General features: G+C 37.4%; 1 long non-coding RNA gene and 1 pseudogene across 1 annotated transcript; one reads left to right on the top strand and one right to left on the bottom strand.

The window, feature by feature from the left end:
- Positions 1-12,977: 12,977 nt before the first annotated feature.
- Positions 12,978-35,927, bottom strand: LOC110206941 (small ribosomal subunit protein eS19 pseudogene; annotated as a pseudogene).
- Positions 35,928-50,867: 14,940 nt separating this feature from the next.
- On the top strand, positions 50,868-64,186 carry LOC144454969 (uncharacterized). The gene is made up of 3 exons (XR_013483542.1): positions 50,868-51,080; positions 59,737-59,948; positions 63,959-64,186. It is a non-coding gene; the product is annotated as an uncharacterized LOC144454969 (long non-coding RNA).
- Positions 64,187-72,089: the final 7,903 nt, after the last annotated feature.

Raw genomic sequence — 72,089 nt, 5'->3', positions numbered from 1 at the left:
TGCTTGTCCTCTCTCTCCTCTTATCTCTCTGATAACACAAATGACCACTGTTTCCTTATGGGAGAAGGTATAGAAATGCTGGAGGCGGTGTAAGCTGGAGGCAGTGTAAGCCACCGTAACATTTTTGTTATCTAAAAAACCCAACCCTCTAAGTTTCCCTCCTCTCTGACATTCTGACTGACTCTCCAGCTTTCAGCAGTTTGAGACAGGATTGAGTCTTATCTGTTCAAGGTGTCATGTGCTTCTCGGGAGCTTGCTTATGTGTTAGGTAGAGGAAGAGGATGCTAGAAAGAGCACTGACCAGGAAGATCACTTCAAACCTGCAGTGGTAAAAGTTAAACTGCAGGGCTCCTAGGACTATGATTATGGTGCAATACTCAAGGAGCATATTCTTTGGAGGAGAAGCACTGAAGAAACAAAATACATGCCCATGATCTATGCTAAGAGCAGGATGATCACGTTGGAGGACTCGTTGCTGGAAGTAGTGTAAAAGAACTTAGTAAGAGTGATTAGTAATCCTCTGAAAGATGTGACAATTACTATTCCAACAAGGATAAAGGAAATATGCTGGGACCCGAATTTCACATCAAACTAGATTCCCAGATAATTTGCCATGATCTCGATGCCTCTTGTGACAGGATTGGTCTTCCCAACTTGATCAAACACAATGTTGGGTTTCAGTAAAGTGCTCAGAATCTCTGTCTGTGATCACTCAAAATCTCCTTCCCTCTGTGACCACCTCACCAAGATGGCATAGTTCCAAGGTGTCACTTATGTGTAAATAATTAGTTAATCAACAGGCATTTATTAAGTGTCTGCTATGGACCATTTACTGTGCTAGATACTGGGGGTACAAATACAAAGAATGAAACAGTTGACACTCACAAACAGCTTACATCTGTGGAGACAACATGTACATATATAAGAATACATGGTAAGTGTATAGTGCAAACTAAATACAAGGTAACTAAATATAGGTAGTTTGGAAGGGAAGGAACTGGCAATTGGGGGTATCAAGAAAGATTTCACATAGAAAGATTTGCTTGAGCTGCTTCTTGAGGTGGAGGTGAGAGAGTACATTCCAGGTGTGAAGAAAGGTTCGAGCAAAGGCCTTGAGATGGGAGAGTATATGAGGAACAAAGAAAAGATCAATTTGTCCGGATAGTGGAGGGCAGGATGGAGAAGAGTATATAATTTATCCAGCCCTGACCTCTTGACCTCTGTTCTTACATCACTACCTATTGGACATTTCAAACTCAACAAGTCCAAAGTAAGACTCATTATCTTTCCTAAAAAAAACAAAATTTGCTGTTTCCAAATGTCTCTGTTACTGTCAGGAACACCACCATTCTCTCATTCACCTAATTTTGAAACCTCTATAACATCCTCAAGGCCTCACTTGTGCTAATCACAAATACGTAATTTGTTGTTGGCTTGTCATTTCTATTTTCTCATCAACTCTCCTATATAACCTCTTCTCTTCACTCTTCATAGTCATCGTCTTTGCCTCGTAGCTGGGCTGTATTGCAATAGTGCTCTAGTTGTCCTCTCTTCAAATCTCTCCCCACTCCAATCCATCCCCAATTCAGCTGTCAAAGTGATCTTCCCAAAGTGTGTCTAACCACATTACACACTGCTACTACTCCTACTCATTAAACTTCAGTGATTCACTATCATGTTTGGATCAAATTTGAATTCTCCTTTTTGACTTTTAAAGTTTTTCACTACTTGACCCTTTCCTACCTTTCTAGGCTTCTTATACTTTACTCCCCTCAATGTATTTTACCAGCCAGTGATATTACTATTGTTGCTTTTCCTTGCAAATGACAATCTATCTCCTAACTTCATGGATTTTCACTGCCTGTCTTCCAGGTTCGGAATGTTCTCTCTCCTCACCTCCATCTCTTGGCTTCCTTGGATTCTTTCAAGACTCCACTCCAATCCCACCTTCTGCAAGAGACCTTTCCCAGTCATCCCTCCATTGCCTGCTAGTATCATCTTTCTGAAATTACTTCACATTTATACTATGTGTACCTCATATATAAATAGTTGTTGACAATTCCACTTAACTCTCTAGACTTCACCAGGCCTGAGCAGTCTTCTCCCTTAAAAGTGGGGAACCTGAGGCCTCAAGGCTACCTGTGGCTCTCTAGGTCCTCAAGTGCAGCCCTTTGTCTGAATCCAAACTTCACAGAACAAATCCCTTAATAAAAGGATATTCTAAATATCCGTCTTTCCTTATGGTCCTCTCATCCTGAATGATTCCTCTTCCACTGTGGACTTCTCTCCCTGGATGATCCCTCCACTCATTAGTGAGTTCCTCTTGCAATCTCTGTTTTGAGAAAGTGTCTCAGCCAGTCATGCTCAATCCTCTCCTCTTTTTTTCCCCCATTTCTGACTCCCTGGAATTCTCTGACATGCCTCTGAATGAATATCTTCTTTCCTTCACTTCCCCTCAAGCTCCCACTTTTCAGCTCCTTTTTATGTGTTGTATTCTCTGATTAAAATTTAAGCCCCTTGGGGCAGGTCTTGTCTTTCTTTTCGCTTGTATTTGTATTCCTAGTACTTAACACAGTATCTGACATCTGATAACTCCCGAAGAAATGTCTATTGATATAAGTTGTCTATACACAACAATTTGAACACTGTCTCCCCCATTAAAATATGAGCTCCTTGAAGGCAGGCTGTGTTTTTACCTTTCTTTGTGTCCCCACCACTTAACACAATTCCTGGCACATAGTAAATGCTTAATTAAATGTTTGTTGATTGACTAATGGACCTGAAAAGATAGAATGGTTGTGAGAAGTTGATCCCAGGGGCAATAGAAAGCTAGTGGAGTTTACTGAAGTTGGGGAGTGACATGATCAGACCTGTACTTAAGAAAATCATGATTGCAGCTGTGTTGAAGTTAGAGTGGACAGACTTGACACAAGGAGAAAATCAAGAGCCTTGTAGCAGTCCAAACAAAAGGAGATAAATCCCCAAACTGAGAGGTTAATTTGTTACAGCTTACTTATCTGCCTCATTCATCTCTGTATTTCTCTTTAGGTTACCCATAATATTGATTTTTATATATATAATGGTGTTTTGTAATATTAATTGATTTTTTTAAAATAAAGTTTTCTAGCAAGTATAGCTCAGTTTCCCCTTCCCTGGGATTTGTAGCATCAATGAAGGGGCTTTAAAAGCTCACAATAATGCCAAATTTCTGTTTAATTGTTGTATAACAGACCTGGCATTTCTTTCACTCAGGGAAAATCAGTGAGATTTTATGCTGTTTTGGGTGGCTTTGTCTTCAACCTAATAAACATGAGTGTAGATGGCTTATTATTTGACTGGTTTTTTTAATTAATTTATTTTTAGTTTTCAATAATCAGTTCCACAAGATTTTGAATTCCAAATTTTTCCCCATCTCTCCCCTCCCCCCACCCCAAGACAGCATGCATTCTGAATACCCCTTCCCCTGATCTGCACTCCCTTCTATTATCTCCCCCCTTCTCTTATCCCCTTCCCCTTATATTTTCCTGTAGGGCAGGATAGATTTGTATAACCTGTTTGACTGTTTTTTAATATGAATTTTTGACTATATGAGTTACTGGACTAGCAAGATATTTATAGTATATATACATTTAAAATGATTGTGTTACTTCAGTAAACTGATATTAGGTTTCATTGAAGTTGGCTGCACAAAGTCAGATAAAGTATATAAATGTACATATATGTTTGTGTGTGTGTGTGCATGTATGTATGTATACACTTATATTTATATCATCAAAGTAGTATATAATTGGACTAGGTGGTGGGTCATTCATGTAGCAAGAACAAGGGAAACCAATGAAAAGTCTTGGTGCTGCCCTGACACCCATGCAATGTCAAGAGAGAAAAAGGAAGGTCTACCATACTTTGGGTGGACTCCCTGTAGATGACTTACAAGAGGACGTAGACAAGAGTTGTACAGGATGAGAAGGCATGTATAGATTACTAATTGCATTGTAGTAGGGATTATCCAAATTGTTGATATTATTGATCCACTAAATGACTGAGTTTAGCATCATAGGATGATACAGATTTAGAGCTGGAATGAACCTTGGAAGCCATTGAATCCATTCCTCTCATTTTTATAGAGCAGGAAATTCATACAGAGTTTAAGTGACTTGCTCAGGGTTACATAACTGGTAAGTGTCTGGGGCACAAATTGAACTCAGGTCTTCCTCACTCCAAGTTCAGGGCCTTATCCACCATATCACTTTTTAGCCCTTACACTTGTTTAAGTTCAGTACAGAATAAGAAAAAAATCAAATTAGAAGAAAAAAAGGAAGATGATCCTTTATTAATATAATAGACAGTTGGAACATTTGAGTTACACAAATTCTGGTTAAGTTAACAATAAAATTGTGATTCCCATTCCCAAATGAGGAAAGCTTACCAATTTTTAGGGCAGTCTATTCAAATATATAAATGTACCTGCCATCTCATCGATGTTGATATTTCCTGTCCCACTAATGATGTGGACCATAGCTCACTTGCGGTTGCCCACTTATCCATGTGCTTCTATAAGTTTGCCACTGGAGGAATGCTGGGAGCTTTCCTCAATTTCTCTTGATAGTTTAAGGATTCCAATAGAACACACAGTCTATCAGTTATTATTTACTCTGACTTATGACTAGCCCATCTTCTTTCTTGATTTCATATCTTTTTGGAGACAACCTTTAATCTTATTCTTCATAGTTCTTTCTTTGTTACATGTTGCCTTCTCACACCCACCATTTGCCTCTCCACTGCCCTCTGAGTGAAACTAAATTTTAATTCTTTGGAGACTAGTGTTCCGTGACTTGTGGCCATAACAACATATATATAAGGGTATCAAACTACCACCTCTTTAACATTATTATATTATGCCATGCAAACAGTTTGCATTCTATCTTCCTCTCTGGCATCTTATTACCTAACTGTGTCTTTCGGTCATTGGCAGATAAATACTTTTATTAATTAGATGAAAGGAGCAATTAAGAGCAACCATGCAGCAAATCATGGCCAAGGAGCTGGTTTTAATTTCAGTTAATTAGTGAAAGATGTAAGTAAGAAAGTCAATACCAATGTATTCCAAGGAAGATGGATTGGACTGTCATCATACATCAAGAAGGAAATCTTTTTTAAGTTCTTAGGAAAGAAAACTTCAAATACATTTTTCTTCCTTCTTGGGGTAATTAAGTATGCTATTAAGTGTGCTAAGAAATTGCTTAAAGAGCAAATTTTCTTACAAAACTAACAGATACTTTTATAATTTACAGTTTGCTGCATTTTTCCTGGCATTTAACCTGCTGCTGCCCCTCACCCATCTTATCCTCACTTAGAAGAAGCAACCTGCAGAGCAGACCTTCAGAGACTTTGGGGGAGTTAATACTTTCAGCTTTGGAACTTAGCCCTGGGGATGAATTGAACTGATGGGGGAGCGAGGAAGTACAATCTTACATGACCCACTCTATCTAAGGAACCCTGTACTTTATTTCACTACCCTTCCAACTCTTGCTTCAGGAACAATAATCAATCCAAAACTATCATTGAAAAAGGAATGAGAACTGATTACTCTATGACTTCACTCACCATTCCTGTGACTCCCCAAACCAAAAGGGATCATTTACATTTTTTTTCAATTAACACACATTTCCCCCTTTCCCTCCTGCCTTCCCGTCATTAAAGAAAGAAAGAGAAAGAAAAACCTTTTAACAGGTATAGTCAAGCAAAACAAATTTCCACATTAGCCATGTCCTAAAATGAATTTCTCATTGTTTATCTTTAGACCATCACCTCTCTGTCAGGAGGTGGGTAATGTGCTTTGTCACTAATCCTTTGGAATTGTGGTAGTTCACTGCATTGATCAGAGTTCTTAAGTCTTTCAAGGCTGTTGTCTTTTCAATTGTGTTGGCATTGTATAAGTTGTTCTGGTTCTGCTCATTTCATTCTGTATCTGTTCATACTTCTCCTGTCTTTTTTTCCCTGAAACAGTCCCTTCATTGTTTTTTGCACTACAATAGTGTTCCATTACATTTTTATACCATAACTTGGTGAGGTATTCCCCAACTGATGAACAGTCCCCTTCCTTATTTTTCAGTTCTTTGCCACTACAAAAAAGAACTACCATAAATAGAGCACTGGATCTTGGGTCAGGAAGACCTGAGTTAACTTTGTCTGCTTCAATTTACTCTTCTGTAAAATGGGGAAAATAATAGCACCTACTTCCCAGGGTTGTAGATAATTACCTGTGTGGCCCAAGGTCAGACAAGTAACAACAAGAAGTATCATTTGTATAGCACTTACTATGTGCCAGGCACTACATTAAATGTTTTATGTTATTATCTCGTTTGATCTCCCAAGAACCCTGTGAGGCAGGTGAAATTTTTGTCCCCATTTTACAGATGAAGGGCAAACATCAAAGGTAGGATCTGACCCCAAGTCCTTTGATTCCCAAGACCACTCTCTTTCTTTTCCTCTTCCTTCTTTCCTTCCTTCCTGTCTTTCTTTCCCCCCATAAACAGCATCACATTTATTTTACACCAAATTTCATTTTTTTCTCAATTACATGTAAACAAAAGTTTTCAGCATTCATCTTTTTAAATTTTGCATTCCAAACTCTCCCTTTCCCTTCCCCTCCCAGGAATGCGAGCAATTTATATAGATTCTACAAAACATTTCCATATTAGCTGTGTTGCAAAAGAAAATATAGACCCCCCAAAAAACAAACCCCAAGAATAATAAAATAAAAAGAAAATATGCTTCCATCTGCATTCAGAATTTATCAGTTCTTTCTCTGGAGGTAGATAGTTTTTTTCATCAAAAGTCCTTTGGGATTTTGTTAAATCATTGTATTGCTGGTAATAGTGAAGTCATTCATAAGCCCATTCTCTTTCCACTGTACCGCATTGCCTGTTTAAGTTGCATGCAGAAAGAGAGAGAGAGAGAGAGCACAAAGTGTCCACCAAGCTACATGCAGCAACATCAGCATTATTTGAACCGACCTAGACTAGACTCTAGGCTAAGTTTGAAGAATACACTAGTTGTTGAGGGCCAGCCCTAAAGAGTCCGATCTGGGTTGAAGATCCAGGACAGAGCTTGTCTCTTGCCCAGTCTTGACCCTTAGGGCTCACATTCTTAGGAAGTTGGCTCTCCAATCTCCTGTGCAAGGGAGGCTCTAAAAACATTCCTTCCTGCTCTTTGAACCCTTAGATTTATATATCATCCTTCCAACAAGGTGGCACCAGGGAAAGATCTTGGAATATACTGCCCTATCTAGGAACCCTGATAACAAGGAAACATATGTTGTCACATATACAGAAGATGTATGGGGAGTGTCTCACGGGAATGACTCTTTGAAGTTATGTTAGGTTTTTCTATATATGCTGTAACCCTCCAATGAATAAACGGCTCGGTCTTCACTGACCCGCTTGGCCCACATCTCTTCATTTGGTGCTCTCCCATGAGGTGCTCCACTTAGTTGCAGGCAACAACTAGTCATTGATTGATATCACGAAGGACTCCCATTCCAGGCAGAGGATGTAATGGAAGACACTGGGGGCATTGGCAACACAGAATTTCAAACAGCGATGTGCTGCTAAATGTTTAACAAACTGGCTCCCCTTTCCACCACCTCCCTCAATGTACTCATAGCACGCTTTTAAGCTTAATCAGCATTATTAACACTTTTACCATCATTTTCTTAAAACTGGACAATCAAAAAACAATAAATCTGACCCTGTTCTGTAGCATTTACTGATTTCTGAGGTGAAAATTTTAATAATCGCCTCAAGTGCCTGCACCAGCTGACTATAGTACACCAATGATTTCACATTTGGGGGCTCCAGTTATTCATTTGTGTGAGAAGTTTCTTCTTGGGCTCCTCTTTTCCTGGACATTCCTAATAATACCTGTTAAGTAAACAAAGGAATTTGTGGCTTCTCCTCTTAATCTGATTTTTCTAAATTGACTTTTTATTCCCTCCTCACAGTGTCTGTAACTTTTCAGTCAATGGTTCATTCTTTCCTCAACCTATGAGCACCCTTGCCTGCAGTGAGAACATTGCTGGCTTTCCCCTTCCTGAGGGAATTTCCTATTTGCCTTGTTTTCCTTAGTTCAACTCTCTTGGTTATCCACCAGCAGAGTCTCTTTTCCCTTTAATGGTGACTACTGTCAAATAGCCCAATTCCTTTTATTTTTCTTCATTAGCTCTGGACTATAATCTTGTAGCTAATCTTCTAAAAGCTCTAGGATCATCAAGTTTTTTGTTTTGTTTTTCATAGGTGTGTGTTTTGTTTTTTAAAATATCTGATCTGTAATTGTGTTAGAGCCAATGCTGAAATTTAGCCTCATTTGGCAAGGCTATTTATCTCCTTTGGGCAGCTAGATGACACAGCAGATAGAGCATGGGACCTGGAGTCAAGAAGATCTGAGTTCAAATCCAGCCTTACACACTTACTAGATGTGTCACCCTGGGCAAGTCACTTAACCATGTTTGCCTCTGTTTCCTCATCTGTAAAATGAGCTGGAAAAGAAAATGGCAAATCACTCCAGTATCTTTGCCAAGAAAACCCCAAAAGGGGTCACAAAAAGTTAGACATGATTGAAATAATTCAATAACAGCACAATCTATCTGCTTCCTCCTTTTTTAAACAAATATTTTTAACACTTAAAACTTTTTAAAAAATCCAATTAAAATTTCCATTTCCTATATATCTGATAACTACAACCTAGTGTAGAGCAGTGTTATATTTGGGAGAAGGACCCCTGAGTTTGAATCCTAGCTTTAACTTTGCTGGTTTAGTGATATTTGGACACGTCACCTCACCTATCTCTAAACCTCAAATTCCTCATCTGTACAATGGGGACAATGATATTTGGGCTACTTTCTTTCCAGGGTTATTGTGAAGATGTTCTTTGTAAACCTTTATACATACTGCTACATTCAGTATGTTATTGTTATTTATAATACCATCATTTTGGGACATTGTGACAAGCAAGGAGATGAGCTTATACACAAGGAATAGTGTGGAGAGGAATGAGTGGGTAAGGGTTTAGGGATGGAATTTAAATAGGTAATTTAAGTTATTACTCTTACCTTTGGGCTAGAAGCAGCCTTGTAGCTTGATACTTGGTGCTACTAATTATTGTGGGAGCTTGAGTGGGGAAAGAAGCCAAGGAAAGGTAATAATGCATGAGCTCACTATGTTATAAAATGATTATCCAGTCGAATTCATGCAGCCTTCCTGCCTACTGTATGTTGTGGGTTGAGAACCCACTGAGAAAAGTGTACATTCAGGGGATAATTAAATGGATTAGTTCAGAGATGTGTGTGGTTAGGACTTGGCACCTCTACTTTCATGATACCCAATATTACATAAATTCTGTAACATCTGCTCTGATTGGCTCCAGATCATATAAATAAGGGCAGTGGGTGTAAGTTGAAAAGAGACAAATGAAGGGGAGGGGGAATTTTACTGTCACTAGGTCAGCTCCTGACACATAATAAGTGCTTAATAAATTTTTGTCCACTAATTGACTGACTAGCACAAGAGGAATAACCCTTGATAGTTACTAAGAGCCTTTCCAGCTCTAAAATTCCAAGACTCTAATTTCAGGAGAAAGCGTAGACACTGGGAAAGTTTTTTTTTCCATGAATAATAGTAACTTAGTACTGGGTCCCTAGGCTCTCACACATAGAGGGTACAGGAGAGAAGGAACTAGCTTATGGCTCATCCCCTCTCAGGTCCAAAGGTGGGTAACATTAAGTTGGCAGAATGAAATAGGAAGATTAAAGAGGTTCACCTGACTGGCCTATGGTGAAATATTTTTTTTTCTTTTTGGCAGAATTTGAAGTAGAATTCATAGTCCCCAAGTTTGTAGGTCTAATTAAACCAAACTTTTCTATGGAAATTTTCTGGCTCCAGAGGACATCTGTATGAGAAAGCCTGAAGCCTTGACTCTTCTAGTCTCCTTAAAAAATAAAAGTAAGATGGATGGAGCACTGGCCCTGGAGTCAAAAGGACCTGAGTTCAAATCTGGCCTCAGACACTTGACACTAGCTGTGTGACGCTAGGCAAGTCACTTAACCCCAATTGCCTCCCCCCAAAAAATAAATAAATAAAAGAAGCTGAGGAGATTCTGTTTTTGAATTAATTACCAATGCTTTCCTAGCAAAATGAGTCACCATAGCAACACAGCATGTTATGGCTAGAAGTCAGAAACACTGAGTTTACATCTTGTCTTAGATACTTACCAGCTATGTGACTCTGGGCAAGTCAGCCTTTCACTCTCTCTGTTTCCTCATATGTAAAAAAGGAGAAGTTTGACTTGATGGCCTGTAAGGTCCTTTCCAGCTTTAAATTTATGATCCTATGATTTTCATTCATGTTTTATGGCATGGCTATAACTAGGAATTATGCCTGGAGCAAATTTAGTTGAGCTTAGGCAGGGGGCAGAAAGATGAAGAATGAGACCAGTAACCTCAAAGGAAAATACTACTTTGGGTAAAGTCAAGCCAGGAGAAGGATATAACCCATTGCTTTCCCTCCCACAAGGATTGGATGGGCATGTGGGCTTAGGAAAAGGGCAATGCAGTGACAGGATACAAAGCAAGGTGGCTCAGGGGAGGTTGCATCATGTGGCAGGGAGAAGGGAACGGGCAGAGAACCGGGACATCGATCATCAAAAGACTGCAGTGTGCCCTTTCAGCTGTTGCCACCCTGGGCAGAGTCTCATTTACTCTATGCTAGTTATGGCTCAGAGCTGTGGCACTCTTTGAATCTCTAGCCCAGGCCAGTGGAGGCAACAGCTTGAATTTAAAATCCTCTGGGGCAATTTCATAATTTGGCCATTTTAATTACTGTACCTAATGCAGATTGTGAGGAGAGATTGGAACATTTCTGTTCAGCTGTCACTTTAAACCATGGTTATAATGTGAATTTGATGTCAGAAAGTCATAACAATATTTATTTAATGTAGGATAATAGGCATAATAATGTTCTTGAGTGACAGTTGGAGTGAAAGGAAAGTTAAAATTGATATGCTTATTTGTCTCTTGAATTGTCACTTCAGTACAAGCCCTCTTTGCCTATTCAAGGTTGCTTGTCAAATCTTTAGGGAGTTGTCCATAACCACTAAGAAATCTCTGTTGGATTTCATTAGGAAACTAGATTTGTTCTGTTTACTTCTCTTATGACAGTCTTAGAATTCTGATTTCAGAATTCAGTTTAATTCAACAAACATTTACTGTATAATATGTGTAGGGTAGAGTAGTAGGCACAAGAGGAGATAAAAAAGTCAGCAAGAAATGATCCCTGACCTAAAAGCTTACAGTCCAGTAGGTTGATATAACATATATACAAATGACTATAATATAATGATAGCTAGCATTTATGTAGCACTTTAAGGTTTGCAAAGTACTTTACAAATATTTTCTCATTTTATTCTCACAACAATTTTAGGAAATAGTTGTTATCATTATATTTATTTTATAGATGAGGAAACTGAGGCAGAGAAAGGTTAGGTGATTTGCCCAAGGTCACACTGCTAGTAAGTGTCTGCAGCTAGCTTTGAACTTAGGTCTTCTTGATTCCAGGACCACTGGGCTAGCTGCCTAAAGTAGATTATGATAAGCACATAAGAAAGGGACCAAAAAAATGTTATGTGACTAAAAGGCCTAAGGAGGGAAAGAATAATTCCAACTGAGGAAATGAGGGAAGGTTTTATAGATCTTAAGATCATTACAAAGTAGAACTTGAGTCAGAAGAGACCTTAAAGGTTTTCTAGGCTAATTCCCTTATTTTATAAATGAGCAAATGAAGTCCAGGGAGGTTGAGCTATTTGCCCAAGGTTATACAGAGAGTATCAGAGATGGGATTTGAACCCAGATCTCATAACTCCAAAGCTAGTGTCCTTTCAAGCTGAACCTTAAAGGATAGGTAGGATTTCAAAGAAATCTCTGAAACCTAGAATATAAATAGATAAATCAACAGGGAAAACGGTGACAACAGAAGGAAATATGAACTCCAGATTGAGTGAGTTCAGGCATCTATGCATACTGTAAAATGAAGGAAAATGATTCAACACTTGATGAGACAAAAGACCCTCTGGAATTTGAGGAGTGCATGGAACTACAACATGCTGTTCCTGGTTAGTTTAAAAGAGAAATGAGAACCATGAGAACAGAATTTATGTCCTACAAAGCAAAAAGCAAAATAGAAAAACTTAAATCTGCTATGGCAAGCCTTATCAAAGAAACAAAAGAGAGACCAATAGATTACAAATGCCAATACACAGAAATAAAGGACACTCTAGAAGAAGAGAAATAAAAAATAAGAACATTAAAGGAAAATATGCTCACTATGTTGATCTCAAAGACAAAATGGGTACAGACGTCCAAGAAGACCATGACAGGACAAAAAAACTTTAATACCATAATGAAGGATAATGAAGAGAACTGCCCAGAACTTCTGAACATAAAACGTAAAATTCCAGTAAAAAAAAAATCATAGATTGTCTCTAAAAAAAAAAAAACAAGGTTGCAAACTCTAAGACACATAGTTATTAAATTTAACAATTCAATTCAGAAACACGTTCTGCAACCCACAAAGAACTTCAAATAAAAGAAAGGGCAGGGGCAGCAAGGTGGTACATTGGATAGAGCACTGGCCCTGGAGTCAGGAGGACCTGAGTTCAAATCTGGTCTCAGACACATGATATTTACTAGCTGTGTGACCCTAGGCAAGTCACTTAACCCTGATTGCCTCAACAAATTCTTTTTTAAAAAGCAGGGTATGGGCATTTGAAGACTATTCCTACAGTCATGAGAAAAAGAGGAGAGAATGGAATAATGTATTTTTATTTTTTTATTAACAAATCTTATTTTTTTATTCTTAAATGTATGTTAAATTTAATTTTATTTATTTTATTCTACTATTTTATTAATGAATCTGGTGTGGTTTGCTCTAATGTTTCTTGTTGGCAGCTGCCACTTGTCCTTCAATTCTGTTCTGGTTTCTCTGTCCCTGAGGTGTCAACTTCTGGTCCACATACTGTTCCTTTTCCACCATTTTGAGGCCTTCCAGGGCTTGCAGGATCCTTTGGGCCATGCTCTTGGAGCCTCTGCTGAAGTGACTGGGCATTACCCCATTGCGCTGGTACCCACTGTAGATTTTGGTCATGGATCCCCCACCTGCACCACCTCAAAGGTACAGGTGATGGACCATGGAAGCAGTCCAGGTGTAGAACCACTTCTCGTCATAGGGTGCCAGCTCCTTATGTTTGGCCAACTTGACCCATTCAGGGACTTTCAATTTCCCCGACTTTTTCAGAAAGGTGGCCAATGCCTAGATGAACTCCTGCTGGTTCACGTCCTCCTGCTGGTTCACACCTCCAGGTGTCTGTGGGAGGATGGAAGTGGTGCGGTAGAGCTCAGGATGCAGCCCAGTGTGAGAAGACCTATCCTACAAATCCTAGCTTAACCATGCAGGACAAAAGATGAACATTCAAAGAGTTTGAAATATTTTTAGAAAGAAAACCAGAACTGAAGAGATTGTTTGCTTTTTGAACACTTCAAATAATGGAATTATAAGAGGAATAAATAAATGCAGACAGCCATAGCAGCAGAGTAACAACAGAAAGACTAGTGAAAGGCTTCTTTCTAAATGTATACAAGGAAACAGGTGAAGGTGAAAATCTTGTAGAGGTAACAGTGAAGAGGCAGACAAAAGGCATTATAGACAGCATCTGGCAACACCCTTCCTACAGGTGAATGCTTCTTTTGTACAACTATAATGTAACATAGGGGAATATATGAAAGAGGAGGAGAGGAATAGGGAGATAGAGAGGAGTGAGGGATATGTTGGAGTCAAATCAAGGACTAGCCATGAGGGGAGAATGACCTCTATGGTCTCAGGAAGAGAAGAGCTTCTGGGGGAGTGGGTAAGGAGAAAGGAGAAAAGAATGAAAAAAAAAGGGAGAAAGAGAGGAAGCCTTACTTTGGAGGTGGAAGGGGGTTCCACTGATGAATGATCCTCTGGGTGAAGGGAAATGAGAACCTCACACTGGATGAGGCCTGAGAGATTTGGTGTCTAAAGAGATTATTTGACATAGGTGGTGATGAGGTGGAACCCCTAGCACCACTGGCACCTGAAGGAGTGGGAAAGCATTGATACAGTGGTGAGATTTCCAGGCAAATGTTTAAAAAAAAAGTCAATGAGAAAGGTTCTAGATGGGGGAGGGGGGGAGGGCTGGAGAGAGGTATCCTACCATGGGGCAATGTCCTCTCTGACACCTGCAATAACTGGCATTGCTCTGAAAGTGAGGCATAATGGAAAAGGGGAATCCATGGGATAAGCCCTATAAGGCAGTGACAGAAAGTGTCTACAGGACAGAGCTTAGAATAGCTATAGTGAGAAGAGGATTCTAAGAAGACAGCAGAGTGGGTCAGAAAATTCCAAGCTCTCCAGATCCCCCCCCCAAAAAAAACAAGACAAAATAGCACCTCAGGGCAAACATAGAGTGCTGAAAATAAATAGGAGTTGAGGCAGAACAGTGGTCCACCTGGGACAATGGCAGAATATATAAAGAAAAATCCCAGCATTGAGCTGTGGTCCCCATGAAGAGTATATACACTGCTAGGCTAGTTTCACTGAAACAATAAGCAGTGAACCCTGGGGCTAGCTGGGTTGGGAGGTGCCCTCAGCTCCAGGTACAGGAACTTTCACCTCCTGGGCTGTGGGGGAAGTGGGCTGAGCCAGGAAGATTAAAGGAACCTCTGCTGGTAAGGAACCAGACCCAGCTGTGCAGCCCAAGTGCAGCCCTGGGTGAGAAGGAACCAGTACACACCCAATGAGTGCAGAAGCAGTGGGGTAGGGACACCACTGGCTATGGGCACTTGGAGAAGGGCAGAATTCTGGGTTTCAGTTCCAGGCCAGAGAGGAGGATCTAAGGCCAGATTTGAGACCATCCCCCATACCACAGGACTAGATTATAAAAAATAAGCTGCCACAAATAAAGAAGAAGAAAAAATAACACGTAAAGAAGAAAAAAATTCAACCACAGGAAGTTACTATGGGAATAGAGAAGAGTGGGATTCATCTTCAGAGGAGATACTGAAGCAAAAAAAAAAGCCTCTTCTACCCCAAAGAAAATGGTCACCTGCCCATTAGAAGAACTTTAAAAATCAAATGAGAAGGGCAGCTAGGTGGTGCAGTGGATAGAGCTCTGGCTTTGGAGTCAAGAAGACCTGAGTTCAAATCTGGCCTTACACACTTGACATTTACTAGCTGAGTGACCCTGGGCAAGTCACTTAATCCCAATTGCCTCACCAAAAAGAAAAAAAATCAAGTGAGAATGATGAAATTTTTTTGAAAAATAAGGAGATTATGAAAAGAAAGTCAACCAACTAGAAAATCAGATCCAGAATCTTAAGGAAGAAAACAACTCCTTGAAAATTAGAATTGGTCAAGAAGAAGTCAGTGAAGTTATGAGACTAAGAAATAATAAAACAAAATATAAAGTATGACAAAATAGAAGAGAATGTGAAACATAGGAAAAACAACTGACCTGGAGAAAAGACCTAGAAGAGAAAAAATAAGAATAATTGGACTACCTGAAAGTTATGATTTAAAAAAAATAATCTTGATACAACAACATAAGAAATAAGTAAAGAAAATTATCCTGAAGCATTAAAACAATGGGGGCTGGGGGGTAGGGAGAAGAATAGAAATAGAAAAAAATGCACTGATCATTACTTGAAAAAGATTCTACAAGGAAAACCTACTGGAATACAATAGTCCAATTCTGAAAACCCCAGCTCAAGGATAAAATATTACAAGCAACAAGAAAAAAATAATTTAAATATGGTGGTTCCACAATTGGAATCACACAAGACCTAGAAATAGCTATGCTAAGAGACCACAGATCTTAGAACACTATATACCACAGAGTAAAAGAACTGGGGTTGTGGGGTTAGGCATAATCCTGAATGGAAAAAAAAATAGACATTTAATGAATTGTCACACTTACAGAATTTTATTTTTTTAAAAAAACCTGAACTAAATAGATTTGATATATAATATACAAAAGAAATATAAGGTACATATTAAAGACTAATTGCAAGGGACTCAATAAGGACAAACTGCTTGCCTTTTATATGAGGAAATGTAAAATGTGTGTCTAAGATTCTTATTAGTATTAGGTAGTTGTAAAAATGATTGGGGTAGATCTGAATATGATATAATTTCAAAAACTAAAACCATTTAGGAACAGGTAAAAAGAGCAATTATTTTATACAGTTGAAGTCTGAGAGGAAAAACTGACAGAGGAATTAGATGGGAAAGGAAGGCTGATGATTATGGAACCCTACTTTGATTGGGAATGGTTTTAAGAGGATAGTAGGGTGTAAAAGACTTCTAAATTCAGAAAGAAATAAAAGGCTAAGTGGATAAGGAGACAGAGAGGATGAGGGAGGGACTTCCAGAGTGGAGGGTAAAGGATTAGGATAAGAGTGGGGTAATATAAGGGTGTTTAGATTAATAGGAATGGGAGGATAAGGAGGGATCCTTGGAGGGAGATAGGTTAAGTAATAGGAGGGCAAGGTAGCTGGTAGAAATAAGGTAGAGGAGTTAGGAGAGATAGGAAATAAGAGATACATACAAATATAAATTAAAAATCAGGAGTAGAATTTATTAGGGAAAAAAAAGCAGGGATAGTAATCACAATCTTAGACAAAGTTAAAGCTAAAATATAGTCAATCATAAGAGAAAAATAAGAAAACTATACTATATGTCAGCCATATCAATCAATATTGTTTTAGACAATTTAAAATAACTAGACAGTATAAGGATGGAATATTGCTGTGGTGTAGGAAATGATGAGTGGTGAACTTAGAAAAATATGGAAAGACCTGGATTTATTAAGGAAGAAGTTATCCACCCTCAGAGAAATAGAGGACAAATAAATATAGCACAGGCTTGCATAGATGCATATGAGTGTATATGTCTGTATAAGAGTATGACCATAGATATACAAGTATATGTATGCATATGTAAGTGTATGTATGTGTATATACATGTATATATCTTTGTGCATATATGTATGTATGTAAGTTTATATGTGTGTGTGTGTATCTGTTCTTAATTGTACCTTCTTGGGGGAGGGAGTGGGAAGAAGGTGGAAAAAAGAATAAAGTAAAAAGTGCATAGCAGAGAACAAAAAAAACTTACAATGAAGCAAGGAAAAGATGGACAGCTCTGAACACAATGCATAGTATTTATTATATAGGCTTTTTGAAATGGAAATTTGTTGCTGTATATTTAGAATCCTCTCTTAAGTTCTGCTGTGCATATGGCAATGCTTTTTTTTTCTTATTTTGTATTTAAGTTTTAATATTTAAGTTTATAATATATTTCTTTTTCTTTTTGTGTATTTAAGTTTTTGTATTGAAGTTTAAAATAATTTTTTAAAAGAATGGATATCTTGGAAGCTTTGATTTCTTTAAAAAAAAATGCAGAGAAAAGAGAGAGAACAGAAGATTATAGGGATTATGAACCAGAGTGTGAGTGAGTTAACAAAAAGAAAAAATGGATAATGAAGAGAATGAGAAACATTATTTTTGAAAAGGACACAAAAATAAAATTTAAAAAACTAATGGACAGAACTAGCTGAAGAGGAAGAGAGGAAGGGGGATTCTCCTTGATTAACTAAGAGGAAAAGAGAAAGGGAAGAAATATATAACCAGATAAAAGTAAGAGAAAGGAATTAATAGGCAAAATCCTAAAGAGAAAAGGTAACAAGTGAGATGGGAACAGGACTATCCTAAAAAAAGTTAAAATAAAATAACCAAAGGAATATAATATTGTGTTTACAGCAGAAGAAGGGAGAAAATCATAACTTGAAAAAAACCCCACATTTTAAAGACAGATGGAGAATAATATAATCTTGACTCTCATAACTTTAAATGTTAAAGGATTAAACAATCCAATAAAATAAAGAAGAGTGGCAGACTGAATAAGGAAATTAAATGCTACAATCTGTTGCTTTAAAAACCACATTTAAAAGACAAAGACATAAACAAAATAAAACTGAGAGAATGGAAAAAATTACCACACATCAAGTGAATCAAAGAAAAACAAAAGACAGAAATAAAAAGAATATTCAGAACATAGTATACAGATATGCTAAAAGAGCAGAAAACACAAAAGCGATAGAGGAATACCTTCAAAAATGTAAAACATCCTAACTATCAGAAAATCAGGTAGAAATCTTAAATAATCCAATTTCAGAAAAGGAAATAGATCTAGCTATAAAGGAACTATCAAAGAAAAAAGTAAAAGTGCCTCGATTTGATGGATTCATAGGAGAATTCTGTCAAACTTTTAAAGAGCATTTAAAACGTAATTCATGAATTATTCTGGAAAATTGAGGGGAAAATTGTTCTATCATAATCCTTTTATGAGACAAATGCAGTCCTAATAGCTAAATCAAGGAAAGATAAAACATGGAAAGAAAAATATAGGCCAACAGAATTACTAAACATTAACTCAAAAATTTTTTTTAAAAAATCTATCAAATAAACTACAGCAATTTATCCAAGATATTATTTGTTATGATCAAGTGAGATTTATACCAAGAATGCAATGATGGTTCAATATTAGGAAAACAATCAACATAGTTACATTAAAAATCAAAATAACCCAAACTACATGATCATCTCAATAAATGTAGAAAAAGTTTTGACAAAGTACATTCTTTTATGCTACAAAACCTATAATTTATAGGCACAGAGGGAGCTTTTTCAATGTTATAAAAAGTATCTACCTAAAATCAAATGCAGGCAAACAAGTCTTAGTATTATTATTAGAATTGTTTTGACCTATTGGTGAACCCCTAAAAGGTCTTGGGATTTGCTAGGCATTTATAGATGACACTTTGAGAACCACTGCTCTATGATATACTCAACAAGGGGTCAGTCAGTTTTTGCTTTGTTTGGTGAGGAGGAACCCGCTTACTACCTCTTGAGGTAGCCCATTGTACTTTTAGACAATTCAGTTATTAAGAAGTTCCTCCTTGTATCAAGCTTAAATATGCCTCTCTTTAACTTAGGATGATATTTCAGCATGAGATTTAGAGCTAGAAGGGGACTCAGAGATCAAACTAATCTAATTTAATATCAAATATTTTCTAGTTTATTGAAAGAATCATATATTATTATTAAAAAATAATGAAAATTTATGAATAACATAAAACCATTACTGTAACATGTTCAAGTTGTCAAAGGCTAGTTTTCATAATTAATAAGACTTGGCTTATATGAGTTTCACTGGTGGACTTCCCACAAAGAAGTTATATATGCAATTGTTTGGGGGCATTTATCACCATATATGAGCACAGGCATAATTTTTACACATGAGAGTTCACTTTCTTTTTATTTTCACATTTGTTAAAACTAAGCTGAGTGATTTTTTTCTGGTCTACTTACCATTTTTATGCAAGCAAGAATGTGTACGTAAAAGTGGTTGCTGTGCAGGCCACAGAGACGTCATATAATTAGGAGACTAAAATGTGAATGATGCCATTTTAGATTCATTATTCTGGATGCCATTTCCCCCTGTTATGTTGTTCTACATTAATATTACCAATTAATAATGTGATCTACAAAACATTTAGTCTATGTATATCAGACTGACTCAACCCTTCTGCCCTGTATAAAATAAGCTTTGGACATTTGCAAATCATTGCCCCCAACTTGAATATTATTAAGATGAAAATTCATAAGAAAGCCTTTTATGCAAATGGAAGAGCTGGATTTTTTTCCTCAGGACTTCCAACCTTAATAGTCACTTTTGAAGGTCTCTTTTTTAAAGCTCTAGGTTTAAAAAAAAAAGGTGTTTTTTGGTCAAGATGGGTAATTTCATTAGCATAGTGAACTCTTGGTGTAGAATTCCCTCTAGTGATTCAGATTAGCAATTTATCTGTAACTGCCAATCTGAGAAAGTTGCCTGGGAGGACTGAGAAATTAAGTGACTTGTGGATGGTCACACAACCAGTATAAATCATAGGCAGAATTTGAACTCAAGTGTTTCTGACTTCAAAGCCAGCTATCTCCTATACTATGCTGATTCTTTAGATTGAAGCCTGTAGATTAAAAGTGTTAAATCATACCTTTTTTTCTCCCATTTCATAAATATCTCTTGTTATTTATAATCTTATTTGATGATGTAAGACTTCATTTTTTTCTCTTCTGAAATTTGCCTAGGGATGGGAGGTGGCTGAGTGAAGATGGAAAATACTACTTGAACCCTACTTTTTATGGAAATTCAAAATCCAGAAATTCTATTCATTAACAAATTTACAAACATTAATTCCATATTCCTTTCCTAATCTTTCACATTCCAAGAGTTGCTTCAAAAGCAGGAAAGTTTGCCTATATAATACTATTTATTTCATGAATCATTATTTTGCTTATCCTGTAGGGAAAGTAGAGCATAGTTGTTGAGGTTCTCCTCATTTGCTATTAGTTGTTCTGTTATACAGTAACTTCTAGGGTAGCTGACTGATATTGACCATATTAATATGCAACTAAATTATATCAAGCCACCACTTTAAAGTTGAATTTATTGATCAATCTGTTGAATATTTTGTTTGCTTGTTTGTTATTGATACTAGGTCTCCATTTGTTGCACAGGCTGAAGTGCAGTGGCCTCTCACAGTTCAGTCCCAATACTAACTGTCATGGAAGCTTTAACGTGTTTTTTTCTTTCCAACCTGGGTGGTTCATTTCTCCTTAGGCAGCTTGATGGTCCTCTGCTTTTGAGAAGCTCACTATATTGGGTGTGGGCCTTAGATCTGACACCCAATCAGCTTTTGCCCTATTGTAGCTCAGAGATCCCAAATTCAAATGATCTCCCAGCCTAGTCTCCCTATAAGCAAGGGCTACAGATATTTGCCACCATGCCTGGTTTACTCTAAACAAAATGACACACTATCAAATGACTTAGACTTTAATGTTTTCAAAGTGTTTAATTTTTTTGTGTGTTAAGCTTCACTAACTCAGGTTCAAATACAATAAACATTCAAGGAAGTGGGTGAAAGAATATGAAAAATATCTTTATCCCATCCTTCCCATTATTAATGGAAGTCTCAAGGCTAGCCAAAGAAGTTGTTGAAAGTGGTGAAATCATTCATCCGGCACCCAAATTTCATCTCTGTGTGACAGTCTGTTTTATACCCCAGTGAATGGAAAGGTTGATTCAATTAAAACCAAACCTTATTAGGTGCTCAAAACTGAATTATCTTTGAGGAGACTCTAGGGAAAAAAAGATAAAAAGTTAAGCTACCTTTTCAATGACACAGACTACCCATTTTTTAAAGAAAAACATTTTTTTTCATTTTGTGAAAAATCATTTCCAAAAGACAAGGGAAAATAATCCTTTATATTTTCTAGCAAAAGTATGGTCACTTTTCCTAGACCAAGCGGTTAATTAATAATTGGGACATGTACTTTAAAACACTCACCATACTCCCTAATGAAGAGTAAGAGGTCTCGGAAAGCTCTTTCTATTCCTGGTAATTTTGTCACTAAGAAGATAAACAACCAGGATTGCTCATATAAATCACTCTTGAAGAGATAAACTGCCTGACCTTTTGGGGAGCCAGTTGCATTTATATAACACCCAGTCCCTAGGACCTCAAATCACTCTTAAAAATAAATTACTTAATTTACAACCATGACAGAATCCCTAGAAGGGGGGAAATTACTATTATTATCCCCATTTTCCAGTTGAGGAAACCAAGGCAAAGAGTTTGTAGAAAGAGTTTGTAGAAACATTAGGCTTATACTACAAATCAGTAACAAGTCCAGGAAGAGTGTTCAAATTCTCTCCATCCCAGATCCAAGTCATTTCCCTTTTTATCAAGCACAGTTGTCCTCTGTCTCATGCACTTCGGGGCACGAAGAACAGAGGTTTCAGAAAATCTGTCTAGGCTTCATTTACAGAAGAAATAATTCTTCCAGTACTACATATCATAGTAAGAGTAATAAATGACACTCCTGTAGGGTTGTGCTCATTTGATTATCTCGGTTGATTATATTAGTTGTGGCACTAGTGAAAGCCAGGTCATGGCTCTGATCATTTTTTATCGTAATTAATTTAATATGAAGGGAAAAAATACCCATTTCACTCCTCCCATACACACTAGATATCTTGCAACTGCACAGTTTAATCCAGTTCTATCATCATTTCTGGAAAAGAACTCAGAGAGAATATACCCTATGGATAAAGTAGCGACCTCTTTATTTCTTCAGGGATCAAAAGTTCCAGGTCTAGCTTTGCCACTTACTAGTGTGACCTTTGACAAGTAATGTAGCTTCTTTGGTTCTCAACATCCTCATCTCTACAAAATGGAGACACGAATGACCACTCTGTCTACTTTATAAAGTTGTTGTGAAGATCAAATAAAGTAATGTATGTGAAAACACTTTCAAGACTATAAAGTAGGATATATTTATCTGGATTTCATCAATGCAATTAATTGCCAGAGTAATTTTAGATAAGATGGGGGGGGGAAGTAGAATGGATGATGTTACAGATCATTAGCAATTAGAGACTGGCAGAGTGCTCTTTAAGAACCAGAGAGAAGAGGCAGCATGGTATAGCAGATAAAGGGTGAGACTTGAGAGGCAGGAAAACCTGGGTTCAAATGTACCTCTGCATTTCCCAGATGTGTGGCTGGGGGAAAATTAATGAAAATTTTCTCAGCCTCAGTTTCCTCATCTGTAAAGTTAAGACAATAATACCTGTAACATTTACCATAAGAATTACTGTGAAGCTCAAAAGTGATAATGTATGTTTAAGAAAAAACAGAAAAAGTGAGGTTACAAGTCTGTCAGAAGTGTCTTACCTCATCACATCCCTGCAAATCTTAAATGTATCTCTGAACAAAGCATCTGTATAAAAAGAGAAAAGTTCAGCTGGATGTTTTGTATACAAGATGTAAAAGAACATCAGATATTTTGAAACATTAATATGATTGAAGTTTTCACTTGTCACTTTACCTTTGTGTCATGTAGATACAACCTTTATCATTTCCTACAGCTTCAATATCTCAGGCAGATAAGAGTGGGGTGTGGGGTAAACACAAGGCGTAACATCATTCATTGTGGAACATTAATATATTTATACATGCTTAATTGGTCCCAACTCAATTTTTCTTAGAGAACGAAGTTATTTCCAGGCACTGAGTCAATGGCCCTTTTCTACCTCAACTAACTTAATTGCCATAGAGGTAGGGGAGAGGAAGGAAGAATGTAGAGGGTATTAGATTGATCCATCCATCAATCAATAACCATTTATTTAGTATTGATTACGTTCCAAGCACTATTCTAGGAAACTGAGAATATAAACACAAAACAAGAAACAGTCCATACTCTCAAGGAGCTCATTATCGTGGGGGAGGTAACATGTATACATACATAGTCGAGCCAAGAAACATTTATTAAGCACACTGATCTATTCACCAGGAATAAAAAGGCAAAAAGAGCCCTTGTCCTCGAGAAGCTCACAATCTGTTGGGAGAGCCAACATCCAAACAAATAAGATGTACGCGAGATAAATTGGAGATAATCTCAGAGAGAAGGCACTTATGTTAAGGAGGACCAGGAAAATCTCCTTGCAAAAGCTAGAGTTTTAACAGAGAATTGAAGAACTGAAACTTTAATATTAGTACATAAAGAAGAAACAGCCAATCTACATAGAGCCAAATGAGCTTTGCAGTACGTCTCAGACTGGAATCCTTATAGTCATATGACCATTGGATATTGCAAGTTTCTGATGACATTAAAGGCTCAATTTGAAAACAACTAATTTTCCAGTGCAGATGGAGGATTGTAAAACAAATGTACAATACCATGTTGGAGGATCCCATGTAGATTTCACCTGCAAATCATATTTGCTGGTATGCTAAACTAAAAGAGGCTCTATACCTCTGCCACCCATTAACCCTCCAAGTTGCTCAGTCGCTCTTCCCTTCCTTCAACTTCATATTTCCCTTTCAACAGAATGAAAATATTAAAGAATAAAGAAATCAATGGTCCACAGACACTACCAGGAATAGTAGTACTCAACATTCCACTGGGAAAAGAGCAAGAAGCAGTCTCCAATCATACTCTGTGAACAGCTCAGCGTGACTCTCTTATTAAAAATTAATCAAGGGAATAAGGTCCTATGATACAAAATAGCAAAAGAAAATTAGACATCTTCCTAGGGGAGAGTGCACAAGTCATAAAAAATTGAAACATTAAATTTACAAATATACATTTACAAATATAATTTACAAATATAAAAGTGTTGGTGATTCATCCCTTTGGCAGTTCTAAAAGTACTAAAAGATTTAAGAAATCTCCTTAGCCTATAGCTCCTTTATACGACTATGTGGCAGGTGGGGTGCTCCTTTAGAGTGACAAATTGTCAGTTCTAATTGTACTCAACTCTAGCTTATTCAAGAACTGAAGTGCTAATTGTTGATTATTCAATATCTTTCTCTTCCATATTAAAATTGGAGCACTACAGGTAGAATTGAGCTCATGGTGGCCCTTTTGGGCTATGATTCTTCCAAATTACTGTTTCCTGTCCTTTGACAAGAGTTATCCACTCAAACTTTTCCAGTTGGTTACAAAACAAGTTCCTTCCACTCCAAAAAAACAGCAAAACATGACAAGCTGTATTAAAAAGAGAACTGTGTCTTCCTGTCAGTTTAGCACTTATTTTCTATCATAATCATTCTCATATATAAATTCAGAAAGAAATCTGAAGCTTTACCTTCCCATATAGCCAGAGGCTTGCTGGTAAACATTTAACATTAATAATCAGTTCTTGAAAAAACAACACACAGATAGAATGAATAAGCAGCTAAGTAGTACAGTCAATACAGCCCTGGAACTGGAGTCATGAAAACCAGGGTCCAAATCTAACCTCAGACACTTCCTAATTGTGTGACCTTGGGCAAGTCACCTCACCTCTGTTTGCCCCCACCTTCCTAATCTGTTGGATTAGGAAGTAGTCTGCTACTTTCTAAGCAGACAGAGCTGGTGAGGATCAAAAGAGATAATATTTGTAAAGCACTTTGTAAACCTTACAGAATTATAAAATGATAGCTAGAATTATTATTGATAGGACTAATTCTATACTTTATAAAAGACCACAGTATAGAAAGAATATTCAAGCACTTAACTTAGGTAGACGCTTCGTCTCCATTTGGAAATGCCCCTGTTCAGCAAGACAGGATATGGTAACTTGTATAATCTTGGGGCATCTGCTGGGTCTAAGGGCTCCAGCTCCACACAAATGAGCTTTTTTTATGCCCTTAGGTGGCTAGGGATCTAGGAAGCTCTTTCAAGGGAGGCACACTTGTAGCCTTAGCTCTGATGGCAGTCAAGTTTGTGGCCTTTCAGGTAAAAACTAGTCTAATTTGCATGGGGAAGGTATTAGGATTTTGGTCCCACCATACCAGAGAAGCATTCCTTGAGGCGGCCAAAAGGTGTCCAATATCTCTGACTCCCCTCCCTCTGACACACATACATTCCGGCTCATATCTTACGTCTAAAAGTCTCTCTTCAAAGTCCCTCCGTACCCCTTAGGATTTTGAGATGCTTACCTCAAGCACTAGAATCACTATGATTATTAATTATTAGAAAGTTCTTCCATGTACTGTTAGATCTGCCTTCCTATAATGTCCTCTCATTGATCCTAGTATTGTTTTCCAAAGCAACAGAAAAATTTAATACTTCCCCCACTCATTTAGAATTGATCACATATTGTTATGCATTGTTCATTTTTTTCCGTAAATATATCTTTTTCCACAATTAGATTGAGTAAGATCCTTGCATTTTGGGATTGTTTCATTCATTGTACTTGTATCCCTAATGGGTGGTACAGAGCCAGGTACTTAGTGGGCACTTAATTCATTGCATGCATGGGGACTGTATCACATTTCTTTTGCATCCCCCTACATTGTCTAACACAGCAATAAGTATATACTAGGCACTCAGTAAACATTTGGTCATTCATTGAAACAGAGAAGAACAGAAAGAAATATCCAGATAAACACACAGAGGGAAAAAAAAAGAAGACATGCACAAACAGAGGGGAAAAGCCCCCAGATACAAAGAAAAGAAGTGAGACAAAGAAGCTAAAAAGGTGGTGGACATGAACCAGATGAAAAAAGTCTTCATAGTTTCTTTAGCTCCCTGAGGTTCATTGGTGTTGTCATACATGGCTGTCCACTTGGGTCCATGTGGAAATTGCCATTTCCTTCTGAAGTACTGATTAGCTGGTTAAGCACTGTTCACAATTCAGAACTGCATAGCTATGGTAGCCATCTGGGGAGAAATCCTCTTGCAACAAGTGTATGTTACTGAGCCAAGAGCCAGGTATGGACTGGAGATCACTTTCCCTGGTTCTAGTACTTTTAGAGATGCTTTACCAACCTAAAAATGTGTCTCTTCACACCTTCTACTCATTGTTCTTACCTCTACCTTCTGGGGCCAAGAAGGCCAAGATAAATCCCTTTTCTGTATGGTAGTTTTTCCACTACTCAAAGATAACCATCTCAAAGCATATGAACAGACAGTTCTCAGATGAAGAAATAAAGCCATTATAATCAAATGAAAAAATGCTCTAAATCATTATTGATTAGAGAAACGCAAGTCAAAACAATTCTGAGGCACCACATCATACCTATCAGATTGGCCAACATGACAAAATAGGAAAATGATAAGTGTTGGAGAAGATGTGGGAAAATTGGAACACTAGGCTCAGATTTTCACAATCTAGCCAATAGCCCACAGATGCTCAGATTCCTTAAGAGTTTGGCTAATATGGTGAATCTTCAATAAACCGTGGTTTTGGCTGAAAAAAAAAAAAGAAAATTGGAACACTAATGCATTGTTAGTGGAGTTGTGAAATGATTCAACCATTTTGGAGAACAATTTGGAACTATGCCCAAAGGGCTATAAAAATGTGCATACCCTTTGACCCAGCAATAGCGCTTCTAAGGCTATATCTGAAAGAGATCATACAAATGGTAAAGGACCCACTTGTACAAAAATATTTATAGCAACTCTTTTTGTGGTGGCAAAGAATTGGAAATTGAGAGGGTGCCCATCAACTGGGGAATGGCTGAGCAAGTTGTGGTGTATGAATGTAATGGAATACTATTGTGCTATAAGAAATGATGAACAGGCTGACTTCAGAAAAACCTAGAAAGACTTGTATGGTCTGATGCTGAGTGAAATGAGCAGAACTAAGAGAACATTATACATAATAACAGCCACGTTGTGCGATGACTAATATTGATAAACTTAACCCTTCCCAGCAATACGAGGATCTAAGACATCTCCAGAGGCCCCATGATGGAAAATGCTATCCACATCCAAAGAAAAAACTACAAAAGGTGAATTGCTATTTTTTTTCTCTTCTGTTGAGTTTTGTTTCCTCTTTCTGATGGTTCCTCCTACTGGTTTTAATTTTTACTCACAACACCACTAATGTGAAAATATGTTTAATAGGAATGTAAATGTGTAGCCTATATCAGATTGTGCACTGTCTTCAGGAGGGTGGTAGGGAGGAAGGGGGAGAAAAATTTTAAACTCAAAAGCATATGGAAGTGATTATTGATAAATCAAAATAAATTAATAAAATTTACAAAAAATAAAGATAACCATCATATCCCACTAAGTTTTCTCTTGTCCTAGCTAAAAATGTCCAGTTCTTTCAGCCAATTATCACATGTCATGACCTTAGGGCCCCTCACCATCCCCTGGATGGATCCTCAACTCCAACCTGGAGATTCTTTGACAAGAGGATAAAAATAGATACTGGATGTGTAATTTCATTGGTCTAGGGAGCTCCAGTGATTTAGAGCTGGAAGGAAAGTCAGAGGCCATTCAGTGTAAACCCTCCAATTTACAGATAAGGAAACTAAGGCAGGGAGAGGTTAAGGGATTTGCTCAGGAACAAACAGGTAGTATGACACAGGACTTGAACCCAGTCATTTAATAGCTGTGTGACCCTGGACAAGTCACTTAGAGATCCTTATCTAAGGCAGTTAAGTGACCTACCCAAGGTCAACCAGTCAAACATGAATCAGAGACAGGACTCCGTCTCAAATTTAGGTCTTTCTGACTGGTTCTCTATGCATTATGTCATACTGGCTAAACAAATGTGACTGGAGCTGAACACAATATTCAAATGGTGATCTGATCAGGGAAAGTGTAGCAGTATCACTACCTTCCTGCTTTTAGCACCATGCATCTCTTACGAAGCCTAAGAATGCGTTTATTTATTTTCTTGGCCACCATGTCACATTGGTAACTCACATTGAGCTTGCTATCTGTTAAAACCCCTAAAGGGAAAATGGAGTTTGGTTTTCAGTTATAAGAGTGCTGAGCTTGTTAGCTTACATGTGACTGTCCATTTATATTGTTAGCAAGCCTAGGCTATAGTGACATAATGACAAAACTGGCCCCAGACTGAACAACTAAATCAATAAACTGGCTGTTTTTTTTATATATATAATGCTAAACAAATGGTCTGGCAGATTTCTTTGTGTTTGTTTTGCATTGTGTAGACACAGCCTCAGGGACCTGATTATTATTTATTTCTGATTGAAAACCTAAGATCTGTTACCAATTTGCCTTAAGAAATTCTTGTTGGAACCTCATCTTCTGTCTGAAAAATGCGGGGAGAAAGATTTACCTTATCTATTGTGACTCATTTGAAATAGTTAATGATAGCAGAATTTTATAAAATTTAAAATAAATGTAGATTAATTTCCATAGTGTTTTATAGTTTGCAACATTCTTTCCTCCCTATAACAAACCTGTGAGGCATACAATTAAAAAAAATTAGGGGACCAGATCTGTGATTTCATTCAAACAGGAAATCCCTCTACCAGTACAGATTGACATTCGTATAATTTATTATCTTGGAGAGTTGCCCAGGGGGCACTTGAAGGTTAAGTGACTTGCTCAGGGTCACATAGCCAGTGAGTATCAGAGACAGGACTTGAACTCAGGTCTTTCTGCCTCCTTGAGCATTATATCATGTTGCCTCTCTACAGTGAAGATATTATTATCTCCTTTTTACCAAAAGGGAAACTAAAGCTCAGAAAAGGCAAGTGACTGGTTTATAGGTACTCAACTAATAAGTGAACAAACCTATACTGAAATACTTAAATACTGTCCATAACTACAATCTTCTGTGAACTATAGATGTTGCCTCAGAAATAGATGAAATCTCAGTTGAAGAAGTGTAAACAGAGAAGAAAAAATGTACAGACCTGAACCTTGGGAAACAACCACATTTGGAGGAATGGTCAAGTGGGAAGAATTAGTACAAAAAGGGAGTGGTCAGAGATAGAGGACTATGATAATATAGCATCATAGAATTCAATAGAGAAAGTTTTCAAAGAAGAGATGAAATTAACTATATCAGATACTATAAAGAGGTCAAAAAGAATGAGAACTAAAAAAAAAAACACCAGCTACTAGATTTGGACATTGAGAGGTTATTGGTGAGCTTTAAGGTTATAGTTTTAATAGAGCTCTAAAGAGACTTACAAAAGATTAATGAGTAAGTAGATAGTGGAGAATTAAATGTAGTGTCTTTATTATCAGGTAATTCAATATGTTTGACAGTGGAAGAGAAGGAAAATTGTAAGATGTAGCTAAAAGATGCAAAAGAATGTCACTTCCTAGGTTTAGATGTTTATTTGTTTGTTTTAACCACCTTTGGATTCTGGTGCCCTAGATCGTGGAAATAGCTGAAGTTGCTTCCTCTTTGGTGCATAATTTCTGTTTTGAAGAGATTTGAGAGGTCATGGGTATGAGGGTAGATAGTCTACCATCTTATTGCTCACGTGTTTCAGATTTGACATTATTTGCCTATTAAAATAGTTTACCCTTTCCAATTTACATATCTCTATAAAAACAGACTTTCTCCATATACTTCAACCAAAACAACATGTGATGTGAGAATATAACTATCTTCTTTTTAGCCAGACATTAAAGAGATCTGCAAAAATATGTAAACCAATGCTACTCTTTTCATGAATTTTTTTGTTTTAGAAAATATATTTTTCATAAAAATAATATTTAAGTTAGTATGTAATGAGTTTATTGTTATTTTTTAATGAGGTCAACAAATATTTTTAAAGTATCAATTTTAATTTCTGATATGGTTAATATTAATAGATCTAACCCACATAAACAAAAGTTCTTTGGTGTCATTAAAGAGTATAAATAGGTCTTGAGAACAAAAGAGTTTGAGAACCATTGAGGTAGAGGAAGTTCATATTCAGGCAGAGATTGGACTAGACAGCTTCTGGGGTTCCTTCCAACTATAAGATTCTGTGGTAGCCTCCACACAATAATGAATCCTCATAGAATGACTTCAATGGACAAAGATGATTTTTAAAGTCCTAGATTCTTAGAGGAAAGTAAGAAATTAGCTTAACAACAAGAAGCCTGGATTGAGGATGGGGTGGGGGAAGAGGTAGTGGTAAGGGGACAAGCATTAGGGAATGTCAGAACATGAGTGAAGCAAAGAGAAAGCAATATTACTCATGCCTCCATGGGTCTTGGGGATGAGAGATGTACCATAGAAATGGGAATCTGGCAAGTGAGAAGAACTCATAAAGGATTTCAAAGCAAAATACGTGGATAGAAGATGCTGTGGAGTTGTACCTCCCCTACCATGTTGGCAGTCTATGGTAAAAGCCCTCTGGTCCCATGTTAGTTATGACTTTGCTACTATTTCAGCTATCTTTTTGCCATGGAGATCCAATACCCTTTCATAACAAAGATCTGAAGGATGGTTTCACATCAAAAACCATCACCAGCAACTTTCCTCATATGTCAATGGTTTCCCCCTCTTTTTCTGGGTTTTGTTTGCTTATGTTTGGCTATATGAGTATTCTAGAAGAACTGGAAGATCCTTGCTGTGCTCCCTCTCACTTGCTCCTATTATTCCTTGCCTTGTGACAAAGCAAAGGAAGAATCCTATTACATAGTTGATTTGTATATCAGCATCATCAACCCTCTGGTTATCTTTTTCCTATCTAAAGGTAATAAATTCCCTTTCCCTCCAACCACCTTTCTTTCATTCTGCCTCTCATTGCATGCTTTCTGTTTATCACTGATTTGTATTTTGCATACATTCCTAAGGTTAAATTTGGAAGTTACTAATCAACAAAATGACCGACCACAATTCCAAAGGACTTGTGTTGAAATAAGCTATACACCGACTGATGGAAAGGTGATGAACTCAGAATGCATATTGGGACATGTTTTGGACATGGCCAGTGTGGCAATTTGTTTTACTTGACTATGCATGTGTGAACAGAAGTTTTGTTTTTCTTGTTTTCTCAATGGGCTTGGGGAAGGAGGGGGAAAAGAAGGAGGAACTTCATGGAAGTAACATAAAATTTTATTTTAAAATTCTTAAGTTTTTCAATTTAATACTTTTCTCAGCTTTATAACCTGACTGCAACTCACAGCATATTTTTTTTGACACAAGGCAGCTTCCTGAAAGAACTTAGATTTATAAGATCTAATCTAAACCAGATTATAACCCTTGAAAACATTAAAAAGAACATGAGAAAAAATACCAGAACATAATTTTTTTAACATAAAGTTGTTCCTTTACAAAATCTGATAAGTGAATTGATGCTGTATCTCAAACAGTGATTCCTATTTCCCTAGATGTACCCAACCTTCTGCCAAGTATCTTAATCCATAAGCTTTTGATGTGATCATTAAAGATTCTAATATATTTTCTTATCATTATTTGTGTCTTCAGAACTTACTTCCCAGTTGATAACCATCATGATATGTGTGCAAATAAAGTTTTTACTCTTTGTGGAAAATGGAAAATTATTGAGCAAGAGCAGATATTAACTACAGAGGGAAGGTTCACCAAGATCTTTTTAGTATGATGAAAATTTTACCCAAGTCTGCATGTTAGCTAGAGAGGTTTGATTTTGTTTTTTATATTTTATTTTCTCCAATTACATGTAAAAACAAATTTTAACATTCATTTCTTAAAATTTTGAGTTCCAAATTCTCTCTCTCTCCTTCCCCTTTCCCTGTCTTTAGAAGGCAAGCAATTTTAGATAGACTACACATGTGCCATTACACAAAATATATTTCAATATTATCCATGTTGTGAAAGAAAACATAGACCAAAAAGAAAAAAAAACCCTCAAGTAAAATTAATAAATTAAAAAAAATGCTCCAATCTGCACTCAGACTCTATCAATTCTTTCTCGGGAGGTGGACAGCATTTTTCATTATAAGTCCTTCAAATTGTCTTGAATCATTATATTGCTGAGAAATAGCTAAGTCATTCACAATAGATTGTCATACAATATTACGGTTATTATGTTCACTTGGTTTTGCTCAATTTGCTTTTAATCAGTTCATAAGTCTTCCCAGTTTTTCTGAAAGCATCCTATTCATCATTTCTTCTAGCACAACAGTATTCTATCACAATCATATACCCAACTTGTTCAGCCATTCCCCAATTGATAGACATCTCTTCAATTTCCAATTCTTTGCCACCATAAAAATAGCTGCTACAAATATTTTTGTACATATAGGTACTTTTCCTTTTTCTTTGATCTCTTTGGAATACAGACCTAGTAGTGGTTTTGGGGGGCTTTTTTTGTTTTTGTTTTTTTGCTGGATCAAAGGGTATAAACACTTTTATAGCCCTTCAGACATCATTCCAAATTGCTCTCCAGAATGGTTAGATCAGTTCACAACTCCACCAACAATGCATTAGTTTCCCTGTTTTTCCACATCCTCTCCCCCATTTGTCATTTCCCTTTTCTGTCATATTAGCTAATCAATAGGTGTGAGGTGGTCCCTCAGAGTTGTTTTAATGTGTATTTCTATAATCAATAGTGATTTTGAGCATTTTCTTCAATGATTACAAATAGCTTTGATTTCTTCTTTTGAAAACTACTTGTTCATATCCCTTGACCATCTATCAACCGGGGAACAACTTGTATTCTTATAGATTCAATTCAGTTCTCTTTATATTTGAGAAATGAGGTCCTTATCAGAAAAATTTGCTGTAAAAAAATTTCCCCAAGTTTTCTGCTTTCAATCTTGGCTGCATTTTGATTTCTTTGTGAAAAACCTTTTTTAATTTAATGTAATCAAAATTACCCATTTTACTTCCCATAATGCTCCCTGTCTCTTGTTTTATCATAAATTCTTCCCTTATCCATAGATCTGACAGGTAAGATATTCCATGCTACCCTAATTTCCCCTTATGTCTAAATTATGTACTAATTTTGATTTTATCTTGATATACGGTATGAGATGTTGGTCTATAATTAGTTTTTGACAAACTGCTTGTCAGTTTTTCCAGTAACTTTTGTCAAATATAGTGAGTTCTTGTTCTAAAAGCTTATATCTTTAGTTCATCAAATACTATATTATTATGATCATTTACTACTGTGCATTGTGTACCTAATCTATTCCACTTGCCCACCACTCAGTACCAGTTTGATGATTACCACTTTATGATACAGTCTGAGATCTGGTACTGCTAAGTCACCTTCTTTGACATTTTTTTACATTGATTCCCTTGATATTCTTGATCTTTTGTTCTTCCAGATGAATTTTGGTTTTTTCCTAGTTCTATAAAGATTTTTTTTATAGTTTGATTGGAATGACATTGAATAAGTAAATAAATTTCTGTAGAATTGTCATTTTTATTACATTGGCTTGGCCTACCCATGAGCAATTAATATTTTCTAGTTGTTCAAATCTGACTTTATTTGTGTGAAAAATGTTTTGTAATTGTGTTCTTAGAGTTCCTAGGTTTGTCTTGGCAGGTAGACAGTATAAAATATATTATCTGCAGTTATTTTAAATGAACTTCTCTTTCTATCTCTTCCCGCTGGACTTTTTGCTGACAATATCAAGAAATGCTGATGATTTATGTGCATTTATTTTATAACCTGTAGCTTTGCTGAAGTTGTTAATTATTAATCGTTTTTCAATCAATTCTTTGGGGTTCTCTAAGTATAACATCCGCAAAGAGTGATAGTTTTGTTTCCTCATTGCCAATTCTAATTCCTTTAATTTTTTTCTTCTCTAATTGTTATAGCTAGCATTTCTAGTACAGTGTTGAATAATAGTGGTGATAATGGGCATCCTTATTTTCCCCCTTGATATTATTGGGGATGCTTCTAGCTCATCCCCTTACAGATGATTGCTGATCATTTTGGATAGATACTACTTATCATTTTAAGAAAAGATCCATTTATTTTCATGCTTTCCAGTATTTTTAAATAGAAATAAGTGTTGTATTTTGTCAAAAGTTTTTTCTGCATCTACTGAGATAATCCAGCAAGAAAGTTTTGCTGCAAAAGCAATGAGATTAAATCCTGCTGTCAGGAATATGAAGAAAACCACAAGGGCTGTAGAGGAGACTGTCAACACCATCGTCTTATTGAATACTAATTAAATCAGATTGCTATTGACTGATAGCGCAGCATGTGCTTGTTTCTTTCATTTGGCATTCAACACTCATTTAAGTTCTGACTAGGAGCATTGAACCGTACTAGACACCTCCATAACAACCTGATTTAGCTTGGGGAACAATAAATAATATGTCCCCCCCAAAATAATGAAGAAACAATTACAAGCAGCAAAGGAGTGCTATAAGAGCATCCTTACCATCAAATACATATTGAATCCCCACAACATGAAAAGTAATTCGTCTTTAAAAACTATTTCCTAATCTAATAAATGAGTTGATATTCTCTCTGTAACAGTGATTCCTATTTCCCTGTAGCAAGGGTTACCATTTGTTCCGACACAAAGTTACCTGAATGAAAATCCTGAATAGATGTTGAGAATATCTTACTCTGTCAGATAGTTATCTGGGACAAATGATTGGGATACTGTCTACATAGCTAAATAAGAGTTAGAAGAAAAGATGTAATCTTGTTCTAGGAATATTCTCCTTGGCTTTTTGTCACCTGGGGATGGTGGCTTATAGTTTATGGTTGTGACATTATCAAGAAGAGGCTTTCTAGTCACTATGCCCTAGAAGACTAAGTAGAGCTGACATGGCCTTCAGAGAGCAATGTCCAGCAGTGACCACAAGATGAGAGAAGTCCAAAAATGCAAGAGAGAAGTGGAGCAGCAGAGATACAACACCCAGTAGGGAGCAGTAGACATGATTCATGTCGAGATGTAGATAAACGCACAGGTTTAATAGAGGACACATCACCTAGCAGGAAACAGACCCAGAGAGAGTATGTGAGGAAAAGGAGTATATAGTCAGGATAGAAAGGTAAGGCAGGGCCAGGTTATGAAAGGCCTTAAATGACGAAGGGGTTTCTACTTGAGCTTAGAGACAATAATTCGACCCTGGGGTTTAAATAGGAGAGTGACATGGTCAGAGCTGAGATTTAGGAAAATTTCTTTGGCAACTACGTGGAGGGGTAGGGTTGCCTGGTCCTGACCCTTCTTTAGTCTAGACCCTTGGCTTCTCCCATTCTGGATGTGGTAGCTAGATATGGCTCTGCTTTTTTGCAGAAATCTCTGGATTTTGACTCAGTGGCTCAACTTAAGTTTTCATCTCAGTCCCTTCTTGTACAGTGTCCAACTAGAACTTGGTCCCTTCCCTTGCTGTAGCCTTGACAGGCCTTTATTAGATGGCCCTGTATAAGATTAGGCTGGTGACAGGCCATCCACAAAATGTCTGGGCTTTGTTGCTCAGATGCTGTGCTAGTCCTATCTCCTGCTGTGGCTCCAGAACCATCTGTCTGGACACCGTGGCTTTCATCTGCCTGCACTGTTTCCACTCTAAGGACTGGCAGGCTCCCGGCATTGTCTTTGTGCAGTCCTGCACTGGATGGAACAACATGTAGCTGTATATTTGCCTTTGGCTTATGGTTGTTCTTGGTGGTGCATTCTTAGAACTTTACTGAAGCCTTTATGGGTTGAGATACACTCCTCTGAGACCTTTCATGTTACCATCTTCTACTAACAGCTAATACTAATAATAGCTAACATTTTTATATAGCACCTACTACGTGCTAAGCACCGTGCTGAGCACTTTACAGATATCTCATTTGATCTTCACAATTCTGGAAGGTAGGTGGTATTTGAGAGAGAGAGAGAGAGAGAGAGAGAGAGAGAGAGGAGGAAGAGAAAGGAGGAGGAAGAGGAGGAGGAAACTGAAGCAAAGAGATTAACTGACTTGTTCAGTGTCTCATAACTAGTCATTTTCTGAGGTTGTATTTGAACTCAGGTCTTTCTGACTCCAGGTTGAGGGTTCTATCCACTGCACTACCTAGCTGCCTCTTCTAAGCCCCTAGTAACAAATATTACCCAATTTAAAAAAACAGAAAACCTTTTATTGAAGTTTACCCCATCCCTACCATTTCCACTTGCTGCTATCATTTCCATTCTCACACATCCAGATACTGAGATAGTTCTTCACTGTTCACCCTGACTTTCTCTTAAACTGAGCTTATAACCCACCTTGTACCATACTCCCCTCTTCCCCAAAGCCCCCATCCTCAGAAATGCCCTGGACGTTTGAACTTCTGCTATTTTCCCCATCAGTCTTCCACTATTCCTGTTGATATATTTATAGCAATGCTTTTAGCTTTTTTTTAAACATAATTTTAAAACGAATAAAATTGCAAAACTGAGCACAGAAACAAAAGAGGTATGCTGTTTGTGAAAGACCTTGTTATCACAATGAAGAATTGATTGAAATATCTATCCATGGTTTCCAGAAATGTTGTTTTTAAAAAATCAAAATAATCTGCTCTTAACAAAATGAAAAAAAATGCAAAAGAGAGAAAGAGCAAGAAGAGGAAAGCTGTCAACTGTTGTCTTACTGAGCATGAATTAAATTAGGTTAGTGATAATTCAAACTACTCTATTTTCTTCTTGCTCTCTATAGACACACTTTTGGATTTTTTTCTTGATGGTTTGAACCATGTGGATTTCTGACAATCTCAAAGTATAACCTAGGATATGAAAGGGAGCAAATAAATATATAGGTATAAGCAAAAATTTTAAAAATAGTAGGAATGCTTCTGATATTTCTCTGTTGCATATTTTATTAGTTTTAGGAGTAATATAGATACTTTTAATTGTGCTTAAGAAAATTCCCTTTATACTTATGCTTTTTAGCGTTTTAAAAAATCACAAATGAATGTTGGATTTTATCAAAGTATATTTATGCTTCTGGTGATATAATATAGATTTTAAAAGTTTATTATTCATGCTTTTAATATGTTGATAATTTTGGGGCAGTTAAGTGGTGCAGTGGATAGAGCACTAACTCTGGAGTCAGGAGGACCTGAGTTCAAATCCAGCCTCAGACACATAACACACACCAGCTGTGTGACTCTGGGCAAGTCATTTAACCCCAATTGTCTCAGCCAAAAAAAAATGTTGATATTTTTGCTGACGTTGAACAAACTTGCATACCTATGTAAACTCTGCTTGGTTGTAATGAATAATTTTATTAATGTAATACAATATTTTCTGCCTAATATTTTATTTTATTGGGTTTTTTGGTGACGAAATTTGGGTTAAGTGACTTGCTCAGAGTCATACAGCTAGTGAGTGTTATGTGTCTGAGGCCGGATTTGTACTCAGGTCCTCCCGACTCCAGGGCCAGTGCTCTTAGAACTTTTGAACTAAAGGAATCATAGATCTGGATCTTCTCTTCCCTCCAATTTTTCATCTATTTTAATTAAGGAAAATTATCTGTCATTCTCATTTTTAATGTTATATTTATCTGATTTTAAAATGAGCACATATTTGCTTTAGATATTGGGTAATTTCCATCTTTCCCCTATATATTAATAATCTATGTAATAGGGATTTATGTGGACCAAATTTGGGGTTTTGACAGGGAGAGGATGGAGGGTATAGAAATTTTTTGATGATTCATCTTATTTTTATTTAAGTTATTAATAATATAATTAATTTAATTGTTACTATTATTGATTAATTATATTATTAATTATATTATTTATTTATATTATTAATTATTAATGTCAGTTTTAGAAATTTGTTTTGTAGCAGTGGTAGTGGCTCTTTGCTGAGCTGGAAAAACAGGGCTATTAGATGCTCTTATTCTTCCCCCCCCAACTTTTTTTTTTTTATAACTGGACTACCTTCTCAAGGGCTATGACTTTCTAGCCACTCCCTTAGTCTACTGCACTCTGGGAGACTGGTTTTCCTTTGAAACCAGACCATGATAAAAGGCAGATACTTGCTTCATTAACAACCTACCAGATACCTGCCCAAATACTGTTGCTAGCTTATTTCCCACAAAGGAACCCCAGTAAATACATTTTCTCTGTACTGATGAATTAGTCTAGAGGACCTTCAAGTTCCAGATTCAGGTTGTAAAGGACATTCTGTCAGACTAGAATAATGTTTATTTCATTCTTATCCTCTAATCAGCAAGGATACAAGGTATACAATTGAGCCCCATAATAGTCAGCAGATGGACTTCCCTATTTTATTTAGTTCTCTCTGTCCAGGTTTTTCCAGGCCTTAATAATAACTTGCATGAGGTTAGGGTGTCACCTGGTGGAGAAACAACTTTGACCCTTTCTGTGATGGCTTTTATTCCCCAAAGCTCAATACTTCAGTATCAAAGTCATTCAAGCAATTCTCAAAATTACGTCTGCCTGATTTGGAGCTGCTGTCTTCTGGATTCAGTTTGTCTTCCCTATTTAATAACATTGTTTTTCTAGATTTTTCCCCAGGCAGCCTTGCTTTTCTTCTTTGGTTAAATTCTTACTTTGCCAATGCCCTTAGGGTATGTACTCATTCTAATTTTATATGTAGTAACTGTATCTTAGTGGGGGGAGGGGTGGCACAGCAGTCATAGAAGGACCTAGCCAAGGTTCAGTATACCTGGGAAGTTATAAACACAAACCAATAGCTCTTTTTTCCAGTTTTAAGCTCCCAGCCAGAAATCTCACTCTGAATATCAGAATTTTAAAGCTTTTTTTCTCTCCCCTTCTCAGAAATTTCTAATTACCTTCACTCACTGCTACATTCAAGCAATAGCATAAGCAATTCAGCATTTCATTGATTAACATTTGATCACATTTTCTTTCTTTTTAATATAAGCTTATTTATTTTTAGTTTTCAACATTCACTCCCACAGGTTTTTGAATTCCAAATTATCACCCCATCTCCCCCTCCCCCCCCTCACCCCAAGATGGCATGCATTCTGAATATCCCTTCCCCTAGACTGTCCTCTCTTCTATCTCTCTCCCCTTCTCTTATACCCTTCCCCTTCTATTTTCCTGTAGGGCAGGACAGACTTCTGTACCCCATTTTCTGTATTTTATTATTTGCCAGTAGCATGTGAAAACTTTTTTTTAAACATATGTTTATAAAACTTTAGGTTTCAAATTTTCTCTCTTCCTCCCTCCCCACCCACCCTCATTGAAAAGGCAAGCAACTCAATATAGGTTGTACATGTGCAGTTATGCAAAACACATCCATAGTAGACATGTTGTGAAAAACTAACTCTATTTCCCTTAATCCTATCCTGCCCTCCCATTTATTCTATTCTTTCTTTTGACCCTGTCCCTCCTCAGAAGTATTTACTTCTGATTACCCCTTTCCCAATCTGCCCTCCTCTCTATCATCCCCCTGCTCCTTTCCCCTTCTCCCCTATTTTCCTGTAGGGTAAGACAGATTTCCATACCCAATTGAATGTGTATGTTATTCCCTCCTTAAGCCAAATCCTATGAGAATAAGATTCACTCATTCCCTCTCACCTTCCCCGTTTCCCCTCCACTGTAAGAGACTTTTCTTTTCTGTTTTTTTTTGTGAGATAATTTACCCCATTCTACCTCTCCCTTTCTTCTTCTCCAAGTATAATCCCCTCTCATCCCTTAATTTTATTCTCCAGATATGACCCCTTAATCTTCAACTCACCCTGTGCCCTCTATCTATCTATCTACATATAAATACATATAATTTTTTTCCTTCAACTACCCTAATACTGACAAAGGTCTCATGAGTTATAAATATCATCTTTCCATGCAGGAATGTAAACAGTTCAATCTTAATAAGTCTCTTATGATTTCTCTTTCCTGTTTACCTCTTCATGTTCCACTTGAGTCCTGTATTTGAAAGTCAAATTTTCTATTCAGCTCTGGTCTTTTCATCAAGAATGCTTGAAAGTCCTCTATTTCACTGAATGACGATTTTTCCCCTGAAGGATTATACTCAGTTTTGCTGGGTAGGTGATTCTTGGTTGTAATCCTATCTCTTTTGCCCTCCAGAATATTATATTCCATGCCCTACTGGTCCTTTAATGTAGAAGCTGCTAAATCTTGTGTTATCCTGATTGTCTTTCCACCGTACTTGAATTGTTTCCTTCTGGCAGCTTGTAATATTTTCTCCTTGACCTGGGAACTCTGGAATTTGGCTATAATATTCCTAGGAGTTTTCCTTTGGGGATCTCTTTCAGGAGGAGATCTGTGGATTCTTTCAATTTCTATTTTGCCCTCTGGTTCTAATATTCAGGGCAGTTTTCCTTGATAATTTCTTGAAAGATGATGTCTAGGCTCTTTTTTTGATCATGCCTTTCAGATAGTCCAATAATTTTTAAATTCTCTCTCCTGGATCTATTTTCCAGGTCAGTTGTTTTTCCAATGAGATATTTCACATTGTTTTCTAATTTTTCATTCTTTTGGATTTGTTCTACTGTGTCTTGATTTCTCATAAAGTCACTATGTTCCAATTACTCTATTCTAATTTTTAAGGAAGTATTTTCTTCAGTAAGCTTTTGGACTTCCTTTTCCATTTGGCCAATTTTCTTTTTAGGGCATTCTTCTCCTCATTGGCTTTTTGGACCTCTTTTGCCATTTGGGTTAGGCTATTTTTAAGGTGTTATTTTCTTCAGTATTTTTTGGGTCTCCTTTAGCAGCTGTTGACTTGTTTTTCATGATTTTCTTGCATCACTCTCAGTTTTTCCTCTACTTCCCTTACTTGCTTCTCAAAATCCCTTTTGAGCTCTTCCAAGGCCTGGGACCGATTCCTATTTTTCTTGGAGGCTTTGGATGTAGGAGCTTTGACTTTGTTGTCTTCTTCTGGTTGTATATTTTGATCTTCTTTGTCACCAAAGTAAGATTCTATGGTCTGACTCTTTTTGCCCTGCTTGCTCATGATCCCAGCCAATTACTTGAGTTTTAAACTCTTTGTTAAGGTAAGAGTCTGCTTCCAATGTGGAGAATGTATTGTCCCAAGCTTCAAGGGTTTGTATAAGCTGTTTTCAGAGATACTTGCAGGGACCTGTAAGTTTTCAGTTCTTCCAAGGTGGTATGATAAGGGGCGAGGTGTTTACTCCTTTCCTGGCCTGTGACCAAGAGTATTCCTTTCTGTCCTGTAACTGTGAGGAAGGGTTCCTCTCCACAGCCACTACAAGCACAGCCACTACAAGCTCCGCCAATACAAGCTCCACCACGCCAGTGTTCTTCCTCACCCCACTACTGCCGCCCAGAACTGTGACCCAGATCCAAACGCGGGCAAAGCAAGAGATTCCTGCCTCAGCACTGGCAAAGAGATCCCTGCAATCCCTCTCTGATCAGCCACTGAATTCCCCCTCAGTCTGTGGGCCGGAAGCTGGGAAGCAGCTGCCCCCCCCACGCTCTTGGGGAATGGAGCTGAAACCCCACCTTCCTGTCTCAGCACCGACAGAAACAGACTTTTCCCACTGACCTTCTAAGTTGTCTTTGGCATTCATGGATTGAGGAGTCTGGAAACCTCCACAGCTCCCCGAGATTCAGTCCTCTGAGGCCTGCTGCAGGTTCGCTGCAGCCTGCGCGCCCATGCCACGCTGCGCTGCACTCCCATCCTGGCGTGATACACCTTTCTGATCAATCATCCAGGTTGTCTTGGGCTGGAAATTTGTTTCACTCTATCTTTTTGTGGGTTCTGCTGCTTCAGAATTTGTTTAGAGCCATTTTTTATGAGTATTTGGAGGGATTTGGAGGAGAGCTCAAGCAAGTCACTGCTTTCACTCTGCCATCTTGGCTCTGCCCCCTTGATCACATTTTCTGACTTAAGAAAAGAACTTCTAGCTATTTCTTTTTGATTTTCTTTATTATTTTTTCTTCTCACACATTTTAAAAAATTGACTGAAATGCTTGTTAAAGAGCTGGGGTCCTCTAGGACCCAGGCATCAAATTTTGAGACATATAAAACTCTCGAGTGCTGCCAAATCAGATGAAAATGTAATTGGGAAATGCTTAACAAAATAAATAAAAGTAGGATGTAATGTAGATAATGTTAATATGTGGTTTTCTAAGTCAATATGAGCCCACATGGATTCTTATGTTTTGGTGGCCCCTTTTTTCTATTTCAGCTTGACAGTAGCCCTATAGGACCTTTCATATAGACATCTTCAAAGCTGTCTCTCATAACAAATCTCACCTTATCTATTTTTAAAAGAAATTATATTGCTATATATTAACTTAGACCAATTAGTTCTACCTTTTTCTTTCACTGCTCACTTTATATTTTTGTGCCGCTTATTAGACATTGTGTTACCTGCTACATTTGGAGTTGAGATGAAAACTAATATTTGAAATAAAATGGATTCTCTACAAAAAGGAGGAAGTTAAGTATAGTGAATCAAATGCTGAATTTGGAGGCAAGAGATCTAGGGTCAACTTCTCACACCCACCCCTACCCTCCAGACTCTTCATGGCTCTGTGACTCCAGACAAGTTATCTAGCTTCTCTGTGTTTTAGCTATAGAATAGGGATACCTACTTCATAACATTGTTGTGACGCTCACATGAGATAATGGACATAAAGTGCTCTGAAAAATGTTACTATATAAATGCCAGTTATTATTTTTCACTTTAGACCAGGTCTAAACCCCATTACTTCAGCATACAAAAGGTGCTCCTAGTCAATTTCCCCCTTTGAAAATGCAAAACAAAATGTTTTAATATTCATTCCACTGCTCTAGGACACACTGCACTAAGGAACTTTCCTAGGTGTGTAGTGGACAAACTAGAGGTCACAAGGTGTGTCTCTCATCATGGAAATCCTCAGTAAATAGATGGACGAAATTTAGAAACAGCCTGTTGTTTTGCTGTTGTCATTCAGTTGTTTCAGTAATGTCCAATTCTTTGTGACCTCATTTGGGATTTTCTTGGCAGTGATACTGGAGTGGTTTACTATTCCTTCTCCACTGACATTTCCTCCTCCAGATGAGGAAACTAAGACAAACAGCATTAAGTGACTTGCCCAGGGTCACATAGCTAGTAAGTGTCTGAGGCCAGATTTGGACTCAGGGAGGTGAGTCTTCCTGACTCCAGACTCTGACCTTTATCTTCTTCACCACCTAACTGCCCGTAGAAACAGCCTGGCTGGTCCATAATTATTGGGAATGAGAGGAGAGATAGGCATCAATCAGTGAGTATTTATTAAGCATTTACTATGTGCCAGGAGCTTTACTAGGCATTGAAGATATAAATATAAAAATTGAACAGTCCCTACTCACAATGAGCTTACATTCTAATGAAGAAGGAATAGGAAAGAAATAAGATCTGCATAAAGATGGTGAGCAGAGTTGGGTTACCCAAGATAGGGCTCAAACATTTAACTGGTTTTCTATAGGGTTACCTGAGATCATTAAGGTTACCCAGATTGCTAGGTATGGCTATCCAAAGATAAGGAGCAGTACAGTAAAGAGTGCATCAAAAGTCCTGGATTCTAGTGCTAGTCTGTCACTAACTAGAGCATGACCTTGGGCAAGTCAATTAAACTCTTTGGGCCTCGGATTCTCTACATGAAAAATTAAAAGCTTGGCTAGATGATTTCTCAGATCTCTTCTCACCCTGACTCCATAAATTTGCCATTTGAGAACACACGAAATGGAGTGGGCACCCTAGAACAATTCTTGTCCCCTTTCAAAGGCTAAAATTCAGCAGCATTATAATTTTGTATTTCCTCCCTCATTATAATTTTGTATTTCATAGATCTAGACATCTGACTCAAATAGTTTTTTAAAGGCATCAGGTTCCATCTCACACATTCTGGGCAGCATATTCTATCATTTTGAATGTTATTTTTTATGATAAATGAAAAGATAGTTTTCCCCATGTTGAACATGAGAAAATGGCAATGCCTAAAATGACTCATTAAGACAAGTTCTGCAAAAAAAATGATATAATATGAACTATGTCTTTATAAGTGAGTTTTCAGATATCTCAGGGAAGAATAATTCATAATCTAAGAGAATAAAGCCAAATTTTGCATATCTTCCCTAACAGTCCCCAAATATCAGGCAGCCAAAGCACTGTGCTTGATTTTTACCTCCGAAATTAATTTGAGCAATAGGTGGAAGAACTTAGTCATGTTTATTAACTGCTATAATCATTAGGCTGCAGGTAGATGAGAGACCAATTCTGATCGAAGACAAAAAGTCTTAATGAATCAATTTTGTGTGAGGCGCATCGTGCTAAGTAGCACTGTTCTAGGTCATATTGCATGATTCTGATAATACAAAGATCACAGGATCCTGGATTTCGATCTGAAAAGGACATTACAGGTCATGGAGTCCAACCCCTTCAATTTTAGATGAGTCACTTAGATAAGTGACTTGCTCAGTGTTTCACAGCTGATAGGCATCTAATTGCAGACTTTGAAACCAGATGACTTCCTGACTCTTAAGTCTAGCACTCTCTTCTTTATAGTACTTTGTCTTTAGAGATAGATAAGTAGATAGTCAGACGGTCATAGACCTTGCTTTCACATAGATTATCATCAATTAAGGAATTAATTAATTAATCAGTTAAGGAATTGTTGCTCATGAAGTCACAGAAGATTTTCCTAATTAGAAGGGACCTCAGCAGTCATCTAACCCAACCTGGGCCTAGGAATATCCTTTATAATATCCCTAGTGTACCTTCATCTATCCTTTGATTGGAGTGCTACCTCCATCACTCGGTAACCTCTACTTCTTTTGAAGTTCATGCAATTCATATCTACTAATCAATCAAAATCCTGGTAGCTATTGTCCACAGACTCCCAGGTCACTCCCTTTCCTTCCTCCACAAGTTCAGTACCCAGCTCACAGTTTTTCTCTCTTCCACATATCTTACCTTCATGCCTAAGGACTTCCACATTCTTATTGATTCTTTCTAAAATATCTGAACTACTCAGTTCCTCAAACTACTCACTTCCCATGACTCACCCCATGTCAGCCACATACAAAAATGGTCATACCCTTGGTCTTGCCCTTATCCGCAAACACACCACCTCCATTGGTTGGTGATGATCTCTAAAATCTCCTTAACTGAACATAGTTTATTGGCTTTCTACCTCTCTCTCTTCATTCTCATTCCAAACTCTACTCTGTTCATACCACGACTTCCAATCTCTCTACTCCTTGCTTCTTTCACAGGCCATCTCCCTATGCACTTACCACTCTCTCTTCATTTCTCTATCTTTGTGCCTTGGAGATCCAATTCAATTCCACACTGTCCTCTTCTCTTGAGTCCCTAACTCCCTTATCATATCTCTGATTATGCCCTACCAAGTCTCAGCTTGGATGACTCCCACTCTCCACTGCCTTCACTCCTATGCACATGCTGCTATACAAAGGTGAGAAAATCACATAATCATTCTCATTGGGTCCATTTCAAATTTATGTTGCAAAACCTCAACCACAACCATTGTGAACCCAGTTGTAATAAATACAGTTTGAATTTATTTACCATCAGCAACTCCCCTATGAACAGGCAATGCAGTGAAGACAATAAAACATAGTTTCTAAAGGAAGTTCAACTCACATTTCCAGTAGGACTGGTCTTTAGATGATGACACAGAAATTCTGGATTAAGTATCTTGGTTCAGCCTGAAGTGCGGATCTCAGAGCTGATGTGAGTTAAAACTCATGAAAATTAGTGTTTCTCTCAGTCTCAGTTATCTGGTCACTGGCAGGGACCTCTGACTTTCTGGCTTTGGCTAACCAATCATAGAGCAGGGTAAATGGATGTAGCAGCCAGGCTCAACAAGGAGTAGCCCCTCATCACCTTTTCCTCTGACATTTGAGCATGGTGCACTATTTTGTCACTTTTCTATTATCAAGCCTTCTTTTACTCCCACACTTGGGTAAAAGTCCCATCAGTCTGTGATAACATATAGGATGGTAACGGCAACATTTGAGAATGATCATTGGAGAACATAAACAAGTATTGTTAACTCCCTCATTTGAATTTGACTAGAATCAATGGCAGCAGTACCTTCTCCCTATACCTACTGATTAATGCTTTACAGACAAATAATAAAGGAGTCACTCATAAATCAATTCACTTTACACAATTTTGAACTTCAAGAATTGATGACATAGGTTAGTAACTCTAAATCACTGAACTTAATCCATTTTCCATCTGAAATACATTATGTGTTAGACTGTTGGGCAAGCAATGATATCCAGCTCTTTCAGACACTGTAAATAAACACGTGCCACTTCCCTGTATATAATTTTTAAAAAAGAACAAGAATCTAAGTCTGGATGCTATGAAAGAGAAGCCAGGGATATGAAACATTTCAATGCCTTAGAGAACAATAGGAAAGTAAGCAAAGGTCATACATAATACAGGAGTTATATTGTTGTCTAAAAAGTGTATCAAAATTTAGAAAGTGTTATAACAGCTATAACAACCACAACACTTGGCATTTACCTGGTGTTTGCAAAGCACCTTACATATATTATTTTATTTGATACTTAAAACAAATCTGTGGCATGCATGCTATCATCTCCAGTTTTCAGATGAGGAAATTGAGGCTTGGGAAGGGTAAATGATTTGCCCAAAGTTACTGAGTGTTAGATCCAGAATTTGATGTCAAGTCTTCCTGACTCCTGATTCATAACACCTGGTTAGTCACAATCTTAGTCATTTCTTTGCTGAAGGTTTTAAACTCAATTTTGAGCATACTTTTTTCCTTTATAGGAAAAAAATAAACCATCTCTAGTGTTATAATAGCCGGTGTTTACAGAATGCTTTAATGTTTGCAAAGAATTTTATGTACTCTATCTCCTTCCTGCGATGATTATTATCCCCATTTTTCACAGAAGCTGAGGTCACACAGCTAATAAATGTTGAAGGTGTCATTCAAACCCCACCTCCTCTTGACTCCAAGTTGAGCACTCTTTCCATTGCATCATGCTGTCTCTCAATAATGGAAGCCAGTTGATCAGTCAGTTACCCAGCATTTATTAAACATTTATTATGTGCCCTGCAGGTACTGTACTATGCAAAGAAAGACACAAACACGGCCCATGCCAGCCAGGACCAGACGTTGAAATGAGACAACGTTCAAATAACTGGGTACATACAAGATATATACAGAGTAGATGAAGGTAATGTAAAAGGGGAAGGCATTAGGGGGTAAAGGGACCAGAAAAGGCTTCCTATCTAAAGTGGAATTTAATTTGAATCTTGAGGAAAGCTCAGGAAACTAAGAAGCAGACTTAAGAGGTCACAGCCTTCCAAGCATGGGAATAACCAATACAAAGGCATAGAGATGGAAGGAACCACAAGTAGGCCAGTATATCTGAATCTTAGAGTGCATGGAAGGAGAAGGCCGGAAAGATAGAAAGGTTTATGTAAAGCTTTAAATGTCAAACAGAAGAGTTTGTATTTGATCCTGGAGATATTAGGGAACCACTGGAACTCTGAGGAGGGAGTGACAAGGTCAGAACTATACTTTGGAAAAATCACCATGACAGCTGAATGGAAGATAGATTGGAGTGGGGAGAGATAGGAGACAGGAAAACCAATTAGAAAGCTATTTGTATCTGTAGGAGTAGAGATAAGGAGATGTAAGAGAGATGTCATAAAAATAGAAATGACAAGATTTGGGCAAGGAATCTGATATGTAAGGGGGGTGACAATGAGAAATTGAGAATGGATACTGAGTTTTCAGGCTTGAGTGATACTTGTGGAGCTCTCAAATAGGAGAGTTCATAAGGGAAGGAGGGCATAGAGAAAAGACAATGAGTTCTGTTTAACATATGTTGAGTTTGAGATGCTCACAGGACATCCAGTCTGTCCAAGGAGCAGTTGTAGATGCATAGCTATAGCTCAGCAGAGAGATTAGGACTGGAAATATAGATCTGGAAATCATCTGAGATGATAACTGAACCCATAAGAGCTGATGAGTTCACTAAATATACTATAGAATGAAAAGGGAAGGAGGCCCAAGATAGAGCCTTAGGGCACCCGTATATAATAGGCATGAAATGGATGAATGACCAGAAAAGGAGAATAAAAAACAGTGGTCAGACAGGTAGGTGGATAACCAAGAAAAAGTAGTATTATGAAAGCATAGAGAGGAGAGCACATCTAGAAGAAAAGGGTAATTGACAGTGTGTTTGGTTGCAGAAAGTTCAAGAAGGGCCAGAATTGAGAAAAGAGTATTAGATATAGTAATTGTAATATTATAATTTATTATACGTGTGTTTGTAGTGTTATAGTAATTATGAGATCATTGGTAACTTTGGAGAGGCAGTTTCAGTTAAATGATGAGGGCGGAAGCCAGACTGCATAGGGTTTATAAGAGGAGAGGAAGTGGAGGCACCGGTTGTAGATGGCTTTCTCTAGCAGTTTGGCCATGAAGGAGAGGGAGATATAAACCAATGGGAAAATATAATTCATTTCATAAAAAGTTGTTTTCAGGCAATGGATGTTGATTTTTAAAGGAAGAATACTGATAGACATAGTGTTAGAAACACATAAACAGTTACTTTAAAATGTTATAGTCTGTGTGGCTATTATGGCTACTGTCTTCATACCCACACAACTTCCTACATCACATAATACAATAAAAAGAGTAATCTCACATATTTTTAGAGCTCCAAAATAAATGTGAACCCTCACAAGGAAAAATCACTGCTGTTATCATACACAGTGATAAACTGCCCAGAACTCTTACATGTTTAATTTGTTCAGGAGAAGTTCTATTGGTTTTATTCTCTTTCTAGTTAGGCTTTATTCATTTTGAAAAATCACCCTTGACAACTTTAGCATTTTGAAAGACTGGCTTCATGTTAGTCATTTGTGAATAGAAATAGATATTTTTGATTTCTTTATTATATTGTATGACATCTTCCTCTATGAGAGGCAGTGTAGTATAGTGGATGGATAGAGAGCTGGCCTTGGAGTCATGAAGACTGGGATTCAAGTTTCATTTTAACAATCTTGTCTTTGTGACCATTTTACAAGTCACTTAACCTCTCAATACCTCAGGTACATCTCCAGGATTATTAATTACAGAGCAAGTATTAATCTGCATTGGTAGAGGAAGTTCTTCACCATGAACTTCACTGACAAAAGCAAAGGGCCTATTTTTCAAAATGTTCTTTCAAGAAGGCTGTGTGATAAAGGAGGTGAAAACTATCTCTATAGGGACCCGTTGTTTGAGTCCATGCTTGATCTACCCCAAATCCACAACTCAGAAAGTTCCTAAAGCCAGACCCTCTGAGCAAAGTTTCCATTAGAATTTTTCTTCTGAGACTAATGGTGTCATGTCACTTGTAGGTAAACCAAACATGAAACTTGGTATGCCATGAGTGTCTGTATCTGACTCCTTTTCCTTCTTTATTGCATTGATTATTTTATCATGGCCATAACAGAGGACAAGTGACTTGACCTTTGTTAGAAAAGCTGGTTAAGGTTCATTCCATATGTTTGACCAATAAACTTCTTCATGGTGATTTTATACAAGTGATTAAAAGCCTCTAAATATCTTTCCCAATGTATTTATTTTTATAAGAACATATTATTGCTAGATGTAGTTAGTGATAACAAAAGTTGATGACATTATAACAATGGATAAATGGGCTGATTTTCCCAGTTGGTCTTTTTTCTTGATTTTGTTTTTTGGCCAAACTTCTGATAGCATGTTGACATCATTATGACATCATAGTACAGGCTGTACAGTCAAAGTACCTGGGCTTAAATACTATCTCTAATGCTTACCACTTATGGGACTTCGGGCACAACACTTAAACTCCCTGGGTCCTAGTTTTCTCATCTATAAAATAAAGGAGTTGCATTAGATTGCCTCTGAAGATCTTTCCAGCTCTAGATCTATAATCCCATGAGATTAAAAACAGGAAGAATTCAGAAACAAGGAAAGACATCACCCTCTCTGAAACGGGAGGAAAATAATAATAATAATAAATATTTATAGTGCATTTTTATTTTGGTCCATAATTATGATTTCATTGTTTTAGAGAGCTCCCAGTGAGGAAACTCCCTCTACCAATTCTGATTGACAACGATTCTGTAGCTCATCATCTCAGAAAGTTGCCTGAGACACTGAGAGATTAAATGACAAGGTCAAGCTATTGCTAGTATGTGTGAGAGGTGGTATTTGAAAATAAGTCTTCCTGACTCTTGAGGCCATCTCTCTATTGAACCATGCAGCCTCTACTTATAGTACTTTACAAACATATTTTTGTGTCCTCACAACCACCTGTGGAGTACAGATATTGTTATCTCCATTTTATAGATGAAACAACTCAGTGGTTATTTAACTTTTCCAAATTCACAAAGTAAGTGCCAGGGAAGTCCAGGATGCTTGTGAATAGCTAGTGTGGAGTGGAGATAAAGGTCAAATGGAATTGAGGAGAGTAAAGGATTCTGAGCATGTAATAGTAAGTATTCTTGTCTGTAACAATGGGCATTGAACTAAGGAGATATGTGCTGTGCAGTGAGGAGATGACACATTATATTAAAAACCAATAAACATGTAGCAGTTAAAAGTTCACTTATGTTCTTACTGTTTAAGATCCTGATGAACTAGGGCATCTCTTTAAGTAGAGAAATTCTGATTCTGAAACCCTAACTCAATTTATCTTTGTTTATCTTCGGTTTCTTCAGCCTGATCTACTGTGGCCATGAAGATCAATTTCCTTCTTTTAGCTCTTTTTTTCTTTGTCTTAATACTTTTCTCAGGTAAGATTTGATGATATTCAATAAGGTATTTAAGTATTTGAGAAAGAAAAGACCTTTTCTATCCAGACGAAAAAACAATTTTGATTATAACTATGAATCCTACACATCATTTTATCCAATGAAAGGGGAAGAAGCACTGGACCTGGAGCCAGGAAAGACCAGAGTTCAAAACCCGTTTCAGAAACTTGTGAGCTGTGTGAATGTTGGCAAGTGACTTACCTTCTCTGATCTTTGGTTTCCTCATTTATTCCTCTCCACATTCCTCATAATATAGGGACGATGATGATACCCATTGTAACAGCCTTATGTTTGTTGTGAGATCCTGTGATGCTGGAAATATAAAGACAAAAATGAAACCATGTGGTGCTATACAGGTGCATGCTTGATTTGGCATCAGATGATCTACATTCAAAAACTGGCTCAATAATTTATTACTTGTACATTCTTGGGCAAGTTAATCAACCTCCCTGGGCCTTAGTTTCCTCATCTATAAAATGAAGGGGTTGGGCTAAATGTCCTCTGAAATCCTATGTTCTAAGTCTATGATCTTATGAATGATGTATACACTTTGAAGTAAAAGAAGCCTTTCCTAGTTCTCTTCAATCCTTTTGCTTTCTCTTTGTTATCTCCAATTTATCCTGTCTCTATCTTGTTTATATATAGGGATTATTTGCATGTTGTCTGTTCCATTAGACTGTGAGCTCCTTGAGAGAGGGGACTGTTTTTTGCCATTTTCTGTATCCCCTTAGTGCCTGGTATACAGTAAGTGCTTAATAAAGACTTTTTGACTTGATCTGCTATGTAATGATCAGCTAGTCTTAATGCAAGAAACATTTGTTAAGTGAGCACTATATGTAAGACACCATGCTAGGTGCCTAAATATACAAAAATGAAAAAAAAACTTCAAAGCTTTTGCCCTCAAAGAGCTTACAGTCAGATAAGGGTGAGACAATGCCATCAAAAAATGATTAGATTCATTGGAAAAATCAAGCAGAATGGCCTGAGAAAATTTTTTTAAAAGAGAAGGATCATTTCTAAGGGAAAGGAGGTGTTTGAGGGGAAGGAACAAATAGGAGGAGGAGGAAGAGGAGGATGGGTATTCATGGTGAATATATCACATGAGGCTAGCCTTAAAGAATAGGAAGTAGGGGATTTGCAGCAGTAAAGACATAGAAGTTGAATACGGTGGGGTGAAATCTGGGAATTATGAATAGGTCTGTTTGGCTAGGGCAGAAAATACATAAAAAGATAGAATGTTTACTTCTATAGCAAACTTTATACATGGGTATATAATCTCCTTTGCCCAGTTCAGATAACAATGAAATTATTTGAGATACCCATTCCCTCTACTCTCTTCTATTTGTATATACTTTTTCTCTTGTGTACTCCAATTATGAGAAATAGTAGGATAATGAAAGGAAGACACTGGGGGATATTGGAGAGGTATAGATTGCTTTGATCAGATCCCTGCAACTTGCATATGAAATTCTGGTCTTATGCACATGCCTTTCAGGTGAATGTGGAGGAATTAAACTGTCCTTATCTCCTTCCCTTTTTCTCCCTTCAGCTGGGTAAGTTGCCTTATTCTACTGTAAGTTTATTTTTTACTGACCAAGTTTTATGTCTCAAAAACATCTGTGGTCAACTTAGACATGTATTTCCTTGTGTACATTTGTTTGCAGCATGAATGTGTGGTGGGAGAGCTCTGGGTGTTCAGTCAATTGACTAGGAAGCTTTTTTAGTTCAGGTCTGGGATACCAATCCTTGGCTCATGTTAGAGAATCTCTAACTGGAGACTTGTTTTATGAGATATCTATCATCTATTCGTGATACAACTCTATAAACTCTGAAAAGAAGAACTCAACAAGGGAATTTGAGACCTTTTACTACCTAAGCCTAAAACAGCCAAACTTTTACTGCTGATTCACTGCTTCTAAAGGAGCTATGGGACCTTGGAGCTAAATCATTTGGGTCGGGGAAAGAAAGGAGGAGAAAGAAGGACTAAAGAAAAAATTCCAGTCTCAGAGCTGTATTGGGAATTTTGACCCTACTCCTTCCTGTTTTATATCTGAAAATGAAGAGTGGGTCAACCAGGTTAATTTGCTCTCAACAGTACCACTTTCTGCTACAGTAAAATAAATGTTAGCTAATTTTTTAACCTTGATAGGCCTCAGTTTCTTAATATGCAAAATTAAGGGGATTGGGCTAGCTAACCTACAAGGTCCTTTCCCTGTTCTGAATCCATGATCTAATGTTGTGAGGTCTCTTGCAACAAAGATTCAGTATCTCTGGAAACCTACTCTACCCTTAGGTTTTGCAATTCTCTTTCAATAACCTATTGCTTTCCATTAAGAATGTCAGCAATCCAAATGCTGGAGGAGATATGGGGGGAAAATGAAACATTAATGCACTGTTGGTGGAGTTGTGAATTGATTCAACCACTTCTGTACAGCATTTTGGAACTATGTACAAAAGGCTATAAAACCATGTATACTCTTTGACCTAGCAATACCACTACTAGTTCTACATCCCAAAAGAGATTAAAAAAGGACCTATATGTACAAAAATATTTTAGCTGCTTTTTTCTGGGGACAAAGAATTAGAAATTGAGGGAATGCCCATCAATTGGGGAATGGCTGAACAAATTGTGGAATACTATGGAATATGTGCTATAAGAAATGATGAGCAGGATGCTGTTATAAAAACCTGGAAAGACTTACATGAGCTGGTGCAAAGTGAAATGTACTGTGTATAAAGTAATAACAATATTGTAAGATGATCAGCTGTGAACGACAATTATTTTCAGCAATATAATGATCTAAGACAACTCTGAAGGACTTATGATGAAAAATGCTATCCATCCCTAGAGAAAGAACTGATAGTGTCTGAACACAGATTGAAGCATCCTTTTTTTTACTTTCTTTATTTTTCTTGAGGGTCTTTTTCCCTTTTTGGTCTCTGTTTCCTTTCACAACATGACTATTATGGGAATGTTTTGCATGACTATACATGAATAGCCTATATAGAATTGCTTGCCTTCTCAATGAGGGGGATTGGGGAGGGAAGAAGAGAGAATTTAGAACCCAAAATTTTAAAAACAAATGTTAAAATTTGTTTTTACATGTAATTGTAGAAAAATAAAATACTAAATAATAAAAAAATTAAATCAAAAAAAAAAGAATGTTGTCAATTAAGTCTGGTGCAAAGATAAAAATTGTAAAGTTGTTAAAGTTTGTCTTTGGCATCTCCAGTCTCTGCTTTCTGTACCCTTTGCACCTGGTGCCACACTGTCCTTCCTTATCTCTATCCTTACCAAAACCTCTTCTCAGAAAAGTATCTGGTGTCAGTTTTTATACCTTATTATAAATCTAAGTGGTACAGTTTATGCTATATCTTTCAGTGGCATTTTTACTTTTAGATTTATCTCTAATTGTAGGATGAAAGGTCTTGCCGCTTGTTAAAGGAATTTCAAGTATTAGCCAGTATGTGGGAGAGCTAAGGGGGTAAGGGACCCTTCCCAAAGTTCTTGAAATCATACCACTGAAGGTGGCTAAGTACTGCTTTGATGAGGACAGAAACTGTCTCACTTTTATCTTTGTACTCCTAGCACCTAACACAGCACTTCAAAATTCAGGCCAATCACCTCCAACTCCCAGAGCTAGTGTCCCCTTCTCAAATTAACTTGCATTTATTTTGTATACACTTAAATTACAGTATCTACCATGATAGATTATAAGATCTCTGAAGGTGGAGACTACTTCATTTTCATCTTTGTATTCCCAGGATTTAAAAATGCTTGCTTGATGCTTATTAAATATTTGTTGAATTGAACGATGAAAAATAACTGATATTCAAATAAGTATTAAACTGAGGTGGATAAAATAAGCTCTGTTCTCAACCTGGAACTATCAGAAAAAACAGTATCCCAGGTTACTGGGCGTCACCCCAGGTACCACAACTGGTTCTCTAGAATGGAATATTGAAAAGCAAGAGTAGGAGTCAGGAGACCTGAGTTCTAGTCCTGATTATACCACTAATTAAATGTGTAACCTTGGACAAGTCACTTAGTTTTCTAGTATTCTCCTTTGTTTAAATTTTTAAAAAAAGCAGGGTGGAGGAGGATGTTATTGAACAGGGTAGGGTTGTTAATTCCCCTTTAGTTCTAAAATACTTTTCAATCTATAAGCACCAGGACAACTTCATATTTCACATTAGTACAGGGAGAAGTAGTGGAATGGAAGCAGGCAAGGGAAATATTCCCTCTCCTGACTCACGGTAAGATTTTAAAGATCAGAATATTATTGGCCTTCCTTATTGCTTATGTTTCCTCCCCCACTGGCTTTTCCTGGTAGAACCATATGCAGGTTAAGCCTTATTCATCAGGGAACAGTTTCTGAGTGAATGTGAATTCCAGTAATTACAAGAGGCATGTATGTAGACCCTTCATAGGGCATTTGGTCCCTAGAAATTATCTTTCATGTTTTCAGCAAACTTATCAATATGTGAACTACCCCATAAGACCTTTTTGTCTTTTAAAAAGTAGGCAAATGGCACTGAAATGGAATGGGCAACATGCTATGTGATAAGGTGAGGATGGATTATATAATTAGGCAAGAAATCACCCCCATGGCTAACCCTCACAACTTAGCAAATATTTTACCAACCATGACCTCTCTCCTGAGTTGCAAAGAAATCTTGTAATGTATAAAATTATTTATTGTATGTGTTAAATTCTGGTTGGGAAAGCATGGTAACTATGGACCATCCTCAGTGACCTGGAAATGACTTTGTTATATGGAAATGACAGTATTGGGATTTTACCTGTATTTAACTACTACAAAATGGGCTGGTGGATTATAGCAGCTTTCAAAATCTTGACAAATAAGCTTGCCATCTTACTTGGTTGATAAGAGCAATAATTTGGTGGTTCCGTCTAGAAATATCACAAAAATTTTCAAGAAAATATAAGCAAGAGTGTGTTTTTCACAGAACTAAAGCAAATGTAGGGAAAATGAGATGTTCAAAATCAAAGTAAAAGTAAAATCATTTGGCTTTCTTGGTATTATATCATTCATACTTGGTGGATAGCTTACAAAACTTGAGTGTAAGTTCCAAGATTGATGGTACAATGCTTCTAGGATGGGGGTTCTTAATTTTTTTGTGTGTCATGAATGCCTTTGGCAGTCTGATGAAACCTATGAACCCCTTCTCAGAGTACTGTTTTGTTGCCTATATTCATATTTGAAGAAGGTGCTTGATTTTAGTTAGAGGTTAATGGAAATGAAGATGTAGGGTTTTTTCCCCCATCCAAGTTCATGGTGTCCCTTAAATATAAGCATGGATCCCTTATGTGTTCTATTCCAATAATGAATTGTGTTAGTTTATAAAAGCCCATAGGGTTACAGTGAATGTATATTATAAGATTGGGCCTGGTGGTCTTGAGACCACCATGGCAATCTCCCCTTAAGGGAGGTTGTAATTTACAGAATCTATACATGAAAACCATTGATACAAGATTAATACTGTTGGTCTTGAGGCCATTGTGATGGCATCCCCTTAAAGGAGGATGTAAGCTTTATAGAACATGCTCATGGGAAAGTAGACAATAGTATTATTTTTTCAAATATTAGATGTGTGTCACAAATAATAATTTGTCTACCATCAGCTTGTTTTTTCTCCCTGACAACAAACCCCCAAAATAAGATTTTGCCCTGACACTTGATGTGCAAATCGCCCAGCTCCAGGGGGCCACCCAAAATCAGAGTATCAGAACCCTACTCTCAGAAGGTTACTTTGGAGTTCACATTTCCCTTCCATGGGAGCACATCTTCTCATTGGAGCACACCCTTCCTTCTAAATGGGCCTGTGTCTCTGTACTTCTCAATGCAGCTCTGCTCGTAAGTGAATTGTACGTGTGTGTGAAAAAGAGAGGGGGAGAGAGAGAAAGAGAGAGAGAGAGAGAGAGAGAGAGAGAGAGAGAGAGAGAGAGAGAGAGTTGTAAAATGACTCCCCTTTTCTCTCTTCCCTTACCCCTCTTTTTCATTGCTTTCAAGCTTTGCATTGAACTGATTCCCATTGTTTTACATGTTATCCTCAGCATCCAAATTCATTATAGGGTTGTTTTCCTGGACCTCTAAACATGAACTAGGTACCTGAACAAGGACTTAACCTATTTACAGCCACATCTGCACTGGGGGAGTATGGTACTCCCAGTTATAGAAAGCAAGGGTCAACAAGATTTGATCACCCCAGGAGGGACTCCCCTGTGCAGAGGGCTGTCACACAATATCACACAATTTTTCTATCACACAATTCTTTCATAGTATAGCAGAGGCAAGATTGGAATTGTAGTTAAGATAGTTGGGGTTTATATCCAATCTCCAATTAACTCTTACTAACTGTGTACTTCTAGTTAAGTCACACACTCCCCAAGCCTCAGTTTCCCTATCTCTGAAATGAGAATAATAACATCTGTGTTACATACCTCATGGGGTTGTTGTAAGGCTCAAATAACTTACTGCATTTAAAGCATTTTGCAAATAAAATGCTGTTTAAATGCCAATAATGTCATATAAATGCCGTTTATAGCAAATACCTAGTAAATGATCCTTATCTTTATTTTCATGCTCCTTTTCCTCAAAATGACCAAAAGAGGGGAGAAAATATGTGGGAAATACCCAATATCTATGCACCGGATTAGAGGCACTTTTATATCAAATTCCATATAAGCTTTTTGGTGATTCACTTCTTCAAAACTGAACAATGAAATTACATCCAATCATCACTTGAGCATTGTCATTTTAGTACATTTTTGACTTGAGGATAACTAACATTTTGCCACAAATCTTCTTTCAAATCAGTAGTAATATCAGAAAATTCAGGGAGGAACTTCCTCCTTCCCAGGCCTCATCAGCGGCTTGGGTAGAATGTATGGAAAGGAGGAGAAAAAGGAAGTGGAAGCTGAAGTTAGGTTCTCTGAGTTGAGATATAGCACAGAAGTGGCAAAAACACAGAAGGCTGCATTCAGCCTGTAACACTCCTGAGGGCAGTCAGAACCAGATTAAAATGTAATGGGGAAATATTTTAAAAAATACAATTAAATATAGATAATATGTGATTTTCTAAGTCAATTTGCCATAGCAAGGATCCTTATGTATGGTTTAGTGGCCCCATATTTATTTGAGTTTGACACTACTGCAGTTCTGTCACAATTGAAATAAAGGTAAACTAAGGCACAAAATTCCAAGCATGTTCATTTTATTGGTAAGACTAGCAATTATCAGTTCTCTTGGTTCCTCAGTCAGCCAAAAGACCATGAGGTAGGCTTACTAGCCTTTATATAGTTTCGGGAAGGACGAGAGAAGAAAGAACAGAAAGCATAAAACAATGTGATGGATTCCAAAGTCTGAAGCATCATAGATGAAAGAAAACAATATGATTGGATGGAATTTGGAATGCAGAGCTAGTTATCTTGTTACTATGAAAAGCTAAATGGTGGTGTCCACCTGCATGGCTAGTTAATGTCATATGTACAGACTTTTTTGAAGAACAGCCAGTATTGTGGAGATAACAGACTTCCTTAAGCCAGATTTGTTAGCAAGATAACAGATCTCCCTTAATTGTGCAAGGGTGTGCAAGACTGGTTAGTACCAACTGTAACAGGTCTCCTTTAATTGTGCATGGCAAATAAGATGTGTAAAGATAATTTTTTTTAATTAAGGTGATTTATGGGACGACTTAGAGAAGCTAGATGGCACAATGGATAGAGAGCCAGGCCTGGAGTCAGGAAGACTCATCTTCCTGAATTCAAATCTGGCCTCAGACACTTACTAGCTATGTGACCCTGGGCAAGTCACTTCACCCTGTTTGCCTCAGTTTTCTCATCTGTAAAATGTGCTAGAGAAGGAAATGGTGAACCACTCCAATACCTCTGCCAAGAAAGCACCAAATGGGGTCACAGAAAGTCAGACATGACTGAAACAACTGAACAACAACAATGGAACAACTTAGGTCAGAGAGGAAAGCTGAACATAACTCAGAGACAAAGAAATTTGACTCAGGCAGTTACAGAATAGAATCAATCATAGAACGGAACAAATAGAAAATAAATGCTTCATTTTCTCAGTATAGCATGGGGGAATAGAACCAATATTTATTAAGTACCTACTGTGTGCCAGGAACTGGGCTAAGCACTTAACCAGTATTATCTCATGTGGTCTTCACAACAACTCTGGGAGGTAGCTGCTATTGTTATCCCAATTTTACAATTGAGGAAGCTGAGGCAGACAATGGTAAAGTGACTTGCCCAGGGTTATACAACTAGTAAGTATCTAAGGCAGGATCTGAACTCAAATCTTCCTGATTCTAGGCCCAGGGCTCTATTTACTATGTCATCTAGCTGCCTCCATCAAGCGTCGGAGACAAAGCACTGATCCTTGGGGTCAGGAGACCTGGCTTTGTAGCTGCTTCTGCCACGTATCAGCTATGTGATAGTGGACAATTGACAGTGTCTTTGTTCCTCATCTATAACAAGGACATAAAAATATTTGTGCTACCTACTTTACAGAACTGTTGTAAAAGAAGGTACTTTGTAATCTTGAAGTGCTATACGTGTATGGAATTGTTTTTATTAAAGGGTTTTTTATTTTTTTTTTAGCCTCTCTAAAACTCACTTCCTACGTGGTTTGCAAACCTTTTACTAAAAACTGCACTGCTGTTAATGGAACAAGCTGTATCAGTGGTGAAAAGACCTGCATCTTACATCTTAGAAGATGCTGTAAGGCTAAGAAATAAAAGGCCAGCTCTTGGGAAATGAAGAAATTCAGAAGTGATGGAGACGAAGTCATCAACTGTTTTGTCTTATTCCGAGTAAAAACATTGTTTTCTTCTTCTAATGTCTTCCCTTTAACGATTATTTGCAGTTTCTCTGGTATATAGCTCAATTGCTCATAATTGTCTACAGGTTGTCACTGATTGGCCTAAGAGTCTGTCATCTCACTTTGTATCCCCGGCACTTACCACACAGTGCCTGGCATTAAATAAATGCTTATTGACTGACTGATATAAAGCTGCTGATTTCTTGAGAGCTTTAGCCGAGATGAGTTAAGATGTTTTCTATCATACAACATTTAGGTGAAGCAATAGTGTGAGCAAATTCTTTCAAGTTTATTTCAGCCAGCTGGTCTAGTGGATAGAACCCTAGACTTGTAGTCAGAAAGATATAAATTCCAATTCAGCCTCAGAAGTTTAACAGCTGTGTGACCCTGGGCAGTCATTTAACTGCTGTCCCCCCTCAAAATCCTAATTTGTAAAATTGGGGGAAATATTACAGCACCTACCTCCAGGGTTGTTGTGAGGATAAAATGAAATATTTATAAATCTTATTTATATATTTATTTATATATAAATCTTTGCTTAATAAAAATTTATAAATATTTATAAATCTTATGCTTTACAAATCTTCAAGCACTATATAAATATTAGCTACTATTATGATTGATTATTCTCCATTCTACCAGCCTTCCTCTGATTGTTCACTGTGGCATATAGGCAACCATGGGCTCTTGAAATGTATGTTGGTGGAGACTATTTGAATTTGAATTGAAATATTGAACTCTCCCTTATGACAAAGAAAAACAATTAGGCAAAGACATTTCCAAGCTAGAAAGGCTTTAAGAATTGATTTGATGCTAGTCTACTATTAGAGGGCCAGCCTACCTAAAGATTCAGAAGTTTACCCTCAAGTTGGTGATAGCAATCAGGTAATATTTTTCTGCCAGAGGAACTCAAAAAGACTTTTTATTAAAATTACAGTGGGTGCAATTTGTATAAGAGTATAGCACTGAGGAAATCCTCAGTATACACAAGGAAATCCTTAAAATAATGAAATAGTTGATAAGGGCATTGATTTTTTTAATTTCAGAAATGTTTTTGCAATTACATGTAAAATTTTTCTAACATTTGTATTTTAAAATTTTGAGTTCCAAATTATCTCCTTCCCTCCCTCCCCTCCCCCTTCATTCAGAAGGCAAGTAAATTGATATAGGTTATACACGTATAATCATACAAAATATTTCCATATCAGTCATGCATTAATTTTTTTTAAAAAGAAAACAATCATAGAGAATTAAGTCAAATTTATAAGAACACGAGTCATTCCCCAATTGATAAATGGTCAAAGGATGTGAACAGGCAGTTCTCAGATGAAAAAATTAAAGCCATCTATAGTTATATGAAAAAATGCCCTAAATCATTATTGATTAGAGAAATGCAAATCAAAACAACTCTGAGGTACCACATCACACCTATCAGATTGGCCAAGATGACAAAACAAGAAAATGATAAATGTTGGAGAAGATATGGGAAAATTGGAACACTAATGCATTGTTGGTAGAGTTGTAAAATGATCCAACCATTTTGGAGAGCAATTTGGAACTATGCCCAAAAGGCTATAAAAATGTGCATACCCTTTGACCCAGCAATAGCACTTCTAGGGCTATATCCCAAAAAGATCATACAAATGGGAAAAGACCCATATGTACAAAAATATTTATAGCAGCTCTTTCTGTGGTGGCAAAGAATTGGAAATTGAGAAGCTGCCCATCAATTGGGGAATGGCTGAGCAAGTTGTGGTATATGAATATAATAGAATACTATCGTGCTATAAGAAATGATGAGCAGGAAGACTTCAGAAAAACCTGGAAAGACTTGTATGGTGTGATGCTGAGTGAAGTGAGCAGAACCAGGAGAATGTTGTCCATGGTAACAGCCACGTTGAGCGATGATTAATATTAATAGACTTAACCCTTCCCAGCAATACAAGGATGTAAGATATCTTCAAAAGACTCGTGATGGAAAATGCTATCCTCATCCAAAGAAAGAACTATGTAATTTGAATGTAGATCGAAGCAAACTATTTGCTACTTTTTTTCTCTTCTGTTGAGTTTTGTTTCCTCTTTCTGGTGGTTCTCCCTATTGTTTCTAATTCTTACTTACAACATCACTAATGTGAAAATATGTTTAATAGGAATTTGTATGTATAGCCTATATCAGATGGTGCACAGTCTTGGGGAGGGTGGTGGGAAGGAAGGGGGAGAAAAATTTTAAACTCAAAAGCATATGGAAGTGATTGTTGATAAATCAAAATAAATTAATGAAACAAAAAAAAAGAAAAGAAAAGAAAAGAAAAGAAAGGAAAGGAAAGGAAAGGAAAGGAAAGGAAAGGAAAGGAAAGGAAAGGAAAGGAAAGGAAAGGAAAGGAAAGGAAAGGAAAGAAAGGAAGGAAGAGAAAGGAAAGGAAAGGAAAGAAAGGAAAGGAAAGGAAGGAAAGGAAAGGAAAGAAAAGAGAAGAAAAAAAAGAAAAGAAAAGAAAACAATCTACAGGATTTTCTTATATTCCTTTTTTCTGGCCTTTACGATTCAAATGAGTCTACTTTGTCCTGGACAGAGCCTATGAAGTAAATGAGATGTGTTACAGGATCCCTCCTACTTCCCTTCATTTGGTGTCCTTCTGTCTCCTAAGAATTTTCCTCCTCAGACTGAAAGTAGTCCTGTGGCTACAGAAATACCCTTACTGGGTGTTCAATGTCTTTTCTCCCCTGGGTGTCCCATGTTTCAAAATCACCACCTATACCTCCATCAAATTTCTCCTTCTTCTAATTTCTCTAGATGTAAGGCAATAGTCAGAATTCAACTCATTCACTCTAGCATGAAAGGGGCTGACATTCTGCCTGGAAGGCTTTTAAAAGGAGAATTTGTTAACCTAAATGATTCATTAGTGGGATTTCAAGTAATATAACAAAGTGATGTGAAAATTTTGTTATTCAGTCATTTTCAACTCTTTGCGACCCTTTTTGAGGTTCTCTTGGCAAAGGTAGTGGAGTGGTTTGTGATTTCTATTTCCTTCTTCAGCTCATTTTACAGATGAGGAAACTGAGGCAAATAGAGTTAAGTGACTTGCCCAGGGTCACACAGCTATGAGTGTCAGGGGCCAGATTTGAAGTCACAAAGATGAATCTTCCTGACTACTGGCGCAGCACTCTATCCGCTGAACCACCCAGCTGCCCCTGTGAAAAATTGGAGGGGATATAAAAGAAATGTTTGGGGTTGGGGGTTCTCATTACAGACTGTCACAGAGCTGCTACCTAGTCTATAACATGTATTCTGCTATAAGAAGTACTAGAACTTAACAACAGCCTAAAATTCTGACCAACAGATTCAATTAAATTCAACAAGCAAATAATTGATAAATATTGAACTGAATTGAACAGATCAGATGTTTTGCTATTTGACAAATGCAATAATGTAGTTCAGTGGTTTTAAATTAAAATAGAAATGGAGGCCACAAGTCCGTATACAAGGATTCCTATGGATTGCATGTTGTCTTAGTTTTAAAATGCAACATTAATCTAGGTATTATGGTATTTTTTATTTACTTCAAAAAATATTTCCAACATACATTTTAATCTTGTTCTGACTATACTTCAGAGTGTTGTTGTCATGGGCTGCATGTTTGACACCTTTGATGTCATTGATTTCCTTTTGTAGAAATCTCATGAAACAGGCAGAAAATAAAAGCAAACATGTGGCTTTCATTGAATATTTTTCTGTAATCAACAGAGTCGTCATTTTTCCCACACTGAGTATGTTAGAATGATTTACTAAGCTGTTTGTCATAAAAACATTACTTCATACCACAGGGGCAATGTAGTAGAGTAGAAAGTATAGTATAGAATAATATAGTATAATATAGTATAGTAGAAAGTATAGTAGAAAGATCATAAGAATAGAAATCAGAAGACCTATGTCTTGTACGTAGTAAATATCTATCAAACGGTTTTTAAAACATACTTTATTGATGCCTTTTGTTTTTACTTCAGTCATTTCCTACATATTTTCCATACTGAACTTTCCCTTGTGACAAAGAAAAACAATCAGGCAAAGACATCTGATACCATGTCTGGCAAGGTATGCATGAAGAGATCTGAGGAAGACGTTTCATTATCTACTCTTCAGGACCTTCTCTGGTTCAGAGTTTGACTTCCTGATCTAACTGCCGATACCCTCTTGCCAACACAGCACTGGGCTTATAGCTCTAGGAAGCCAAAGACAGAAATAAAAAGATTTAATGTATGCCAGACTATTCATTCATTGTGGTAGCAAAGAACTGGAAACAAAATGTGTGTCCATTGATTGGGAAATGACCACAGAAACTAATGCATTGTAATATTATTGTGCAATAAGAAATGATGAACATGAGAATTTCAGAAAAACATAGGAATATTGGTATGAACTTTTACAGAACGAAAATAAGCTGAACCAAGAGAACGATACCCATAACTATTTCAGTAACACAAATTAAAAGATCATTTAATAAATGTTTATCAACTAATAGATAAATAAGTTCTGACTCTGCTATTTGCTAGTTTTATGAGTGTACAGTCACTGAATCTACCTTAGTTTCATCATCTGAAAATGGGCATAATAATGCTTATTACCTCTCTGTGCTATTGTGAGGATCAAATGAAATAATACTCATAAAAATTACTTTTAATGTATAAAATGCTGTATACATGTAAGCTTTTATTATTCCCAGAAGAACTTAGTTTTAATATATATAACAAATGATGAATAATTCACTTTGAAGGGAAGAAAAGCTAAGCTTCTTACATTTTTGCTATTATTAAAAAAAAAAAATCAAGCAGCAAGAGCCCTGCAGTTAGTGATTATATTGGGTATATTTGTGTCCAAAGAATTAATTTTGGCAAATGGTAGAGAAGTAAGGTTAGAACTGCTAGTCCTATAAACTAATTGCAACATTTTTTAAAGACAATCTTTTCTACCAAAGGAAAAGGAAAAGTAATAAGAATTTACATAGCTCCTCTTATGTGCCAGACACTAAGTGTTTCTTACAAATATTATCTCATTTGATCCTCACATCAACCCTGTGAGGTAGATGTTATTCCTATGTCCATTTTAAAGCTGAAAAAACTGAGGCAAACACAGGTAACTTGTCCAGGGTCACAGAGGTAGTAAGTGAATCCAAATTTGAACTCAGGTCTTGCTTCATTATCTGCTGTATCCACTTCATTACCAGCTGCCTATGCCAAGCTGGTGCTACTAAAATACAGTCTTGTTTACTATGGTTATAGCTGGGTGGAGAAAACATTTTAAATAGATTTTAAATAAAGTCAGAGGCAAATGACTAGGGTGTTGGATTTGGAGTCAGGAAGACCTACTTTCAAATCTGAGCTCTGACACTTGCTAGTTTTATGACCGTGGATAAATCACTTAACCTCTTAATCTCAGGCAGATCTCTAAATAGCAATCTAGTAGGAGTTCCCATACTGAGGAAATCACAGGGCAGTGAACTAATTGATGCTAGAAGTCGACATTGTAAATATTTTAGTCATTGGACATAAATGACCATAATAAATATTTATTAAATACCTACCATGATCTCGGCACTGTATTAGGCTCTGGGATTACACAGACAAAAATGCAACACTCCTTGCCTCCAGATAGATTGTATTTTATCTGGGGAGAGCATGTAAGCATACACATATGTAACCATACATAAAATATATACAAGGTTCTGGAGGAAGGGGAGTGGATGTATCTATACTGACAATTTGCATTTAAGGTTATAAAGAATTTAATTTTCCATAGCAACCTGATGAGAGAGAGGTAGTTGTCAGAATTATTATTGAATTACCAATTAATTTATGGAATTGTTAGTTAATTTATTGTGACTCAAATAAAGGAAAAATTCTCCTGGGAGGGGACACAAGGTTCAGCCATCCACCATTGCTTTCTACCCATGGAGTCATTGCAGCATGATTGTTCTCAGTTATGTGTGGCTGCAAGTAATGTATAGTCTTAATCTTGGTGCTCTCAGTTCATGACTAAAGGAATGGGATCACCATGGAGTTTCCTTTGGGTTGAGGTGAGGGCAGGCACATAAGAGTTTTTGGGTTTTTTTTCCCTGATACTCATGGGAAAAGACCACAATGGCTGCAAGAGAAGAACAATACATCAATCACACTTTAATAAATTGAAGAGAGTAATGATGCAAAAAGCACAGAAGGAAACGGCATGGGGGTATGGAGATAGACTTCATGTGGATTGGGTATGCAGGGAGGTAGCTGTAGGGAAGAGAATGGGGAAGAGAAGGGGCACAAGAGAATCACTTAGAATCCAATCCTCAGAGTGGAGATGGGAACACTTGAATAGCATGGATCTGTAGCAGGTGGAGGAGGCCTGGGAGTGGGGCAGGAGTTTGGGGTCTCATTTTTATAGGGTTTTGGAGGTGGGGACAGACTAACCTGTATCTGCACCACCTCAGGCTTAGTTCATTAGCATATCCACTTCATTTCAAAGTTATCAGCAACAGTTAGGGGGTAGTTCATTAGCATAACACTTTGCTGGTACAAGTATTTATCAGCATATGTAAGAAATGCAATGTTGTGTTAAACCACTTTACCTTTCCTTAGATTGTCCTCTCCCAATGCATGAGGCTGGAACCGGTCCATTCTGCTGGTAGTGATTATACCACAAATCAGATAAAATAAAATGTAGCAGAAGTTTCAAGTTCTGAGTAACCATTACAAAGGACAATAAGGATACTTCTAAAAATTTTCCACTTCAATTTTTCCATGTTTTGTTTTTTCAAGAAAATTATTTTCTAGCTATTCACTAGAATCCCCTTTGTAATGGACATTTAAAAGATATTGGCCCTATCTTGCCTAATGAAGAGCAATGCTCAGATATATAAACTAATTTGTTTTGGAGAGAAAAAGAAAAAGAATGAAGTGAAGGTCAGATCTCCTTACAATAAATACTACCGTGAATGAACATAGATAACATAGTAGATAGCTAAAAGAATTCCATACCCAGCCATACATCCACTTATTTCAAACCATATTCCACAGAACAAAATTCTACTACAAAAAAACTCCCAAAACTGAGATCCTTTGCAACAGGACTTACGAGTTCCCAAAGTAGAGACATCAGATACGCCCTCTTTCCAGGAAAGTTAAGAGAAAGGTCAACAGCCACTCTGGGAATTCTTTTACCAACACAATAGTTGTTATTTGCATACAACAGAACTTCTGGGTAGAGGTGGGGTGACTAAAAATGGTTTTCTTATCACATTGTCTCCACCTTTTGTTCTGTTCAAAGAAGTGGAGGCCTGGGGAGACATCAACAAAGGGATATGCTAAATGCTAAAATGAATTTTCTAATCATAATTGTGGTGAAAGTTAACTGAAACTCAGGGGAGGGCAGTAAAAAGTTTAGTTCAGCAGAGTAGAGCTCAGAAGAAAGGGGACAGTTAACAGAAGAGTTCCACAAAAAGGCCAAAAAGAAAAGCCAATCTCAGCATAGCCTTCCTGGCACAGATTGGCTGAAGAGAAGAAAGATTCTCACCTTTTGGCTGGGTCAAGAGGGAGGAAAAATAGATTTCTATTAATGAAGAAAAATTCAACAAAAAAGAGTACATAGAACTTTATAGCCATTATCTGAGAGAAACCTTGTTAAGAAGACAAGAGATGACAATGAAGCATGTTGCCCAGGTCAATTACAGAAGAGAATCAATTATTAAATGATTCCAAATAATTTTAATTTCCTCACTACTAAGAACTTCAAAATGCCACTGGATGAAAGAAAGCTGATTGAAAATACTGTGGAGATCTTCATAGTCATTGGCTTTAAGAAACCTGATTGAAAAACTACAGAAATTTTGACAACTATTGGTTGAGAAGCCTAACTGAAAAAATTGAAGACGTATTGATTGAGAATGCTGATTGGGAAGAATTGTAATTCTTCAACTGAGTTGGAGAACTTCACAGCTACTTGCTGAGAATGATGGCTAGGGGGCTTCCTGTATCCTTCTCTGCTAGGCAGAGTATTACCCATCTCAGAACTTCCAGTGAATGGAAAGGAAAAGCAGGTGGCACTGAAGAAGTCCCTCAGCTGTGGACTATATTCCTTCCTCAGCCAAGGAAGCTTAAGAAGGAGGCCAAAAGAAGAAACTGAAGAAGGCTTTTTAACCACAGCTTCCCCTGCTGAATATTGGAAGCAGCTAGAAAAGTTGGTACAGCAGCTTACAGTAACCACAGCAAGTATAGTGAATGTTGCTTTTAGGTAATAGTCAACAAGCTTTTATTTAGCACCTACTATATTCCAGGCACTGTGCTAAGTACTGGGAACACAAAGGGAAGCGAAAACAAAAACAAACAAACAAACAAACAAAAAGACAGTTCCTACCTTCAAGAAACTCACATTCCAGCAGGGGAGATAACATGCAAACAACTAAGTAAAAATAAGATACATAGAGGATAAATTGGAGATAATCAACAGAGGGAAGGCACCAATATTAAGGGGACTTGGGAGAGACTTCTTGCAGAAGATTGGGATTTTAACTGAAATCTGAAGGAGGGTGGAAGTCAGAAGGCAGAGTCAAGGAGAGAAAGATTTTGGAGCATGGAGACCAACCACTGAAGATCCAGAATTAGGATATTTACTGTATTATGCAAGAAACATCAAGGAGGTCAGTGGCAATGGATTGAGTAAGGTAACTCTGAAAGCATCTAGAGATGACTAGATGGAAAGCAGTGTCTAGAACCTAGAACCTCAAGCAGATCCAAGAGAGAACAGTGAAATTATTAGAATATATCAACATCTTTATAGCATGGGGGGTGTGAGTTGCTCCTGTCTATTCATATGCCTATTCTCCCATGTTCCCTTTCATCAAGGTGCCCTGCCCAAATGGCATTACTGTCTATGAAGGTTAACTTTTCCTGCTGAGTTCGTATATGTTTCTGAGGGATTATTTGTGAGGGAAATGTTCTATTATTACTTTATTTACATTGCTATCTAAGTAAAAAGTCTTTGTTATGAACTGAGTATATCATTTGGCTTACTGGTAAAAATTAAAACTTGTGAACAAATAAACAAACATAGCTTCTGAGCTATAAGTTTAGAGAGGGTTCTGACCCACAAAATAATTAGAACCTGAAATAGATAATTGGTAAGGGAGGGAGGAGATTCAGCAGAGCTAGATGCAATTCTTACTAACTAGTATATTCTATTAGCAAAAGTAGAAACAGTAGATGAAACCGTACTTTCTCCAAGTGCTGCAGGAAAAGTGAATAAGCGATGTATGTTACCTTTGAAAAGGAATAATATTTCTGTTCCTTGGATAAAACAAAAGAGAATTCATTTAATGGATAGCATCAGGGTAGAAAAAAGCAATGTCAAAAGATGTGTTTTATTCTTGGCTATGCCATGAATTCTCTGTGATCAGATCCTGAGCAATTTACTGCATCACTCCAAGCCTCAGTTTCCTCATCTGTAAACTAAACCAGAAGAGTTTTCAGATCTCTTTCAGCCCTAGAATTCTCAGAGCCTGTAAATCTCTCTTTGCAATACTTGATGGTTGTATAAGTTTTGCTACCAAAAAAAAATCACCTAATGATGAATTTCTTTTAATTTAACCAGGCTGGTGCCAGGATGACAATTCACCCCTGCTTGTGTTTAGTGCGCTCTCTCTCTCTCTCTTTCTTTCTCTCTGTCTCTCTCTGGCCAGTGTTTGTGTTCTTCTGTCATAACCTTTAAGAAAGCAGAGTTTTGCAGTGGAAAGAGCACTAAAGAGCACTCAGTCAGAGGGTTAAGGCTCTGCTATTTATGACCTATTTAACTTTGATTAACTGGACCACTTTCTTTATCTATAAAATGAAGGTATGAGATCATTTAGGTCCCTTTAACTCTAAATCCTATGAAGTATGAAACTAGTTAGACATGGCAGAATGAAAAGATCAGCTCCATATCCCAGAGGCATTGGGGCAGGACTTTAGTAAAAGAATGTGACTTACTATTATTTTCATTAATAACAACAGCTAATACATATAAAATGCTTTGTTAAACTTTGAAGCTTTTATTATATGACACTTCGCATTTACAACACATCACACTTTTATATTACCTGACATGATCTTCACAACAGCTCCTTGAGAGAGGAAGTTCAAATATTGTTAGTTCTATTTTGTGAAAGAGGAAATTAAGGTTCATTATTCAAGCTTATATATCTAGCAAATGGCTTCGGCTGAGAGTGAAACCTAGGTTGCCTGGCTCCAAGTAATGATTAACTTGGTTGAAATCCTTAAAAGGACCTGAGTTCTAGCCTAAATTCAGTGAAGAATGAGTGAATAAGAAAGTGAAAATGAAAAGTGAAATAAGTGAATGGAAATATGTATAAACTGGAAATCGAGAATCAGAATGATTATGATTTACTTAGGACCACACAGATAAGAGGCAACAGAACTAAGACTGGACCTTGGGTCCTCTAATTCCAAATCCACTGCTCATCTGCCTCTTTCTCCTGTTAATAAAGAAGCTGGAAAGTTAAAATGAAATTAAATTTTGCCAAAGGCTTTATTATGTAAAAAGATTTTATCAAGGAGTTGGAAAGTCATAAAAAAAGGAACAGATCTAGAATTGTAAAGGGATTTAGAAGTCATCTAACTCTTCCATCCACCTTTCTCCAGTTTACAGATGATGAAATTGAGGCATAGAGCCGCTTGTCCAATTATGGAGAGGCAGAGGTAGGCTTAGAACCAGGTCATGACTCCAAATCTAGCGCTCGTCCTACTGTACCAACCATGTGCCTCTTGTTATCACAGAAGTGGCTGGCGAATGTCATTTGAACTGATCTGGGTAGGATAAGCAGAAGGATGGGGACTTTGATTTGGCTGACGCTTATTTGAGAGGCTTCCTCTAGCCCTCTGGGGTTCTTGACGGGGTCATGCTTTAAAAGTCTGGGCATGGCCAAGCCCCTCTACACTGCTCCAGGCCATTTCCTCGCTTTATCCCGGCTGGGTTCCAAACCCACTGTGACCCCGCTAGGCAATGCTTACCCCCAGAGCCCATGCAGCCGGAGGCGCATTTGAGGGAGAGCAGAAGATTTTTCTGGTAGCTCAATGTTCCAGGCTCAGTAGTAACTCTCCCTCCATTTCAAAACCATGGCATCCTTCACCTGCCCAGGCCAGCCTTTTCCGTCGCCCCAGTTCCTGGTCCTATCGCCATCTCCTCCGCCATCCCTTCCTTCCTTCTTGCATCGCATTGAGAAAACAGTGATGTCTGCCCCTTCGACGACTTTGGCTCATCTTCAGGAGTCCGGTAGTAAAGCCTTGCGCAAAGCCATATCCAGTGAGCAAACCAAGTCCTGGCTAAAGGTAATGTGCAGACGGTGCAGACCTCCCTTAGGACCTCTGACTCCTCCAGGTCCTTGTCCTAGCCCTTGTCCTCCTCCTTTCCTCTTTTCATCTCCTCTCCTCTCTTTTTCTCTCCCCTCTCTCTCCTTCTCTTCCTCCTTTGTACCCTCCACTTCCTCCTATCTCCTCCTCCTTCTTCCTCCATCTCCCCCATGACCTCCCTCTTTCTCTTCCTCCAACTTTTCCTTCACCCCTTCTCCTATTCCTCCACCACTTCTCTTCTCCTTCCATCTTTTCTCTTCCTTCTCTTCTTCTACCTCTTCCTCCAGCTTTTCCTCTATTCTCTTCTTCCTCCACCTTTCCTCTTCTTTCTTCCTCGTTATCTCTCTCCCATTTCCCCCTCTTATCTTCTTGCCCGCTTTCCCTTTCTCCCCCCCTCTATGGCCCTCTTATTCCTCCTTTACTCCACCTCTTCTCTTTCTCTTTTTCCTCCTTCTTCTCCTCCTCCAAATTCTTTTTCCTCTCTTTTACCTTCTTCCCCTTTCCCCCTCCTTTCTCTTCCTGCATCTCCTCTCCTTATCCTGCTCATCTTTCTCTACCTCTTCCTCCTCCTTGTCCTCTTCCAACTCTTCCTTCACCTCTGCCTCCTGTTCTAGTCCAGGAATACATAAATGCTAGTGGTTGCAGGATGCACAGAAGCTTTTCTTCTGGGTTGACCAGCTAGAAAAAAAAATTGCTGTGTTAGGCCTAGGAGGAAATTTTAAGATCCTTTTATTTAATAGGGACCAAATTCTAGTGT

Source organism: Phascolarctos cinereus, unplaced genomic scaffold (genome assembly GCF_003287225.1).
Source record: "Phascolarctos cinereus isolate Bilbo 61053 unplaced genomic scaffold, phaCin_HiC Scaffold_1;HRSCAF=81, whole genome shotgun sequence".
Taxonomy (NCBI): domain Eukaryota; kingdom Metazoa; phylum Chordata; class Mammalia; order Diprotodontia; family Phascolarctidae; genus Phascolarctos; species Phascolarctos cinereus.
The sequence above is the reverse complement of the archived record's forward strand: the minus strand, read 5'-3'. Positions and strand labels throughout refer to the sequence as shown.